General features: G+C 42.5%; 1 protein-coding gene across 1 annotated transcript; it reads right to left on the reverse strand.

The window, feature by feature from the left end:
* Positions 1-2,434: 2,434 nt before the first annotated feature.
* Positions 2,435-27,802, reverse strand: LOC110500002 (synaptotagmin-10-like). Its single transcript, XM_021577102.2, has 7 exons — positions 27,534-27,802; positions 25,347-25,752; positions 17,408-17,969; positions 8,365-8,485; positions 4,777-4,948; positions 3,561-3,690; positions 2,435-2,714 (listed from the first exon to the last, which is right to left on the reverse strand). Exons 1-7 carry the CDS (start codon positions 27,733-27,735, stop codon positions 2,643-2,645), a joined length of 1,665 nt encoding a protein of 554 aa, XP_021432777.1. The 5' UTR covers positions 27,736-27,802; the 3' UTR covers positions 2,435-2,642.
* Between the last annotated feature and the right edge of the window lie 44,287 nt (positions 27,803-72,089).

Genomic DNA, 72,089 nt, shown 5'->3' on the forward strand with positions numbered 1-72,089 from the left:
GATTGGAGATTCACCTAGCCCTTTGAGTTGATAGGTTATCTGTGTTCCCTATGGCTACGCCCAGGGCACATCTGATTGGCTTGTCTACTGTATGTCTATGTTGACATGTGGTCTTAGAACCAAGCCTAGCCCTTTAGTATCACCTCATCCCAAATGGAAATGGCAACTCACTAAATAACTGAGCGGAGCAGAATGCCTTGGGCAAATGTATCAACCAGAAAGTGTTGAAGTATGTTACAAAGTTTAGTTCAACGTTTAGTTCTCTTAATGCCCACTGGTAGTACTGTGGTAATAACTTGCTGTTCAGCAAGCAAATACAATGCTATTGGAATGAGAGGAGGATGACATCTCCATTTTGCAAAGCTATTATCTGATAAGATGCCTTTCGGACCCAAGTGCCTCTCACAATGTACAATGGAAATAAAACTCTTGAGGCAAAATATTTTTTTTCCACAGCTCTATACTGAATAGCTTGCACAGGACAGGAAACAGAATTTTGATAATTCAAACTATTTACTCTGAGTACCACCATTGGCTGATTAATGCCACGGTAAGAACCGAGATTAATTTTCCACTCCAGTCAAGCAATATAATACTGTAAATGGTATGTGATAAAGGTTACTGAAGCAATGAAAGAAATTAGATAATTCATCATGGATAACACTACTCAAGACACAAACTTTGGAAATATGTAAATTCACATTTAAATGTAAAATGTCGTGATCCCACGAATAAGGCATTCTCATGTGTGGTCCATAACTGCATTTCAAAATCAGGCCATATTGTTGAATGTTTTTAAAGGCCCAATGCAGTCATTTTATATCAATATCAAATCATTTCTGGTTAACAAATAAGTACCTGACTGTAATAGATTTCCAGTAAAATGGATAAAAATGACTTTTTAGCTAAATACTATTTCTGAAGCAATAGTTTTGCGAGTTCTCTCTAGGAGTGGTCTGAGTGGGAAGGGGGAAACTGAAAACTAGCTGTTATGGGTAGAGAGGTTTGGAACTCTCTTTGTTATTGATTCTATTAATCAAATGTATTAATGGTTATTTATGTATGTAGTTCTGTCCTTGAGCTGTTCTTGCCTAATGATGTTCTGTATTATGTCATTCTGTATTATGTTTCATGTTTTGTGTGGACCCCAGGAAGAGTAGATGCTGCTTTTGCAACAGCTAATGGGGATCCGAATAAAATACCACATTTATTGTATTTTCAACCAGCTACTCTTGGGAAATTTGTTCATACTTTTACAGTGTTCGTTTCATCAGCTGTTGTACAATGATACAAAACACAGGAAAAATCTAATTTTGACTGCACTGGACCTTTACCTGAAAAGTAGGATAACCCTTCCTGCAAGACATAATTACATTGCCAATGTTGTTTGTGTCACAACTCTGTAATGTAGAGTCCTGACTGATGATGATTAATGCAATAGACCTATACGATTAAACACAACCTACACTACCTTTCAAAAGTTTGGGGTCACTAAGAAATGTCCTTGTTTTTGAAAGAATTTTTTAAAAAAATTGTCCATTAAAATGACATAAAATTGATCAGAAATACAATGTAGACATTGTTCATGTTGTAAATGACTATTGTAGCTGGAAACGGCAGATTTTTTTTGCAATTATGTTAGCACAGCTGAAAACGGTGTGCTGATTAAAGAAGAAATAAAACTGGCCATCTTTAGACTAGTTGAGTATCTGGAGCATCAGCATTTGTGGGTTCGATTACAGGCTCAGAAACAAATAACTTTGTTCTGAAACTCGCCAGTCTATTCTTGTTCTGAGAAATGAAGGCTGTTCCATGCGAGAAATTCAAGATCTAGTACAACGCTGTGTACTACTCCCTTCACAGAACTGCGCAAACTGGCTCTAACCAGAATAGAAAGGAGTGGGAGGACCCGGTGCACAACTGAGCAAGAGGACAAGTACATTGGAGTGTCTAGTTTGAGAAACAGACTCCTCACAAGTCCTCAACTGGCAGCTTCATTAAATAGTACCCGCAAAACACCAGTCTCAACGTCAACAGTGAAGAGGTGACTCTGGAATGCTGACCTCCTAGACAGAGTTGCTAATAAAAAGCCATATCTCAGACTGGCCAATAAAAATAACACATTAAGATGGGCAAAAGGACACAGACACTGGACAGAGGAACTCTGCCTAGAAGGCCAGCATCCCGGAGTCACCTCTTCACTGTTGATGTTGAGACTGGTGTTTTGCAGGCACTATTTAATGAAGCCTTTTTAAAATGATAAACTTGGATTAGCTAACACAATGTGCAATTGTAACACAGGAGTTGTGGTTGCTGATAATGGGCCTCTGTACGCCTATGTAGATCTTCCATTACAAATCAGCCGTTTCCAGCTACAAAAGGCATTTACAACATTAACAATGTCTACACTGTATTTCTGATCAATATGATGTTATTTTAATGGACAAAAAATGTGCTTTTCTTTAAAAACAAGGACATTTCTAAGTGACCCCAAACTTGAATGGTAGTGTATAATGCTGTCATCTGGATGAGTCGGACATTGGCACTGGACATTTCTGTATTTAAGTGATAGATTTGTGGTTACTACAGCTGTACACATCTACTTAATCTGCTATCAGATCATATGGTTCTATTCACATTTCCTATGGAGTTTGTGGAGGTTTGGGGGAAGGACAGGACCCCTGGCTCTCAAAGCTTGTCGCTCTTCCTGGCCACTGTGGACAAAACAGACAATTAGCAAGGGTTAGTTCAACAAGAGTTGGCTAGGTCTCCAAGGATGCTATTGGTGGGTTTTAATATCCATTTTCTAAAGTACCTGGATTGAAGAAAGCATTAACAATAGATTTTTATCCTACAGGTATTTTAGATTTAGAGGAACGCCATGTTATAGGTTCGAGTATTCCTCCAATTCTTGTTTCTTTGTTCAAGCTAAATAGAATGACAAGGCTCTTGAATGCACAACCCCAAGGTGAAGTCTTTCCCCTACGCAACCGATGGGTCTAAATTCAACTACTCGTCTGTCAATAAGGATTTCTCCAGAAAATAAAGATTGGAATGATTCATGCATTTTTCAAGGATATCGTCTTGTGTTCATAGACTGTTTATAGATTGTGCTATTAAAACCTCCATTCTTTACTACTCCTGAAGAGCAAGGAAAAGGGATGGCCCACCACTATAATATGTGGTCCCCAGTTATGGGAACACAACGTAAATAATTAAGCTAGTGCCCCCATCTAACGTCCTGGGTGGATATCAAGGCACCAACTCTCCAATTACTCTAAATGCTTTAGTTCAAACTAGCCCTTAAGTTTCTAGAATCAAATTGGTATTTGTTCTAGTACAGACAACATCCTTGCATCTTTGTCATGCTGCACTATTACATCTCTGTTGAAATTGACAGGGTTATTTCCACAAGCTCTATGATTGGCTGCAAAACCTCTGGCTTTATCTGCTCTCTCAGAAAACCAGAGTGATGCAGCGAAGCATTGTGGGAGCTCCGGAAAGTCCTGCAATTGACTTGCACCTCTTACTTTGAAGGAAAAAAACGAACAGTCCTCTACCTCTCCCAGGGCATGCCAGTGCGTAATGGGCTTGCGTGGGTAGGCCAGCATCTCGTTCCAGTGGTACCTCCCCAGGCCCTCAGCATCTGGCCCCGTCCGACACACACCTATCACCTCGTTGTGGCCCACCCTGTGGACATTACACACACACACACACACAATATCTTGAGTGCACAAAAAATATATGACGCCTAAAAGCTGAGTGCTAGTTTGAAATAATTCTAAACCTAGGTTTGGTAATTACAGTGAATTATGTGGCTCCTGAGCATTCTGGTAAGTGGTCATGATTATATTGTCTAGCGACGCTTGCAGGATTTGAGTGAAAAGTTCTGTTGATGAAGTTCAAGTTCAACTCAAAGTTAGAACCTTACTCATTCCTCCTTTGATGCAAATGTTTTAAAAAATGCTCTTGTTTGTTGACTATACACACTGAGTATACCAAACATTAAGAAACCCTACATATTGAGTCGCAACCCCCCTCGTTTGCACTCAGAACAGCCTCAATTCGTCAGGGCATGGACTCGACAAGGTGTCAAAAGCGTTCCACAGGCATGCTGGCCCATGTTCACTTCAATGTTTCTCACAGTTGTATCAAGTTGGCTGGATGTCCTTTGGGTGGTGGACAATTTTTGATACACACAGGAAACTGTTGAGTGTGACAAACCCAGCAGCATTGCAGTTCTTAACACAAACCGGTGCGCCTGGCACCTACTACCATACCCTGTTCAAATGCACTTAAATATTTTGTCTTGCCCATTCAGCCTCTGAATGGCACACATACACAATCCATGTCTCAATTGTCTCAACACCCACAATTCAACACATGTGGTGGTCATAATGCTTGTACAGTACACACGTACACTGAGTATATAAAACATTAACACCACCTGGTCTTTCCATCACATAGACTGATCAGGTGAATCCAGGTGAAATATATGATATCTTATTGATGTCACTTGTTAAATCCACTTCAATCAGTGTAGATGAAGGGGAGGAGACATGTTAAAGAAGGATGTCTACACTGATTGAAGTGGATTTAACAAGTGACATCAATAAGGGATCATAGCTTTCACCTGGATTCACCTGATCAGTCTATGTGATGGAAAGACCAGGTGGTGTTAATGTTTTATATACTCAGTGTACGTGTGTACTGTACAAGCATTATGACCACCACATGTGTTGAATTGTGGGTGTTGCGTTGTATGGTTTCACTCACCGGTCATAGTCCATCACCATGATGGACAGGCTGACCTGTTCCACGTTCTCTGGGGGGATGTCAAAGATGATGGCCTCGTTGTACACAGGGTTCAGTGTGCTTTTCTTGGTGGTAGTTTTCCGCTTCTTCAGCCTCCGTCCGTCACAGAGCAGGGAAACCTTTACATAGGGATCTGTGTGCCACAAATAGCATCTCCATGAAGTCAGTCGTGTAAATTGCAGGTAATGGCAACCAGTGGGGTGTATTCATGGTTGCCAAGGGAAGCCAGGCTTCCCCAAATATTTGACCAATAAATTATATATATATATATATATATATATATATTGTAACGACCATGGGTTTGTAAGCACGGAAATCGACCCTGCCGTACGAGCATGCTTTTGCGGCACAGTCGATAGCGCGCCGGACCTCGGGCTAGGAGGTCGAGGGTTCGAGACCTGCTCCCTGCCTGTTTCATTACAATATATATATACACTGCTCCAAAAAATAAAGGGAACACTAAAATAACACATCCTAGATCTGAATGAATGAAATATTCTTATTAAATACTTTTTTCTTTACATAGTTGAATGTGCTGACAACAAAATCACACAAAAATTATCACTGGAAATCAAATTTATCAACCCATGGAGGTCTGGATTTGGAGTCACACAAAATTAAAGTGGAAAACCACACTACAGGCTGATCCAACTTTGATATAATGTCCTTAAAACAAGTCAAAATGAGGCTCAGTAGTGTGTGTGGCCTCCACGTGCCTGTATGACCTCCCTACAACGCCTGGGCATGCTCCTGATGAGGTGGCGGATGGTCTCCTGAGGGATCTCCTCTCAGACCTGGACTAAAGCATTCGCCAACTCCTGGACAGTCTGTGGTGCAACGTGGCGTTGGTGGATGGAGCGAGACATGATGTCCCAGATGTGCTCAATTGGATTCAGGTCTGGGGAACGGGCGGGCCAGTCCATAGCATCAATGCCTTCCTCTTGCAGGAACTGCTGACACACTCCAGCCACATGAGGTCTAGCATTGTCTTGCATTAGGAGGAACCCAGGGCCAACCGTCTGAGGATCTCATCTCGGTACCTAATGGCAGTCAGGCTACCTCTGGCGAGCACATGGAGGGCTGTGCGGCCCCCCAAAGAAATGCCACCCCACACCATGACTGACCCACCGCCAAACCGGTCATGCTGGAGGATGTTGCAGGCAGCAGAACGTTCTCCACGGCGTCTCCAGACTCTGTCACGTCTGTCACATGTGCTCAGTGTGAACCTGCTTTCATCTGTGAAGAGCACAGGGCGCCAGTGGCGAATTTGCCAATCTTGGTGTTCTCTGGCAAATGCCAAACGTCCTGCACGGTGTTGGGCTGTAAGCACAACCCCCACCTGTGGACGTCAGGCCCTCATACCACCCTCATGGAGTCTGTTTCTGACCATTTGAGCAGACACATGCACATTTGTGGCCTGCTGGAGGTCATTTTGCGGGGCTCTGGCAGTGCTCCTCCTGCTCCTCCTTGCACAAAGGCGGAGGTAGCAGTCCTGCTGCTGGGTTGTTGCCCTCCTACGGCCTCCTCCACGTCTCCTGATGTACTGGCCTGTCTCCTGGTAGCACCTCCATGCTCTGGACACTACGCTGACAGACACAGCAAACCTTATTGCCACAGCTCGCATTGATGTGCCATCCTGGATGAGCTGCACTACCTGAGCCACTTGTGTGGGTTGTAGACTCCGTCTCATGCTACCACTCGAGTGAAAGCACTGCCAGCATTCAAAAGTGACCAAAACATCAGCCAGGAAGCATAGGAACTGAGAAGTGGTCTGTGGTCACCACCTGCAGAACCACTCCTTTATTGGGGGTGTCTTGCTAATTGCCTATAATTTCCACCTGTTGTCTATTCCATTTGCACAACAGCATGTGAAATGTATTGTCAATCAGTGTTGCTTCCTAAGTAGACAGTTTGATTTCACAGAAGTGTGATAGACTTGGAGTTACATTGTGTTGTTTAAGTGTTCCCTTTATTTTTTTGAGCAGTGTATATATATTTTTTCTTCTTCCGTCTCTCTCTCTCTCTGTGTTTTCATATTTTTCTGTCAATTCGCAAGTGGCTGAATCTCACTGGAGAAATCATCCGAGATAGGAAAACAGCACCTCTCTGGACTCAGTTTGTGTAGCCCATGTTTCTGATGCTGTCTGGACAGGGAAACAGCATCCATCTGTCTCAGTATGTGTAGCCCATGTTTCTGATGCTGTCTGGACAGGAAAACAGCACCTCTCTGTCTCAGTATGTGTAGCCCATGTTTCTGATGCTGTCTGGACCAAAAGACTATAACATATTGGGGAGATGGGGATTTGGACTCTGTACAGGCCACTGATTATGAAGGCGATTTTGATCTAACTATAAATGAGTATGTTGTGCCACTAACCTGATACTATTGAAGTTCAATATGTAGCCTAGTAGGCTCCGGTTAACTAGCTAGCTAACTTAGCTGGTTCATTGCTGCCAATGCTAGGAAGTTAGGCTAGCAATCATTTTAGCTAGGTAGCCTATGACAACCAAAATTAAAAGTATACTTTATGACAGATCCATAGACCATTTTGCCAACATGAAAGAGAGGAGGATGGCATTGAAGTTAGGGTTACATATTTTCGCTGTATTTTTCAAATGTTCCATCTTGAGAATAAATGTTCCATCCTTCGGGGGTAAATCTCGGTAACTGGGTTCCTGCCAATCAAACCTAATTGGCGTTCAACTAGTCTACAAGTAGGGTGAGTCAAAATGTTTTGTTTAACTTGCGCGCACATGCACGTACAGACACACAGACAGAAATACATACCATGGACTGTCACATGATATTTAGAAACATTGATTGGACTAAATTGTTTTTGGTTTCTTTAAGTTTGTTTTCAGTATATTAAACTAAGCATATATAGCCTTGTTGATTGGATGATGTTTACATGTTTCAGTTGAAATGGTAACTCCGTTGTTCTAAATCAGTAGTTGTTTCTTAACTGTCGAAAACATTAAATTGCCTGATCATGCTGTAGGTGATAACTGTTTGTTACATGCAATATTTGCTTTGTGGACTTCACCGGACAGATGTTGCTCTCCGGTTTTATGATGACACTAACATATGTGTAGTTAAATGTTTTCCGCCACTGTGTGACTGTTGTCACGGCCTTCTTGAATATCATGGTGGCGCATGAATGAATGGGTTATAGAGAAAACAATGCAATTATCACAACAGGTTGTAATATGGCTTTTTTTTACTGCCTTGGCTTGCTCAGCGATTTTATCCATGCACAGCTACTGATGGCAACATTCAATTCTTGAGTTTGGCTAAATTCAGTGTTCTTTTTTTGACAAGGTATCTTCTATTACAATTTCACCACAAACAATGACAACACATGAAAGAAGTATCTCCCTGCCTACTCTTATCTAAGGCACAGCATGTTGCCTCACGCAACTATGCCTTCTGATTCGCTGCTTGCTCCTTTAGAGCTTTACAGTCGTCCCTCATTGTTATTCAGAGAACCATCGTGTTTTAAAGCCCAGCCTAAATGGCTGCGAGTTTTGTATTGTTGTTGTGGTTGTTACCTGAGGAGCCAGTGATGTCCATGGCTTTGAGGTTCCGGCACTTGATGACGGTCAGGGTCATCCGACCTGCTGTGGGCAGGTAGCATAGAGAGTACATGATCTCCCCCAGATCCACACTCTCCTGGAGAAAGACAAGGGGAACACTGCATCAAGGAAAGGGCACTGTTGCTGTAGAATAACTCTTTTAGGAAAGCAATTAGCCCAAATTGCTTTAGACAAAGTATGAACACCCAGAGGTGTCCTCAACTGAGAGAGAACATATAGATTTTCTTACAATGGGTAATTCATCACGAAACTAGAACAATTCTAATTTGTAAGCATTACCAGCAGAGTGAATGCGTATTCAAAATGGTCGCCCTTGGCTAGTGATTTTGCAGGATGTACAAAAATATGAGTAAAATGAGGACTGTGATTGGTCCCATTCTATGTTTTAAAGCGCTACCACTTCTAAATATTCTACTGTGCTAATTTTAATTTGGGAGCACCAGTGCGCCTAGAAAAAAATCTGCCAGATAATAATTGTTGTAATGATTAGGCTTCGTTGTTCCACTGTTTCCGAGTGCCCTAGATATTTGTGACCGTGTTCGTTGAACCATTACTACAGTGAAAACAGTTTGTCTAGCCCAAACCATTCAAATGTTTTGACGCATATTACCGGCGCTACATTCAATGATCTGGCATGTGTCGGCAACACCTGAGCACATGAAAGGGCCCCATGTTGTGGGCCATTCTTAAACTACTCACGGGCTGTAAACACTTGCTCAGTCATGTTACCTCATTAGCTAGCTAGCTAACAACCTGATACAAATGTCAAATATGTCAACAATTCTTCCTTCAAAGGACCAATTCTATGGATTACATTTAGTGAAAATCCCCAAAGTAATGGTATTTTTTGGTTCTCGTGTCGTGAGGAATCAACCTTACAGTGAAATGCTTACTTACAGGCTCTAACCAATGGTGCGAAAAAAAAGTTGTGTGTGTAGTTAAGTAAAGAAATAACAGTAAAAAGACATTTGAAAAAAGAGTAGCAAGGCTACATATAGACATCTGTTAGTCAGGCTTATTGAGGTAGTATGTACATGTAGGAATCGTTAAAGTGACTATGCATATATGATGAACAGAGAGTAGCAGAAGTGTAAAAAGAGGGGTTGGCGGGTGGTTAGCCAATGTGCAGGAGGACTGGTTGGTCGGGCCAATTTAGGTAGTATGTACATGAATGTAAAGTTAAAGTGACTATGCATATAAGATAAACAGAGAGTAGCAGCAGCGTAAAAGAGGCATTGGTGGGGGGCACACAATGCAAATAGTGCGGGTAACCATTTGGTTACCTGTTCAGGAGTCTTATGGCTTGGAGGTAAAAACTGTTGAGAATCCTTTTTGTCCTAGACTTGGCATTCCGGTACCGCTTGCCATGCAGTAGCAGAGAGAGCAGTCTGTGGCTGGGTCCTTGACAATTTTTAGGGCCTTCCTCTGACACCGCCTGGTGTAGAGGTCCTGGATGGTAAGCAGCTTTGCCCCAGTGATGTACTGGGCCGGACGCACTACCCTCTGAAGTGCCTTGCATTCGGAGGCAGAGCAATTGCCGTACCAGGCAGTGATGCAACCGGTCAGGATGCTCTCGATGTTGCAGCTGTAGAACCTTTTGAGGATCTCAGGACCCATGCCAAATCTTTTTAGTTTCCTGAGGGGGAATAGGCTTTGTCGTGCCCTCTTCACAACTGTCTTGGTGTGTTTGGACCAATCTAGTTTGTTGTTGATGTGGACACCAAGGAATTTGAAGCTCTCAACCTGCTCCACTACAGCCCCTTCGATGAGAATGGGGACGTGCTCAGTGCTCCTTTTCCTGTAGTCCACAATCATCTCCTTAGTCTTGGTTACGTTGAGGGATAGGTTGTTATTCTGGCACCACCCGGCCAGGTCTCTGACCTCCTCCCTATAGGCTGTCTCGTCGTTGTCGGTGATCAGGCCTACCACTGTTGTGTCGTCAGCAAACTTAATGATGGTGTTGGAGTCGTGCCTGGCCATGCAGTCGTGTGTGAACAGGGAGTACAGGAGGGGACTGAGCACGCACCCATGGGGAGCTCCAGTGTTGAAGATCAGCGTGGCAGATGTGTTGCTACCTACCCTCACCGCCTGGGGGCAGCCTGTCAGGAAGTCCAGGATCCAGTTGCAGAAGGAGGTGTTTAGTCCCAGGTTCCTTAGCTTGGTGATGAGCTTTGAGTGTACTATGGTGTTGAACGCTGAGCTGTAGTCAATGAACAGCATTCTCACATAGTTGTTCATTTTGTCCAGGTGGGAAAGGACAGTGTGGAGTGCAATAGAGATTGCATCATCTGTGGATCTGTTTGGGCGGATTGCAAATTGGAGTGGGTCTAGGGTTTCTGGGATAATGGTGATGATGTGAGCCATTACCAGCCTTTCAAAGCACTTCATGGCTATGAACTTGAGTGCTACAGGTCTGTAGTCATTTAGGCAGGTTGCCTTTGTGTTCCTGGGCACAGGGACTATGGTAGTCTGCTTGAAGCATGTTGGTATTACAGACTCAATCAGGGACATGTTGCCAGTTGGTCAGCACATGCCCGGAGCACACGTCCTGGTAATCCGTCTGGCCCCGCAGCCTTGTGTATGTTGACCTGTTTAAAGGTCTTACTCACGTCGGCTACGGAGAGCATGATCACACAGTCGTCTGGACTGTGTGATCATAGTTTAAAGTGCTACATGTATTACACAAAGATGGCAAGATGCAGTAGATGATAGAGTACAGTATATACAGTGGGGCAAAAAAGTATTTAGTCAGCCACTAATTGTGCAAGTTCTCCCACTTAAAAAGATGAGAGGGGCCTGTAATTTTCATCATAGGTACACTTCAACTATGACAGACAAAATGAGAAAAAAAGAAAATCACATTGTAGGATTTTTAATGAATTTATTTGCAAATTATGGTGGAAAATAAGTATTTGGTCAATAACAAAAGTTTATCTCAATACTTTGTTATATACCCTTTGTTGGCAATGACAGAGGTCAAACGTTTTCTGTAAGTCTTCACAAGGTTTTCACACACTGTTGCTGGTATTTTGGCCCATTCCTCCATGCAGACCTCCTCTAGAGCAGTGATGTTTTGGGGCTGTTCTTGGGCAACACGGACTTTCAACTCCCTCCAAAGATTTTCTATGGGGTTGAGATCTGGAGACTGGCTAGGCCACTCCAGGACCTTGAAATGCTTCTTACGAAGCCACTCCTTTGTTGCCCGGGCAGTGTGTTTGGGATCATTGTCATGCTGAAAGACCCAGCCATGTTTCATCTTCAATGCCCTTGCTGATGGAAGGAGGTTTTAACTCAAAATCTCACGATACATGGCCCCATTCATTATTTTCTTTACACAGATCAGTCGTCCTGGTCCCTTTGCAGAAAAACAGCCCCAAAGCACGATGTTTCCACCCCCATGCTTCACAGTAGGTATGGTGTTCTTTGGATGCAACTCAGCATTCTTGTCAGACGGGCCTGGACATGTACTGGCTTAAGCAGGGGGACACGTCTGGCACTGCAGGATTTGAGTCCCTGGCGGCGTAGTGTGTTACTGATGGTAGGCTTTGTTACTTTGGTCCCAGCTCTCTACAGGTCATTCACTAGGTCCCCCCGTGTGGTTCACCACAGGGTGAGATCTTGCGTGGAACCCCAGATCGAGGGAGATTATCAGTGGTCTTGTATGTCTTCCATTTCCTAATAATTGCTCCCACAGTTGATTTCTTCAAACCAAGCTGCTTACCTATTGCAGATTCAGTCTTCCCAGCCTGGTGCAGGTCTACAATTTTGTTTCTGGTGTCCTTTGACAGCTCTTTGGTCTTGGCCATAGTGGAGTTTGGAGTGTGACTGTTTGAGGTTGTGGACAGGTGTCTTTTATACTGATAACAAGTTCAAACAGGTGCCATTAATACAGGTAACGAGTGGAGGACAGAGGAGCCTCTTAAAGAAGTTACAGGTCTGTGAGAGCCAGAAATCTTGCTTGTTTGTAGGTGACCAAACACTTATTTTCCACCATCATTTGCAAATAAATTCATAAAAAATCCTACAATGTGATTTTCTGGATTTTTTTTCTAATTTTGTCTGTCATAGTTGAAGTGTACCTATGATGAAAATTACAGGCCTCTCTCATCTTTTTAAGTGGGAGAACTTGCACAATTGGTGTCTGACTAAATACTTTTTTGCCCCACTGTACATATGAGATGAGTAATGTAGGGTATGTAAACATTATATTAAGTGGCATTGTTTAAAGTGGCAAGTGATAGATTTTTTACATCAATTTCCATTATTAAAGTGAGCTGGAGTTGAGTCAGTATGTTGGCAGCAGCCACTCAATGTTAGTGGTGGCTGTTTAACAGTCTGATGGCCTTGAGATAGAAGCTGTTTTTCAGTCTCTATGACCCTGCTTTAATGCACAGTGAACAGGCAGTGGCTCGGGTGGTTGTTGTCCTTGATGATCTTTATGGCCTTCCTGTGACATCGGGTGGTGTAGGCGACCTGGAGGGCAGGTAGTTTGCCCCCGGTGATGCGTTGTGCAGACCTCACTACCCTCTGGAGAGCCTTACGGTTGTGGGCGGAGCAGTTGCAGTACCAGGCGGTGATACAGCCTGACAGGATGCTCTCGATTGTGCATCTGTAAAAGTTTGGGTGCTTTTGGTGACAAGCCGATTTTCTTCAGCCTCCTGAGGTTGAAGAGGCGCTGCTGCGCCTTCTTCACAACGCTGTCTGCGTGGGTGGACCAATTCAGTTTGTCCGTGATGTGTACGCCGAGGAACTTAACTTACTACCCTCTCCACTACTGTCCCGTTGATGTGGATAGGGGGCTGCTCCCTCTGCTGTTTCCTGAAGTCCATGATCATCTCCTTTGTTTTGTTGACGTTGAGTGTGAGGTTATTTTCCTGACACCACACTCCGAGGGCCCTCACCTCCTCCCTGTAGGCCGCCTTGTCGTTGTAGGTAATCAAGCCTACCACTGGAGTGTCGTCCGCAAACTTGATGATTGAGTTGGAGGCGTGCATGGTCACGCAGTCGTGGGTGAACAGGGAGTACAGGAAAGGGCTCAGAACGCACCCTTGTGGGGCCCCAGTGTTGAGGATCAGCGGGGTGGAGATATTGTTACCTACCCTCACCACCTGGGCGCGGCCCGTCAGGAAGTCCAGTACCCAGTTGCACAGGGCGGGGTCGAGACCCTGGGTCTCGAGCTTGATGACGAGTTTGGAGGGTACTATGGTGTTAAATGCTGAGCTGTAGTCGATGAACAGCATTCTCACATAGGTATTCCTCTTGTCCAGATGGGTTAGGGCAGTGTGCAGTGTGGTTGCGATTGCGTCGTCTGTGGACCTATTGAGGCAGTAAGCAAATTAGAGTGGGTCTAGGGTGTCAGGTAGGGTGGAGGTGATATGGTTGACTAGTCTCTCAAAGCACTTCATGATGACGGAAGTGGTAGTCATTTAGCTCAGTTACCTTAGCTTTCTTGGGAACAGGAACAATGGTGGCCCTCTTGAAGCATGTGGGAACAGCAGACTGGGATAAGGATTGATTGAATATGTCCGTAAACACACCAGCCAGCTGGTCTGCGCATGCTCTGAGGACGCGGCTGGGGATGCCATCTGGGCCGGCAGCCTTGCGAGGGTTAACACGTTTAAATGTTTTACTCACGTCGGCTGCAGTGAAGGAGAGTCCGCAGGTTTTGGTAGCGGGCCGTGTCAGTGGCACTGTATTGTCCTCAAAGCGAGCAAATAAATGATTTAGTCTGTCTGGGAGCAAGACATCCTGGTCTGCGACGGGGCTGGTTTTCTCTTTGTAATCCGTGATTGACTGTAGACCCTGCCACATACCTCGTGTCTGAGCCGTTGAATTGAAACTCTACTTTGTTTCTATACTGACGCTTAGGTTGTTTGATTGCCTTGCGGAGGGAATAACTACACTGTTTTTATTCGGTCATGTTTCCGGTCACCTTGCCCAGGTTAAAGCAGTGGTTCGCACTTTCAGTTTCCCGCGAATGCTGCCATCAATCCACGGTTTCTCGTTTGGGAATGTTTTAATAGTTGCTGTGGGTACGACATCGTCTAGTTTGTTGTCCAATGATTGCACGTTGGCGAGTAATATTGACGGTAACGGCAGCTTTCCTAGTTGCCTTCTGCGGGTCCGGACGAGGCATCCACCTCAATACAATGTGTTTATGGATCAGTTTAGACTGGAGCACTACTGTAGTCTGAGCAAAGAGCCTCAGATGGTCTGACTTGAAAGAGAAGAACATTACTTGATGTACTGACGTGGTGTGCTTGTACTGATACCAAATCGGAGTCAATAAAAAGTCCCCTAAGGTGGCACTCCAGAGATAAGATTTGATTGGCCAACCAGTGAACACAGGAGGACTGACTGGGAGGCATCTCACTAGTGCACAGATGTGTGTTTGCATACACTCTTACAAAAAAGGGTTCCAAAAGGGTTCTTTGGCTGTCCCCATAGGACAACCCTTATTGGTTCCTGGTTGAACCCTATTTGGTTCTAGGTAAAACTATTTTGGGTTCCATGTAAAACTCTCCGGGAAAAGGGTTCTACATATAACCCAGTAGGGTTTGACCTGGAACAAAAAGGGTTCTATCTGGTACCAAAAAAGGTTCTTCAAAGGGTTTATCCTATGGGGACAGCCAAATAACTGTTTTAGGTTCTAGATAGAAAAAAAGGTGCTAAAACTGTAGTTAGTGCTAAGACTGCAGAATGTCACCATATAAAAATACACTTAGAATAAGGGTGGCATAAGAGTTGCTCTCCATGGACAGAATCCTTACTTGAGATATGTTTGCGCAAAGTCTTCCATTGTCATCAATGTATTGACATGCAGGAGTTTCACAATAACAATGGAATATGTGAAACAGAGGATGTCTTCCCAGTCCTAGAAGCTCTCACATACAGGCAATAGGACTTCCCAAAACCCAGCTCCTCTGGCCATTCAGCAGATGTTCTGCACATCATAACAGAGCGTCAATAACCCCCCAGCCCTCCATCCATTGTGAGTTCCAAAGCACCACCCCCACCCACCCACCTAACCATTGTGGGGTCCAACTGCCTTTGTGTCCCCTACTGTCAATCTCAGCATGGACACCCACACAAACAGCTGTAAGGCGGGAAAAACTCAACGTCTCATCAAACCGTGACCCTCATAGGCAGGTCACAGGTTGTTTTAGGCATTGACACCCCTCTCATTTCCCCTGCCATGTTTCTACCCATGCTATTGACACAAAAGGTCACATGCATAAAAATACATCAATCTAGCCCAGGGAAATGAGGTTCTGAAATACAATACATACTAATCTTCAGCTGAATGTAATGTCATTTGTTGTGGCAAATTACTTTCTTGCAATTTTGCTTCCACATTAAATTGAAAATTGCTTGAAGTGTAAATACAGAGGGCTTTTCGAATTAGGCTAACCTCTGAATTTCTTGTGTTTTTTTCTGTTCATATGTAGTTGCATACTTATTTTTTTGAGAATTCAAGGAAGGAGGCAACACAAAGTACACAGTACGTTGGTACACCAGAGCACATGATAGAGGTCTGTAACATCAGGAAAACAAGTTACTCAAGAATAATCAGTTCGTTGTTTTTCAGACAGTGATGAGTAAAGTCACCGTGAATGATCATCGCCGAAATATATTTCATAAAGGAAGACACTTTTAAAAGGACTCTCATTAATCTAAATTAAAAAAGGTGGAATGAAACACTGTCAAAATAAAATGTATGGCAATTCCCCTCTGGACAGCAATTCAGGCAATTTAATTGCCTAGAGACAGTATCAACAAAATCAATGCAGGAAGGTGAGAGACAATTATCCCAAGATGGACATAAATAACAACCGAATACCAGACAAAAGATATGTCTAACAATCAACAACAATGTTGGGAGACAAAATAGATCCTTGAATATTTTACAATAATTGCTTAATTTGTCTTCTATCCTGCCGGCAATCTTAAAAGAAGTCTCACATTATATTCAATAGCCGAGTTCAATTGTAGCTCTCATGTTCAACACTATCAACAACAGTCAAAGTAGCAGTGAACTTGATGATGTCTGTATGGATGCTCAAGCTTTTGAACGTGTAATTTCCTCACAGCACACAGTAAACATTATGTTACACAAACACTATAAACTTCCTGGAGACAAACTACACGTTGAAGAAAAACACCATGACTGTTGACATGGGCTAACTGCATTAATGCCCAGCCTGTCCCCCTCCAATGGTTAAGAACCCAGTCTTTAAACCCACCTAAACCTGCCTTTCAAGTTGATCCACTCTTGTTCTGTTTTCCACAGTACACCGTTCAGAGATCAACTGATTAATTAACCATGAATCCATCTCCAGGACCATCAGACACAATAAATACCACCCAAACAATAACATTCAGAAACAGAAGCTGTTGAGTAAACAAACTGTGATAACGCTACCGAGGAGTAAGAAGTGTGTGGGCTCAGATAAAACTGCACTATCATACCCAAGTATGTCAGTGAATTGATAAAGGTGAGGAACAAAGGGGAATTGTGCCCATGGCTATATTTAGGTCTACAGTGTGTACTTCAGTTTTCGGAGGTGTTGTGTGGGTGCTTGGATTCTAAATTCACTGCTCCTGGCAATGGGGTTATACAACACATTCAACTTACCAGTCATGTAATACAGTGCGGATGATTCCAGGACTTAAAACCTCATCCAATCAAATCATTCACAGAGACTTGAAAATGGAGAGATCATTGTCAAGTGTTTCCCTAAATAAGTCAGACCATGTGCAGTGCACGACCCCATCAGAAATTATGCAAATGTTAACTATGGCAGACTGACCACAGCTCCACCCTGAAATCTACTCCACCATCATTGAGTCATTTTTGAGTCATTTAGCGGGTGCTTTTATCTAGAGCGACTAACAGTTACGACTTACAGTTCCGATCACTGATCCAAAGATCTCCACACATACTGATATCCTCCATGTACTACACCTATCTCAACTAGCTGAGGCCCAGCCCACTCACCGTGGTTGCAGCGTGAATGTCCTTCCACACCACTGCCTCCCTCGAGAGGTCGGAGAGCTCGAAGAGGTTGTCCACCACCACCTCGCCGATCATGTCGTGGCTGGTGAAGCGGTCAAAGTCGTAGACACTGAAGTGCAGTTTGCGGTTGCACAGCTGATCGTACTCCACGGGGAAGCAGAAGGCCTCGTCGAACGTGGGGTTGAGCGTCTTGCGGTGGACACGCGTCTGGAACTTCTTCTGTCTCTCTGGCAGCAGGTAGATCTTGACGTAAGGGTCGGAGGTGCCAGTGAAGTCCTTGGCCGGCAGTTCCAGGGCTTTGAGGATCGTGACCACCAGCGCCTGTTCCTCGTAGTCGTAGAGCAGGGAGAAGCTCAGCTTACCGCACGTCTCCACCGGCTCCTGGGTCCCGTCCTCGGAGTCCACAGACTTCTGCTTGTAGAGCTCGGGCTTGATGCGGCCGATGCTTACGGTGGACGACTGGCGGATGGGGATCGTGTCCATGCTGAAGTCCACACTCGTCACGTTCATCTGGCGAGGCAGATGGCGGCGGAATGAATTGTGCCTGTTGAAAAAGGACATCAGTCATCTATGGTTCCTGGTACCTTTCAATCGGCAGGTTTCCATTGACCCAGGGTTATTAGACAAAAGCAATGTTGCAACAAAAACAACAACATTGAGACGTGTAATGGAAACAACAGCTATGGAAATGTACTAAAGATCGGCAACATTTTTATCTGTTTGACAGGGTGGATTTTTCTTAACTTTATTGCGACAAATGATAATGGCAACTGTGTTCTTTGAATAAATGAAGGTATGTGCGGCACGTGATGTCATCACAGAACTTTAAAACTCCACTCCACATTTCATTGTAAATGCATACTGCTGGCGAAATATACCTTCATATATTCAAATGTTTCTTTGCAAGGACAAGGATTGTTCTGACTTTCAAGAATTCCTGAATTCCTGCCTTGTTTTTCTGGTTGGCTGGATGGAAGTATCACCATCCAATTATCTACATGAGCGCAAATTTCACCATGGCATGGACTTTGGCGATACATTGGCAAATGAGAATACGGCAAATATTAGTAATGTCTTGCATTCTATTCATGCTTGCTTTTGCGGGCTACCTGAGACATGAAACAGATAGGGGGGGGGGCAGATGTCATTAAGTCCAGCACAAAACATTTCAATGGAAACGCACCGTAGCAGGCAATTGTCTCCTCTATTTTCTATGCAAACTTTCTAAATGTAGACCAAAAAAATCTAAGGAAACAGTTAAAGGAAACACAGCTAGTGATTCAGGAGAGAGAAGTTATTACATCTTACTCTTATTGAAATGTTGGAAACCAACAGCATCCATAAGACAACAGATGCATGGTTGTGTGCGGCTGCAATTATTTTTTCATGTTGATGATACTAGTTTACTATTCTTCAGAAGTGTTTTTACAATTCCTTGTTTCTTCTTGTAGTTCTAGCATTACTGTTGATAGGAAAATGTTTGTTGTACATTTTTTTCAAATACTTTAACGTTGTTAAGCTATTCTCTCAGCATTAACGAGAAAGATGTTACCGGCTTTGGGTTTAAAGTGATGGGAGTTACTTTATGATTGAACTCTTACGGAGCTGCGTGACTGAGTGAGTTTTTCACAGGACTTCTTTTGGAAAATAACATTACCTGAGATACCTTGAGCCCAGGTCCATCTACTGATAATGACTTACATACTTTTGAGCAAACCACTGCTCTGTACTTCTCTTGGTTGTCACCTAGCAACTGATAACCCCCCCCCCCCCCCCCTACTGACGCCAATAAGAAGATCACATTAATCCGCCACGGTTAGTATTGGTACAAATTATACAAATCTGGGAAACACAACACATATGGGATATGAAAAAAACATCACGTTATATTCAAACCTCATATGAAGACGTGCTTGCATGTTCTAACACATTTTCTGGGACATAATAAGACACAATGTTCTTTGTGAAGTATACTTTGGGAGTCCTATTATTTCAGACAAGGGACATCAATTTACAACCTCCCATGATTCCTACAGCATTCAGTGAACGGCATCCAAGAGGATGAATAGTATACACTGGAAGAGTTGATAATGGAGGAGGCTGGCGGATTTCATCCACATTTGCCCACATATTCCTCCCTGTTGTGTCAGCCCTGACCCAGAATCAGTTTTTGCAGGCCTGCCATCCCAACTCCAGTAAAGACATTCTCTCTTTCTCTACCTCTCCCTACATACGCTTCTTCTCCAGAGCCACATTCATTATTTTCTTCCATAAGATAACCAATTTTATATCCTCCACTTTCTCAATCTTACAGGATCAGGGATGGGCTCTCAGTCTCAATACTCACATTGAGCCTGTGTGGCTCAGTTGGTAGAGCATGGTGCTTGCAATGACAGGGTTGTGGGTTTGATTCCCAGGGGGGACTAGTATGAGGAAAAAGTACAAGAATGTATCCATTCACTACTTTAAGTTGCTCTGGATAAGACAGTTAAGAACACATTCTTATTTACAATGAAGGCCTACCCCAGCCAAACCCTAACCCGGACAACGCCCTATAGGACTCCCAATCATGGCCAGTTGTGATACAGCCTGGAATCGAACCAGGGTCTGTAGTGACGCCTCTAGTGCTGAGATAGAGTGCCTGAGACCGCTGCACCACTCGGGAGCCCCCCAAAATATGGTACTTCTCGCATGTCTCAGAGATCTCTGTTTCCGCCCGTAAAAAAGGAACCAATGAAAATGTAAAAATCTTCATCTCTAGGGAAGAATGTTGTACAGTAATACAACAGCATGACAAATCTCTAATCTCATACCACCTGGCGCTGTGCATGGACATAACATATGATGATGTGATGTACTGATATATACTGTTCTGTAGCATTTCATCAGAGATGATTGGTGGAGGTATGTCTGAAAATCACAATTAGAGTAGACTAGTACATTCTGTACAAGACTCTCTCTCTCTGACTTTGCCCTTGCCTTTGTTTAGAGTGTGTCTGCACAATGCATGAGCAGTGAATACTGATGTAGCTGTTGGAGAGGATCGATGTTAACAGAATGTATCTGTTGCTCTTCTCCATGGTAATCACCCGCTCTGCAAGTCACATGGTTGCAAATCCTCATAGTTTTGCCCTGAAGGCCAGAGTGACACCAAGCGTCTCCTCCCACCTCGTCTCGCATGAATACGTTATCCACGTCTCCTAAAATGGATGCTTCATGCAGTGTATCATCATCTAATTATTCCTAATTACTTGGGTGTACTATAGATGCAGTCCTTACTTGTGTTGTGATTATGATGATTTGTATTGAAAATGTGTGCTTCAGATTCAGCCGAACTGATACATGTATATTTAGATATTCGTAGCCCTTTCCTGCAGTCAAATGACCTAGTGGCCTCATGGGTGGAATGTTATTACTATTTTTCATAATTTCATAATTAATAAACATTATTAAAAAAACTGCTGAAAATCTGGTGTTTCTATGTCAAACAGTTTTGTTATATTTCAGTCTTCAACAATGTGTATATATTAAGTGTAATATTAGGATGCAAACTCCAAATTGTATACATTTCAACTCTATATCTGACATGGTACAGTTGTCTTTTTCTAAGCCTATAACCATGTGTGTGAGGTGTACACTTTTGTTTCAAAGTAGATTTGTATAAGACTACCAAAAAACACTGTGTCCCCGATTTAGCCCACTGCAGTAAAATGTTTAAGTGTCTTACTCAGAGCACTGGGAAACATACTTTCAAGAGATATAAACAGTAACATGATGATAGACCTGCCATCAACTCTACTGATCATACTTTTCAATCATATACAGTGCCTTGCAAAAGTATTCATCCCCCTTGGCGTTTTTCCTATTTTGTTGCATTACAACCTGTAATTTAAGTCGATTTTTATTTGCATTTCATGTAATGGACATACACAAAATAGTACACATTTTTTAAGTGAAATAAAAAAATTACTTGTTTCAAAAAATTATAAAAAACTGAAAAGTGGTGTGTGCATATATATTCACCCCCTTTGCTATGAAGCCCCAAAATAAGATCTGGTGCAACCAATTACCTTCAGAAGTCACATAATTAGTTAAATAAAGTCCACCTGTGTGCAATCTGTCACATGATCTGTCACATGACCTCTATATATACACCTGTTCTGAAAGGCCCCAGAATCTGCAACACCACTGGAAAGAATATGGCACTACAACAAACCTGCCAAGAGAGTGCCACCCAGCAAAACTCACGGACCAAGCAAGGAGGGCATTAATCAGAGAGGCAACAAAGAGACCAAAGATAACCCTGAAGGAGCTGCAAAGCACCACAGCGGAGATTGGAGTATCTGTCCAAAGGACCACTTTAAGCCGTACACTCGACAAAGCTGGGCTTTATGGAAGAGTGGCCAGAAAAAAGCCATTGCTTAAAAAAAAAATAAGCAAACACGTTTGGTATTCGCCTAAAGGCATGTGGGAGGCTCCCCAAACATATAGAAGGAACACTGGTCAGATGAGAATAAAATGTAGCTTTTTGGCCATCAAGGAAATTGCTATGTCTGGCACAAACCCAACACCTATCATCACCGTGAGAACACCATCCCCACAGTAAAGCATGGTGGTGGCAGCATCATGCTGTGGGGATGTTTTTCATCAGCAAGGACTGGGAAACTGGTCAGAATTGAAGGAATGATGGATGGCGCTAAATACAGGGAAATTCTTGAGGGAAACCTGTTTCAGTCTTCCAGAGATTTGAGACTGGGATGGCGGTTCACCTTCCAGCAGGACAATGGCCCTAAGCATACTGCTAAAGCAACACTCGAGTGGTTTAAGGGGAAACATTTAAATGTATTGGAATGGCCTAGCCAAAGCCCTGACCTGAATCCAATCGAGAATCTGTTGTACAGCAATCTTTAAGTCATACAACAGTGGAACTCATCCATCTTGAAGGAGCAGTTTTGCCTTGAAAAATGGGCAAAAAATCCAAGTGGCTAGATGTGCCAAGCTTACAGAGACATACCTCAAGAGACTTGCAGCTGTAATTTCTGCAAAAGGTGGCTCTACAAAGTATTGACTTTGGGGGGGTGAATAGTTATGCACGCTCAAGTTCAGTTTTTTTGTGTTATTTCTTGTTTGCTTCACAATAAAAAAATATGTTGCATCTTCAAAGTGGTAGGCATGCTGTGTACATCAAATGATTCCATTTCCCCCAAAAATACATTTTAATTCCAGGTTGTAAGGCAACAAAATGGGAAAAATGCCAATGGGGGTGAATACTTTCGCATGGCACTGTACAACAAGTCCTCCCCTTCTTTGAATCTTTCCTTATGTTATTTTTTTCCCCCTAGATGAAAAGCTTGCAAAAACATCTGAGGGAGATTCAATCCTAAAAGTGATGAGACACTACAGTGGGGCAAAAAAGTATTTTGTCAGCCACCAATTGTGCATGTTCTCCCACTTAAAAAGATGAGAGAGGCCTGTAATTTTCATCATAGGTACACTTCAACTATGACAGACAAAATGAGAAAAAAAATCTAGAAAATCACATTGTAGGATTTTTAATGAATTTATTTGCAAATTATGGTGGAAAATAAGTATTTGGTCACCTACAAACAAGCAAGATTTCTGGCTCTCACAGACCGACCTGTAACTTATTCTTTAAGAGGCTCCTCTGTCCTCCACTCGTTACCTGTATTAATGGCACCTGTTTGAACTTGTTATCAGTATAAAAGACACCTGTCCACAACCTCAAACAGTCACACTCCAAACTCCACTATGGCCAAGACCAAAGAGCTGTCAAAGGACACCAGAAACAAAATTGTAGACCTGCACCAGGCTGGGAAGACTGAATCTGCAATAGGTAAGCAGCTTGGTTTGAAGAAATCATCTGTGGGAGCAATTATTAGGAAATGGAAGACATACAAGACCACTGATAATCTCCCTCGATCTGGGGTTCCACGCAAGATCTCACCCCGTGGGGTCAAAATAATCACAAGAACGGTGAGCAAAAATCCCAGAACCACACGGGGGGACCTAGTGAATGACCCGCAGAGAGCTGGAACCAAAGTAACAAAGCCTACCATCAGTAACACACTACGCCGCCAGGGACTCAAATCCTGCAGTGCCAGACGTGTCCATTCCCGTCTGAAGTTTGCTAGAAAGAAATGGGTTGATCCAGAAGAAGATTGGGAGAATGTCATATGGTCAGATGAAACCAAAATATACGTTTTTGGTAAAAACTCAACTCGTTGTGTTTGGAGGACAAAGAATGCTGAGTTGCAACCAAAGAACACCATACCTACTGTGAAGCATGGGGGTGGAAACATCATGCTTTGTGGCTGTTTTTCTGCAAAGGGACCAGGACGACTGATCCGTGTAAAGGAAAGAATGAATGGGGCCATGTATCGTAAGAATTTGAGTGAAAACCTTCCATCAGCAAGGGCATTGAAGATGAAACGTGGCTGGGTCTTTCAGCATGACAATGATCCCAAACACACCGCCCGGGCAACGAAGGAGTGGCTTCGTAACAAGCATTTCAAGGTCCTGGAGTGGCCTAGCCAGTCTCCAGATCTCAACCCCATAGAAAATCTTTGGAGGGAGTTGAAAGTCCGTGTTGCTCAGCAACAGCCCCAAAACATCACTGCTCTAGAGGAGATCTGCATGGAGGAATGGGCCAAAATACCAGCAACAGTGTGTGAAAACCTTGTGAAGACTTACAGAAAACGTTTGACCTCTGTCATTGCCAACAAAGGGTATATAACAAAGTATTGAGATAAACTTTTGTTATTGACCAAATACTTATTTTCCACCATCATTTGCAAATAAATTCATAAAAAATCCTACAATGTGATTTTCTGGATTTTTTTCCCTCATTTTGTCTGTCATAGTTGAAGTGTACCTATGATGAAAATTACAGGCCTCTCTCATCTTTTTAAGTGGGAGAACTTGCACAATTGGTGGCTGACTAAATACTTTTTTGCCCCACTGTATTTAATTAGCTCTGTCTGCCCCCTTCGTCAGTGTGTATTTCATGAAAAGTGCCAGGCTCGATAAATTGCATCAACGTTCCTAATGACAAACTAAAGCAAGTGTCAATAATGGCTTCCTGCAGGAGATGGAGTGCAGCTGCTCAGTTAGTCTCAGTAGGACGAGTGCCTCGCAGCACGTCAGTTCTCAACCTGTGGCGGCGCTAATTACAGACGCGCTCGTTTAAACACAGTCCCCGAAAACAAAGAGACGAGGAGCTGATTGTTTCATTACCGGGGTCGCTTACCGCTGTTGCCATGGCAACGTGACTCACGCCCGCCCAACACAAGACGTGGCCTGGGGGTGATTACAGGGTTTTTGTGTGTGTGAGGAGCAAGGGGGCGTGCTGTCGCCCCGTTGATGAGCACCATGGGAGAACTGGACGCTGCTGAGCGTCCAGTTCGCACGTGTTGTGCCATTTTAAGGTAATTCGTCACAAATTCTCCTGAACTGTCTTGACATTTGTCATGGATATACTTGATGTTTACAGATCAAGTGTCATCATTTGCCACTTTATGCCACCTGTCACTTGCTTGAAAGCATCATGTACATAACCTTCACTCACAGGAGGTTGGTGGCACCTTAATTGGGGAGGACGGGTTTGTGGTAATGGCTGGAGCGGGATAAGTGGAATGGTATCAAATATATCAAACAAATGGTTTCCATGTGTTTGATGCCATTACATTTGCTCAGTTCCAGCCATTATTATGAGCCGTCCTCCCCTGAGCAGCCTCCACTGCCTTCACTATAGGTGTGCACAGCTCTGTGCATGCATATGACACAACATAACACAGAAATCCTTGGACCCAGTGCAACCAAAAATGTACACCAACAGAATGTTAAGACCTAGAGACAGGAAAGTGACAGGGACCCTACTCTGGGAGAAGTCCAATAATGTTACCTGGAGGACGAGGTGGGGTCGGTGGTCTGCCTCTGAATCTTGGCCTGCTGGCCCAGCCTCTCCCTGAGAGCCGTCTGCACCTCAGCAGGGATGTCTGGGGATGTCTGGCTGATCTTCATGGCCGCCTCTAGCAGCTTCACAGAGCTGCAACGCCCGTTCACCTTGACCACTGGCACAGGCTTCTTCTCCTCCTCCATTGGTGCCACCTTGTGGAGGGGTGTGACGGGCAGGGGGGCTGGCAGAGGGGCCTCAGGGAGCCCGACACGGGGGCCATTGTCAACGTGGGACGAGAGGGCCTTGCTCCTCCAGATGGGCCAGCACAGCTTCCAAAAGACAAAGAGAGAGACTACCAACAGGGCGAGTCCACAGAAACCCACGACAACAGCAAGGAGACTGATAGAGATGTCTACGAGCGACCACAGAGATCAACAGTGACAGAGGGAGAGAGAGAGGACGGGCAAGCGATGGACGGAGCGTGACAGACAAACATGGAAGAGAAAAAAGAGAAGAGAGAAAGCAAGCTGTAAAAGAGGAGGCTGCAAATGCCCTCGTTTGGTAAAGATCAGAGGAAGTTAGAAAGTCATACAGCGTCATTGCAAGACATTCACATGGACAGGAAAGACAAATAGCTCTTCATGGCCATATTTGATCAAGTTGACAAATCAACTTTCAGAAACCACAATCCCTTCTTCTGCAACTATATATAATGGTTCAAGGCTTTATGCACAAACCAAGATTTACCACAGGCTGTTACAAAATGCATTATGCATTCCATTGTGTGCATGTTACACACTTGTATGGTTTCTTATAAATAAAGTTGGACAGTATACGCCTGTGTGTGGATTGCAATGTGCAGGAGATATGTCCTTTCTCACTGATAGCACTGCATGATGTCATGTCCTTTGCTGTGTTCTGTCTCCGTGTTATTCCCTCTCCTGTTGCTCATTCACTCTCACAAGGACACTGATGCTTTGTGGCGCACCATCTCAAAGCCAAAGCCTACATGAAAACAAGAATCCAGATCTATAGGCAATAATCAGTCCCACTTTATATGAAGTGGCACTAAAACCATGCATTTCTTTTTCAGGCTAATAACTTTAACAGGCATGCTAGACTGCTGAGATGTACAGTTCATTTGAATTGGTTTGCAAATGTAAGTGTAGTTATGGAAATGACACAAGCTCTGTAGGCCTAGGCAGTTATCACTTCAAGTACTATAATACATTGTGTAACTGTGTTGTAATTATCACGGATTTAACTCCATTTAGTTCAGAAGAGCAACAATCTACTGCAATAAATGCAATCTAGCTGATTGATTGATTGACTGACTGACCAATTGAATTTCCATCTGTTAGGCTTTTACTCAAAATCAGAGACATTATTGCATCAGAAACAACACTGCTACCTCACATCAACCCAGAGGGAATAATGACATGTTACGATATAGCTTATTATTTATGGTAAACTCTACAAAAAAACATATGTCGAATTTAGAACTGTTTCAACATCTTATCCAAGCCTTACCATAAAATTAAAAGGCTACAACATAACTTTCGCCAAATCAGTGAGAGAGACATTATCAAGCAAACAAATGGGTTTATTTGACAGAAGGGGATCTATGTTTAGAACACGAACTGGTAGCCAACAGTATGACTAATTTCAGACATGCCGGTCAGTTGGCGCATGGTGGAGTGAATGAAGGCAAGATCACTGAGAACACATCTCCTCTTTCAACAAGCTATCAGTCAGTCACACACAATCAGACTATCACACCATCAGATTGCACACGCCAGAACCAAGCAAAATGACATGGGAAAACGAGCATACACTGATGCTGCAACAGGTGCAGTCTTTTCCCTTTGCAGACACAGATGTTTCACCTGTTGAGCGTAGCTCAAAGCGACATGAGGACACAGCACAACCTCTCCATGATTATTTAACATTTTAAACATGTTTTCCCATGTCCTATACTTAGTCGCGCATTTTATATGATTATATTGCAGCGCTTCAAGGGGAAAGTTGAGTAGGCTGAAGTTGAACTTAACACGCATTTTACTGTTCAACTCATCATTCTCACACTACCTTGGGCACCTGGTTGACGCCAGAGAAACCAAACCATGACACAATAGAAGGATGCAAGCTTTAAGGAGAGGGATAGGAAGAAAACGTTGCTTTTGACCTATTTACCTGCGCTCCCTTTACCTTGTATGTTGCTCTCCAAGGGAAATATAGCCGAGCATTTCTCCCCATCTACATGCCCCGCTAGACAGAGCTCCGTGACGATCTGAAGGGCCCTTTGGCACAAGCTGAAGTTGTCCTCCGTTCGGACACTCATGTCTCTTCTGTTAAGCCATTGCACGCTGGAGGAGCCGGGAGGGCGGTGATTCATTTGGCCACCTTGCGCGCCGCTGAGTGCAGCCTCTTCGCGCCAAAGATCAGAGCGCACGAGGCGTCCACATCCATATCCACTGCGCAATGCCGGGACTGATTTACAGCGCGCTTCTTGTGTTTGAACAAAAGATTCTTCAGCACTTAGCGTCCACCAGCCACTGTCCAATAGGAATGAAGCACCGGTTAAGCAAGACCCTAGTGTTGGAATTACACGCTATTGCGCTGACAAATAGCCTTTTGACATCATTAAATTTGGACTAATACCAGTGAAGCTTGACATTACTTCTGTGAATGCCCACAATTTCAAGCAGAAGCCTGAGTAGTCTTCCAAATATTATTCCGGTGCCTAAAGTTTACTATAATGACATCTACAAATACTATTTTAATTAACCTTGGTTGAATAACAAAGATTAGGTTCCTCAACCTACATTATACTAGTCTTTTTTTGAAAGGACAAATATTCCTTTCAGAAACACATAGTCATGTTAATATCAACCTAATAGCAGAATCTTAATTAGCCAACTGAATTACCAAAAGAGCCCACAGATATTGAAAGGGCAAAGTAAGAACAGTATCAACAAAATAGTCACAGGGGACAACAGCTTGAAATCGAATATTACAGTACCAGTACAATTCAACATTTTAAATATGTGAATTACATATGCAACAACGCAATCAGTTTCACAGCCACAGAGCCATGAAAAGGTCGTTTTTTTCATGAATATTAATATATTTTGGGAACATGCATGGGGCAGTTTTCACTTATTAATGAATTTATGCAATTGCTAAAGTAGGATCCTTTGCCAAGAATCTATAATGCAACACAATGACAGCTCATGACCAGGAGGAGGTAAGGTGCCACTCAGGCAACGGCAGAGGCAGACAGTCTCCTAGACAACAGGACATTAATAACGAGCAGCTTCCTTGGGAAAAATTAACTTCCCCTATCAGTGTTTGCTGAAACTGTTGAGAGCGATGGTGCATGGGCAGAACTGGCCCCCACATTGTTCATTCATCTCTCTCTCTCTCTCTCTCTCTCTCTCTCTCTCTCTCTCTCTCTCGCTCTCTCTCTCTCTCTCTCTCTCTCTCTCTCTCTCTCTCGCTCTCTCTCTCTCAAACACACACACACACACACACACACACACACCGTCTCTTGCAGTCTTGGTAGGCAAAGTGGCAAATATTTAAATATGGGTGATAAGGCAACTGTCAGGGACTAAGGGCTTGAATACTAATAGTGTAATCTAATATATTTTTATGGCAGTCACAGGGTACCACTCTGACAGATTTCCACTGGAACATTCTCTGAACATGTCCTTGACTGTGCCCAAAGGGTTGTGTAAGGACAACACTGACTTCTATTTGTGAGGCTATTTTGTCTGTCTCTATCTTATGTCTTTTTCTGTATGGTCTGTCCCACTGATATCTGCATTCATCACAACATCCACTGTAGCCATATTCTACAGTCACATTTACATTCTACAGGCATACTCTAACAACTTGTCAAGTAGTCTAGGTGAATGGAATAAGGCGGAGTCAGGCGCAGGACACAAGTATGAGTAAAGCCACGATATTTACTAAAATTCAACAATAATCCAACAAGGATAAACATGAACAATCCAGATCACGTATACGGAACAACTTGACAAAAACAATCACGCACAAAACAACAGGGGAAACCAGAGGGTTAAATAAGGAACGCTGATTATCGAATGAAAACCAGGTGAGTATAATGAAGACAAAACAAAACGAAAATGAAACATGGATCGGCGGTGACGTCGACGGCCGAACGCCGCCCGAACAAGGAGAGGGACCAACTTCGGCGGAAGTCGTGACACAACTATATTCTTTAAAGACGTCCTCTAGTGATTTTCCAACTATTACTGTTGAAAAGTTTTATCCCAAGTATAAATACAGTAAAGTACCACACTAAAGGGTACAAAATAAATATTTTTCAGGTAAATTTTTCAGGTTTTTTAGACACCTGCAAACTTCAAGGAGGCGGGCAGGGCATTCAAGGATCTGGTCTGATGGGAATCCATGATGTCATCAGCCCTCCCCCTTGATTGAGTAAATATACTTTTGTTAAGTAAACCAGGTGTTAAATGAGGTGAAGAGGAGACTGGAGTACCACTTTAAAATAGTTTATATTTTGATGGTGTCACGACTTCTGCCGAAGTGGGCTCCTCTCCTTGTTCGGGCGGCGTTCTGCGGTCAACGTCACTGGCTTTCTAGCCATCGCCGCACCATTTTTCATGTATCCATTTGTTTTGTCTTGTTCCCTGTAAACCTGGGTTTCATTCCCCAATCAATCTACATGTATTTACTCCTCTGTTCCCCATCATGTCTTTGTGTAAGATTGTTTGTGTTACGTGTGTATTGTTGACGCGCCAGACTGGCTTGTTTTTTCCGTGTTATTTTTCACGAAGATGTTTATTGTTAAACATAATTCTTGTGACTGTTTTGCACGTTTTGCACTTTTGCCTAAATAAAGTGTGCGCCTGTTCACAAATCTCTGCTCTCCTGCACCTGACATCGCTACCAGTACGCACACATCTGACAGATGGTGAAGACATTGAGCAATGAGATTTCAACCTTTATTCACCCACTCAAAAAGACAGGCAACACTTATTTTTTTACATTTTGGTACTTCAGAGTTTGAAAACTATACTTGACCAGTAAATCAACTACATTTAGATATTGGAGCAGCGTTGAGAATGATCTGACTTGACCTAAACACTGATTTTGACCCAATAACTAATCTATGAAGTGTGTCAATAAGCTGTTTAGAAGCAGTTGCCATTTTGGGATGTAGGGTTCTTTACATTAAATAAGGATAAGAGCCTGAGCTAAGAATAGGAAAACAAACAGTATCAACTAGGAACTTTCTGATTTTGCACACTCTTGAAAAGCACCCTGATGTGTATAAAACAATTCTACTCATGGTGCAAAATGTATCTTCTAGATTTAGGGTATATATTACTGTAGGGTATAGTCATTCTGTGTAACACAGTTAGAGCTGTAGCTTTGAACAGCATTCTGTAAACCTTTGTCCTTGTAAAAACAAATGCAAAAAAAGAGAGTCAAGAATGGTTGAAATGAAAAAGGATTGCACCACAAAATAGATGTAAAAGCCTTTTTTTTTTTTTTGAGGGACAAAAAAAATCTATTTCTGGAACAGGCTTCTGGAAACCAAAATGTGATATACAATAAATCAACCAAATGTACTGTCAGAACAGGCATTGATGCTTTAGCTTCTTAAGAACTCTCATTGGCCCACTCAATGGCCCCCTTGCGGTCAGGTGCATATTTCAGGCAGGTTGACATCGTCTGTAATATATCTGCCTTTGTCACCTTTGACTCGCCAAGACATACCTGCTGTAAAGGGGAAGACAAATATTAGCTCGACAAGGTATTCACATGTCATGTAAAAGGCCATGATTTGTACTCCACTGTACCTTTAATGACACTGCAAATGTTGGAGTCCTCAAAGGCCCTCTTCCATTTGTTACCTTTCATAGTCATCGTTGACATGAGGCCATTTTTCAGGTTTCTGTATAGAACACAAGGCCATTTGTCAGGGTTCTGTATAGAACACAAGGCCATTTGTCAGGGTTCTGTATAGAACACAAGGCCATTTGTCAGGGTTCTGTATAGAACACAAGGCCGTTTGTCAGAGTTCTATATGGAACACAAAATATGTACTTTACATACGTACACACCACTACTTATTTTAAAAGTGAAACACATATGGTAATAGTTTACCAATGCATTGCTCTCTTCACCACGTCTGGGATGTCTTTACCCTCCAGCTTTGAGATCTAAGATATTTGACATTTTACAAAAGGACACTAATGTACTAAACATGGATAGGATTTTTCCATCCAGTACTACATGACAATATGTCATTCAACTCATGCCAATTAAATATTTAATTTCTCACCATGCATTTTTGAAAGTCATTTTCCATTAGCTGCTCTTCCATCTTTAGTAAATCTTTCTCTGTCTCGTTCAGGTTCAAGTTGAATTTCTCAACCAGACTTGGGCGACTGTCCTTTAAAAAGGTCACAGATCACACAAAGGAGATGTAGGACTCTTTTTTTGAAATTCCGAAACAAAGTAGCCTAATTTCAATGTCATAAAACAATTGCTTCAAAATAATTAATCGTACTTGCGTCCAGGATAGGAAAAGGGTCTGAGCCTTTGCAGTGCTTTGGTGAGGGGGATCTCTCATCTGAAGAGGCAGGAGACCTATGTCTCCCACATTACCTATCCCTGGAGCATGAAGGCTCAAGATTCACTGAAGTAAAATATTGGACAATATGGCAATTCTTGGTACAATTAGAATACATTTCCCAAATACATCAATCAAGAATGAGAATAAGGGGTTGACTTACGTTGTGAAGGGTCCTCACTATAATCGCTTGGTGGCTTGTGTTTTAGTTTGCCATTTCCCCATCCCCACACTTGGTGGCTTGTGTTTTAGTTTGCCATTTCCCCATCCCCACACTTGGTGGCTTGTGTTTTAGTTTGCCATTTCCCCATCCCCACACTTGGTGGCTTGTGTTTTAGTTTGCCATTTCCCCATCCCCACACTTGGTGGCTTGTGTTTTAGTTTGCCATTTCCCCATCCCCACACTTGGTGGCTTGTGTTTTAGTTTGCCATTTCCCCATCCCCACACTTGGTGGCTTGTGTTTTAGTTTGCCATTTCCCCATCCCCACACTTGGTGGCTTGTGTTTTAGTTTGCCATTTCCCCATCCCCACACTTGGTGGCTTGTGTTTTAGTTTGCCATTTCCCCATCCCCACACTTGGTGGCTTGTGTTTTAGTTTGCCATTTCCCCATTCCCACACTTGGTGGCTTGTGTTTTAGTTTGCCATTTCCCCATTCCCACACTTGGTGGCTTGTGTTTTAGTTTGCCATTTCCCCATCCCCACACTTGGTGGCTTGTGTTTTAGTTTGCCATTTCCCCATCCCCACACTTGGTGGCTTGTGTTTTAGTTTGCCATTTCCCCATCCCCACACTTGGTGGCTTGTGTTTTAGTTTGCCATTTCCCCATCCCCACACTTGGTGGCTTGTGTTTTAGTTTGCCATTTCCCCATCCCCACACTTGGTGGCTTGTGTTTTAGTTTGCCATTTCCCCATCCCCACACTTGGTGGCTTGTGTTTTAGTTTGCCATTTCCCTATCCCAACACTTGGTGGCTTGCAGGGCGTTGTAGCCTTTTGCTTCTTAAGTCTTGTTCACATTGGCAGTTTGAAGTGACTTTTTCCTGCAGTCTGGACAGCCAAAAAGCACATGGAATTGGCTATTTCAAGCCACATTTCAAGCCACCTTCATATATTGTTGCTTGCTAGTTAGTCTAGTCTGTTGACAGTTTGACAAGCACATGTCACATCTTATCCTTTGAGGCTTTAAAAGTCTTCTGACAGTATGAAAACGTCAATGGAAAGCATTTTTGTCACCTTAGCTTGCTACATTCTGTAACTTCTAAGTGATTGGTGGTACTCCTGCATCCTATCAGCCTACACCACTGTGCACACACCCATCGTTACTATGACAACTAGCTTAGGCATGTCAGCAAATGACTGCTGTCTGAACACACAAATCCTATGTGGTCACTTGTAACTTACAGTTTGGACAGTCAGTATTCCAGAACGGATTTGAAAAACAAACCTGATTTGAGCATTCACGCCTACAGTGTGAACAAGGCTTTAATGGCACTGGTTTTCTGGCGCTTCAGAACAGATTTTAGTGGGGACTTGGGTAGGCCCAAAACATGTACACACATTTGTAAGGCAATGTAAAAGGCAACCTAAACACAATCTAATTTCAACCAAACTTTAAACCAAAATGATAAATGGAGAGATTCATACTTGCGACTGTCACTAGGAAAAGGTCTGATCCTTTACAGCGATTTGGTGAGGAGATCCCTCAATTAAGAAGGCGCAAGCCCTCATTCTCCAGGATTAATCCATGTGAGAGAACAAGATGATTCTCTGCAATAAAAGATTGGAAAACATGATGCCAATTGTTTATACGATTAGAATACCTTTCTCAAATACCCATGATCAAGAACAAGGAGTTGCTTATGTTGTGAAGGGTCGTCCTCACCGTCATTACTTGGTTGCTTATGCTGCGTTTTAGCCTTTTGTTTCTTGGCAGCAGTGGCAGAGTTTTTCTGGTGCGTTGGGACATATTTTTGTGGGGGCTTGGGTAAACCTTTGCCTGAAAATAAACATGCAGGTGTAAAATAACATCCAGCCTTTTTCTGTGTCATGTCTTTACGTTTTATTGAAGTGAAAAAAAGTCAACCTAAACATATTACCAAACTTTAAACCAAGATTTTACAACATGCCAAAGTTAACATACCAAGCTCCTACCCCCGAGCCTGGAAATCCAGACGTGAACAACTTTTTTTTGTACTTTTTACTTATTGCATTTTCAAGTATAATGTATCTGCTATTTATCTAATGTCAGTTTTATCCTCAGAAGTATGAAATTACTTCCATTTCAGAGAGGGTGTGGACCAATCCTTTATTGCTTTGTCCTATTGATTTGGGGGCCAGCACATAGTTTGGTCTTTGATCCAGTGCTCTGGAATTACACCTTTCTTCTCATTTTCCATCCACTCTGCTCTGGCCCACATCCTCTGAGATGACAACCTGGGGAAATAGACAGTCAATATAATATAAGGCCTAATTGCAAACCCAACTATTCCAATAGATGTGATCTTCCTTGGCAAAACTGTGCAACAGAGAGATCACTGTGTATTGCCTATGATAGGGCAGACACTGCCTTGTTGTGATAAGGCTCTGGGGATAAATAATTGATCTTGCATTTGCAGATATTTGAGATACTTGCAATGTTGTCTTTGGAGTCTTTGGAGGCACATGGAAGTAGTTGTCAGTTTGAGTATGGTCAATGACATCACAGACAAGGTTTCCATCGTCTCTTATTTCTTTGACAAATGCATATTGGTGCTGGAGGAGGAAGCAACCATCTCATATGTTTTTCTTGATGCAAGGTTGATGTTCTTGGCAGAATGTTTCACTTTGCTTGATTCAGACAGTCACTTCTACCAATGGATTATGCCAGTGACCGAGGTTGTCGGGCAAATTGTTTTTGGTTTTCGGAGATGGAGACAGTCTGTATGTTCTAGGGCCTCGTTCAAGGAAAATCAATATCCTCCTCACGACACCCAAGCACACCATATGCATAGAATCTAATGGAAACCCTGAAATACAAGAAACTTCAGCATCTATCAATGGAGATGTAGATCTCTCCACAGTCCCCAGGTCCAGAACAGAGGCTGAGAAATGCACAGTATTTAATAGAGCCACAACTAAATGGAACTCTGCCACCTCCGGTAACTCAAGCTAGCAATTAAACCAGATAAGAAAAACTATGAAAGGACACTTTACGGCACGACAGGGACTGTGAAGAGACACACAGACATTTTTATGCATGTTGTGTTGTATTCTGCATTGCATTATTATCAAGGCAAAAGGCGAGACCCAGATGCAGACACAGGAGGCAGATGGTTGGAGTCTTACAATGTTTATTAATCCAAAGGGGTAGGCAAGAGACAAAACCAGTCCAACAGGTACCGAAGGTCAGGCAGATTCAAGGTCAGGGCAGGCAGGATGATCAGGCAGGATGATCAGGCAGGCGGGAAAGTTGTCCAGAGTCAGGCAGGGGTCAAAACCGGGAAGACAATCAATAGAGAATAAAAAGGGAGTACGGGGAAAACACGCTGATTGACTTGACTAAACATACAAGACGAACTGGCACAGAGAGACAGGAAACACAGGGATAAGTACACTGGGGAAAACAAGAGACACCTGGACGGGGTGGTGACAATCATAGGGACAGGTGAAACAGATCAGGGCGTGACTATTATGTATTGTATTATGCATGTGATACGTGGTTGGGATATGGCTGTGATATGTGGTTGTCTCGCCTGGCTATCTTAAGATAAATGCACTAGCTGTGGGCCATTCTGGATGGGAGAGGCTGCTGAATGGCTAAATTGTAATGTAAGTGTAGTGCTATGTTCACTGAGTATACCAAACATTAGGAATACCCTAATATTGAGTTGCACCCCACCCTTTTGCAATCAGAACAGCCTTAATTTCTTGGGGCATGGACTCTACAAGGTGTCGAAAGCATTCCACAGGGATGATGGCCCATGTTGACTCCAATGCTTCCCACCGTTGTGTCGAATTGGCTGGATGTCCTTTGGGTGGTGGGCCTTTCTTGATGAACATAGTAAAATGTTGAGCGTGAAAAACCCAGCAGCGTTGCAGTTCTTGACACAAACCGGTGCGCCTGGTACCTACTACCATACCCAGTTCAAAGTCACTTAAATCTTTTGTCTTGCCCATTCTCCCTCTGAATGGTACAGATACACAATCCATATCTCAGGTTAAAGCCTTGAGACAATTGTCTCAATTGCCATGTACTCTTATAATCTCCACCCGGCACAGCCAGAAGAGGACTGGCCACCCCTCAGAGCCTGGTTCCTCTCTAGGTTTCTACCTAGGTTTCTGCCTTTCTAGGGAGTTTTTCCTAGCCACCGTGCTTCTACATCTGCATTGCTTGCTGTTTGGGGTTTTAGGCTGGGTTTGTGTATAGCACTTTGTATCATCTGCGGATGTAAAAATGGCTTTATAAAGACATATGATTGATTTGAAGTGGATTAAACAAGTGACATAAATAAGGGATCATAGCTTTCACCTGGATTCACGTGGTCAGTCTGTCATGGAAATATGTTTTGTATACTCAGTGTATATTGAATATAGGATGAAAATCTGACAATGATTAAACAGTGAGAATATGCAGAAATTTCTCAAATATGGTGAAAATGTGATGTCGATCTGATGTTGCATGTTTATTGCATTTACAACACCACATAACATGAATTGTGTTGTAATTTCCACATAGATTCTACATGACATTTTCAACCATTCTAAGTGGAATTTTCAATGCAGTTTCAACATATACATCGTTTTTATGATTATGTTGAAATTAGATTGATGTAACAAGCTGTTAGTCATTGTTTTAAAGTTGAAGTTTTAGCATAAATCCAATGTTTGCAACGCTGGTTGAAATGGTATGAAAACTACTGGTTGATTACTTTTTTGAAAAGCTAAATGTGTTTCAAACATAGATTCATCGTCACAGTATGTTGAAAAATTACATTGAAACAAAGTTGCTTCAACCAGTTTGTCCCCAGTGGGTACTGAGGTTGTTGATGAAAAAACCCAAGAGTTTTGCATTAAAATATGTCTATTTTGGGGCAGAGCCAGCTAGACCAACAGAGATTGAAAAAGGCTGAAATTGCTACTTAGAATGAGGCAGGACAACAGCCCTTAGAGTCATAAATCAATCATCCGAGATTTTATGGCGGCTGCGAGTTGAGAAGATCCCTGTTAAAAGCCATTGTTTGTAAGGCGGAGAGAGACCTGTGATGACTATTAAATGACGGAGGCTGGCTTTTGACACAGCCCAGCTCACGGCCATTGAAGGAGGATGGAGGAAAACACTGTATTCTCAGGTCTGTTAGCTTGGAGGACTAAAGGGTTATGTGAATGTCAAGTGTCAAGTGAAATATCAATGGATTTGTCAGTGAACTAACAAGAGTTAGAGAGGTGTTCCGGTTCCTAGATGTATTCAAGGACATGCTCAATGACATTTACTTGTTTCTCCATGAGCCGAAAAAATGCTTTAGCAAAGGAGTGGTGTGTCATTTCTGTATAAACCAACAGTAATTGTCATGAGAAAGAGTAACTTTTTAAACACTGAACCATAGTAGTGAAAGCCAGCCTCCCTCTGGGTCTTGAATTGATGCTGTGGAATTGCATCCGTTGACATTAACTGAGGCTGAGGAATGATTTAATCATTATCATTCATGACCAGAAACAGAGGCCTCCATCTCTCTGTGTTGAACACTGAAACAGAATCACAGCCCGTGTGTGCCAGTCAAATTACAGCTGTAATTGATTATTTGGGAGATGATGACAAAATCAGAAATCTGGTGCAAAACACATTTCGGGAAGGCTTGCTTATGCAAGAACGAATAGGCATGAATACCAAATAGACTTCACTTCCCTTTTAGAAATGGTTGTATAGAGACAATCCAGAACATGGTGATCTCCATCTTCCTGGGAGGCGTGAGGAGTTTTAGGCACAGCCCCTTAATGACTATAGAAAGAAGTTGTGCCGGACTGCCACTGGCGGAGTATAATGAATGTTCTCGTTTTCAGCCGTTTTCAATTTGTGTCGTTATGGCCCCCGGCCGCTGCCACGTCGCCACAATGTTAAGTTCAGCAGTGAGGTTAGATCAATTTGTTTGCTAAACAGTATAATTGTGCTTTAGCTCCATTGGCAGCACACGCTTAAAAGGGCCAATTTGAGGAACATGGAGAGAGTCTCGCACAGAGAAGCCAAAATTGCTCTCTTCTGAAATTGCACAGCAAAACTATTCATTTGGAGAGAGAATTTATATATTTTCTCTAAACACTAAAAGCCATTAAATCTGTGATTTGTTGACATTTCAGTGAGGGCCTTTTTGCATATTTAAAATCCTGAACAATGTGCTGAGGATTATTTCTCAATATTTGCTCACCGGAGAGAATTAACCTGCTGTATTAAAATAATTTTTAGAAGTAAACACTTCTGGACTCCAGCTTCTGTTTCAGTGAACTGCTGTGTTTGCTGGCGTAGGGCACTGTTATTGTGAGACAAACATGTTGAAGTAGTTGATTTGGAGCGTATTATACACCTTCTACCCAAATATTGGCTACAGCTGAAGTATGAAATCGACAGGATAGGCTAGGCATAGAGGTATGTGTCAACAAGCTACAATCGATGTGATTAGAGCTCTATAAAACTCTAATTCCCTTTGGTAAGGGACTATTTTTTTTTAACAAAACATTGACGTCTTCTGACATTTAGCTGGACAAATGAGTTTTCTCCAGCACGCCTGTGTTACTGAGATATGAGGGGATGCCGAGTCACAAACCTATTGCTTCTGCCATCAGAGTCCCAGCAGACTTCCGAAGACCAATAACACTGTTCTGTTGTTGAAAGGCAATGATCCTAATAGACTATGTCCTCGGTCATTATTTAATGTCAAGCCTTACTGTACTTCAAAGGTTCCCTGTGTTCCTTGTCATGTCAATCAACCTCAGTTTTTTTCCGTGTCTATTTCTGTCTTATTCGTGTTCTTTGTTATTCACTCTTTATTGAAGTCACTGCCTTCCCTGATGAAGATGGTAGAATTTTTAGAGATTTGGTGACATACTAGGTGACAGATGACACAACAGAGCCATCGCTCCTAGCATTGGTTGTTAATCAACGGCTGTGTTAATGACTCATATAGATTCATTTTAAATCCTCTCCACCTCATGATTCAAGTACAAACACACACATGTGCACTAACATCAAATCAAATCAAATTGTATTACTCACATGTGCAGGTGACTAATACGCATTGCTACAGATGTGAGTGCTACGGGTCTGTAGTAATTTAGTCAGGTTACCTTAGTTTTCTTTGGCACCGGGGCTATGGTGGTCTGCTTAAAACATGTTGGTATTACAGACTCGGACAGGGAGAGGTTGAAAATGTCAGTGAAGACAGCTGGTTGGTCAGCGCATGCTCGCAGTACCCATCCTGGTAATCCATCTGGCCCTGCAGCCTTGTGAATGTTAACCTGTTTAAAGGTCTTACCCGCATCGGCTGCGGAGAGCGTGATCACACAGTCTTCCGGAATAGCTGGTGCTCTCATGCATGTTTCAGTGTTATTTGCCTCGAAGTGAGCATAGAAGTAGTTTAGCTCGTCTGGTAGGCTCGTGCCACGCTCACGCACGTGCGCATACACACACCCTTGCATACCCCCACACACCCTAAACTCACTACTGTATAAAAGCAAGTCTTCATACTTTGCCTGCTGTGACACATCTCATTATAAGAAAAGAATACTTGCACCCCAGGTAACACAGCCTTCCCAATGTTCCTTCTCATCTCAGCAACAGTCCTAATTAATATAGGGTTATGTAATGGCCTTGGCAGTGATTTACAGTTATTAGGCCACTGAAAGGTTAATTGCCAGGTCTGCTCCCACGTCCACTGCAGTCAGACAACTCACTGAACTGGCCCATTGCCTTTAATACTGATACTTACCACTGAAGCAGACCTTCTCGGTCATGGCAAAGAGAACATGGTTCTGACCGAAAAGGTTCTTTGTTCATGTGAAAAAGTAGACATGTAATATTGTACACTTACAGCATTGCAATGCAATGTAAGTAAGATTCTTCAGGTGTTGCAGAAGTGAAATCTTGCTAATCTGGTATTCATCAGAACAAATTAGATCAAAACACAGTCCTATCTGGTTGTGCATTGCCAATGGATGTTGCTTTGACTGAAACGTCTGTTCACATTGTCAATGAAACTTAATCAACTAGTTGAGGCCTCCTTCACTGGCAAGTCTCACCCGTCATTTCAACTTGAGTGACCAGTCTGCCTGAAGATTTTGTATTTATTTTTTAATCGCTTTGGTAATTTGTATATAATTGCAACAGGTGTAATGTCTGTAATCTAATGTAAGAAAATCAAACAAATGAAATGAATGAAAATAAACAAGGTTTGGCATTACAGTTATCGCTTTGGTACTATTTTCACAAGTATGTGGTACATTTTCACAACACTTAGTACAGAACTGGTCACAGAGCCAGTCTTTCATTCAGAACCTGTCATTGTGCATTCATTTTGATTGTAAATATATCACCACACAACCATTGATTTGAAATGTAATGAGAACATTAGTTTAAACGCCAAAAGACAACATAATGATAGCTTTTCAATGTAGTCTTTTTAACTACCAGTTAATCCAATAGAAAACATATGCGTTTCAAGTCACCCTTAGAAGTGCTTAAACTAATATGCTACAATACTGTAAATTACAACGTTTTTACGTTGGGTAATGTAAGTGTATTGCCTAACAAAATTGACAGAAAGTATAAGGGCACAAGGCGAGACCCAGATGCAGACACGGGAGGCAGATGGTTTGACTCTTTGGTATTTATTAAACAATCCAAAAGGGTAGGCAAGAGAATGGTCATGGACAGGCAAAATGTAAAAACAAGTTCAGAGTCCAGGAGGTACAGAGTGGCAGGCAGGCTCGAGGTCCAGGCAGGCAGAATGGTCAGGCAGGCAGGTACGGAGTCCAGAAAACAGGCAAAGGTCAAAACCGGGAGGACTAGCAAAAAGAGAATAGAAGCAGGAGTACGGAAAAACACTCTGGTTGACTTGAAAAACAGACAAGACGAACTGGCACAGAGCGACAGGAAACATAGGGATGTATACACCAGGGAAAATAAGCGACACCTGGAGGGGGTGGAGACAATCACAAGGACAGGTTAAACAGATCAGGGTGTGACAGAAAATCTATAATTTCCATCATATCTATGCAATGTGTAATCAAAGGTGTGATCAATGAAGACATCCTCTACAATTAATCATGCAGAAGAACGTTACAATCAGATATGATGGCAACATGGTTGTACCGTCTGTAATCAAATGTTAGAAATTAAATGAAACAAATGAAATGAGTAAAAATCAAACAAGTTTAGCACTAATTAATTTTCATCAAGCCCATCTTGAGCATTTGGGTATAAATTCTCATCCACATCTCAGTATATTTACTCATTGTGAATGTACAGTGGGGAAAACCTTTTGGCAAGGCAATTCCAAGCTTGACATTGGTCTGCATTGATCTCGTCTCATGCCTCATCCATGGCCAGAAGGAGGGTGGCACACTCATGGGGACGATCGATCGTACACCTTCCACCTCCATGCTGAAAATAATTCCTCAGTAGGGTTGAGGAAAGGAGAGTATGGGGGCAGGTATAGGGTCACCAAACGGGGATGGGCCCGAAGCCATGCCTGAACCACCTCTGCATCGTTGAGCCTGACACTGTCCCAAACATTGAAATGGGTAACCCCTTCCCCTTAACAGGCCTGCTCAATTTAATTGAGAAACAATGCGGTGTGCAACGTTATAGGATCCAAGTAATGGCCTACATCCTACCACACCATCTTCCGTGACAGTAATGGCCTACGTCCTACCACACCATCTTCCGTGACAGCTGCAACGTGTTGTCCAGGCACTTGGACGGTCGCCAGTTGGCCGATGAGGTTCTGCCCATGGCACTGAGTTTTGGCCAGGTTGAAGCCCACTTCATCAACAAAGAAACTGTGTACTTGGGATGGTTCAATCAAGCACCATTACCCTGTAAAAATATATTTGGGTTAGTTATTTTTTACACTATAGTTACAATATGATATTGTGAAGTAGCATGTGCATCAAATAGTAACAGTAATACAGTATATAGTGCTGTACATGAACATACTCTTCCCCCAGTTTTTTCACCCGATTTCTCTCAAAAGGCACAAGGTAAATGTGTTGTATAGATACAGTGCCTTGCAAAAGTATTCGGCCCCCTTGAACTTTGCGACTTTTTGCCACATTTCAGGCTTCAAACAAAGATATAAAACTGTATTTTTTTGTGAAGAATCAACAACAAGTGGGACACAATCATGAAGTGGAACGACATTTATTGGATATTTCAAACTTTTTTAACAAATCAAAAACTGAAAAATTGGGCGTGCAAAATTATTCAGCCCCTTTACTTTCAGTGCAGCAAACTCTCTCCAGAAGTTCAGTGAGGATCTCTGAATGATCCAATGTTGACCTAAATGACTAATGATGATAAATACAATCCACCTGTGTGTAATCAAGTCTCCGTATAAATGCACCTGCACTGTGATAGTCTCAGAGGTCCGTTAAAAGCGCATAGAGCATCATGAAGAACAAGGAACACACCAGGCAGGTCCGAGATACTGTTGTGAAGAAGTTTAAAGCTGGATTTGGATACAAAAATATTTCCCAAGCTTTAAACATCCCAAGGAGCACTGTGCAAGCGATAATATTGAAATGGAAGGAGTATCAGACCATTGCAAATCTACCAAGACCTGGCCGTCCCTCTAAACTTTCAGCTCATACAAGGAGAAGACTGATCAGAGATGCAGCCAAGAGGCCCATGATCACTCTGGATGAACTGCAGAGATCTACAGCTGAGGTGGGAGACTCTGCCCATAGGACAACAATCAGTCGTATATTGCACAAATCTGGCCTTTATGGAAGAGTGGCAAGAAGAAAGCCATTTCTTAAAGATATCCATAAAAAGTGTTGTTTAAAGTTTGCCACAAGCCACCTGGGAGACACACCAAACATGTGGAAGATGGTGCTCTGGTCAGATGAAACCAAAATTGAACGTTTTGGCAACAATGCAAAACGTTATGTTTGGCGTAAAAGCAACACAGCTGAACACACCATCCCCACTGTCAAACATGGTGGTGGCAGCATCATGGTTTGGGCCTGCTTTTCTTCAGCAGGGACAGGGAAGATGGTTAAAATTGATGGGAAGATGGATGGAGCCAAATACAGGACCATTCTGGAAGAAAACCTGATGGAGTCTGCAAAAGACCTGAGACTGGGACAGAGATTTGTCTTCCAACAAGACAATGATCCAAAACATAAAGCAAAATCTACAATGGAATGGTTCAAAAATAAACATATCCAGGTGTTAAAATGGCCAAGTCAAAGTCCAGACCTGAATCCAATCGAGAATCTGTGGAAAGAACTGAAAACTGCTGTTCACAAATGCTCTCCATCCAACCTCACTGAGCTCGAGCTGTTTTGCAAGGAGGAATGGGAAAAAATGTCAGCCTCTCGATGTGCAAAACTGATAGAGACATACCCCAAGCGACTTACAGCTGTAATCGCAGCAAAAGGTGGCGCTACAAAGTATTAACTAAAGGGGGCTGAATAATTTTGCACGCCCAATTTTTCAGTTTTTGATTTGTTAAAAAAGTTTGAAATATCCAATAAATGTCGTTCCACTTCATGATTGTGTCCCACTTGTTGTTGATTCTTCACAAAAAAATACAGTTTTATATCTTTATGTTTGAAGCCTGAAATGTGGCAAAAGGTCGCAAAGTTCAAGGGGGCCGAATACTTTCGCATGGCACTGTACCTGGTGGCTCTTCAAAAGGCGGACGATGTTTGGTAGGCGGATGGCTGCCACATTGGCAAAGTTCATAGTTCTCCTCAATGGGAGAACAGCTGGACAGCTGTTTATCATTCCTGGTCCTCACCATTTCCACCACTGCCAAATCCTGTTGGTTGGTCAGCACACGGCCACCACCATGGGGTCTTCTGTCGATTCTGAAGGTAGAACAGAGTATACTGTCAATTGATCATACTGTAAGAATACTGTAACATGTTTTGTGAATTTACACGCATTTATAATATGCACACTATCGGTCAAAAGTTTTAGAACATCTCCTTATTCCATGGTTTTTATTTATTTATACTATTTCTATATTGTAGACATCAAGACTATGAACTAACACACATGGAATCATGTAGTAACCAAAAAAGTGTTCACCAGGCTCCCCTGCCTCAGCCGGCTCATCGGACTTTCATGCCTCAGCCGGATCACCAGGCTCCCCTGCCTCAACCGATCTGTCAGGTTCCCACGCCACAGCTGACTCGACAGGTTCCCGTACCTCAGCTGAAGTGACAGGTTCTTGCGCATCAGCAGGGGTGACAGGTCTGCTCCTGACCCCAGATTCGTCCCCTTTGACAGCGTCCTGCGGCTGGAGCCGTGTGTCGGGGAGGGGGCACTGTCACATATACTCCCTCTCCGGCCTCTAGGTCATCAGGCTGCTGATTATCCCACACACCTGTCACCATCGTCTCACGCACCTGCGCTATATGACACTCACCTGGACTCCATCACCTCCATGATTATCTTCCCTATATCGGTCACTCCCCTTGTTTTGTTCCCCCTCAGGTGTTATTGACTCTGTTTAATGTCGGTGCGTTGTTTGTTTTGTGTTCATTGTTTCTTTTATTTATTAAAACTCACTCCCTGAACTTGCTTCCCGACTCTCAGCCCACTCGTTACAAGTAGTCACCTGGAATGCATTTCAATTAACAGGTGTGCCTTCTTAAAAGTTCATTTGTGGAATTTCATGCATTTTACCCAATCAGTTGTGCTATGACAAGGAAGGGGGGGTATACAGAAGACAGCCCTATTTGGTAAAAGATCAAGTTCATATTATTTCAAGAACAGCTCAAACAAGCAGAGACTTTAAGACATGAAGGTCAGTCAATACAGAAAATTTCAAGAACTTCAATTGCAGTCACAAAAACCATCAAGCGCTATGATGAAACTGGCTATCATGAGGACCGCCACAGGAAAGGAAGACCCAGAGTTACCTCTGCTGCAGAGGATAAGTTCATTAGAGTTACCAGCCTCAGAAATTGTAGCCCAAATAAATACTTCAGAGTTCAGGAACGGACACATCTCAACATCAACTGTTCAGAGGAGATTGTGTGAATCAGGCCTTCATGGTTGAATTGCTGCAAAGAAACTACTACTAAAGGACACCAATGAGAAGAAGAGACTTGCTTAGGCCAAGACATAAGAGCAATGGACATTAGACCGGTGGAAATCTGTCCTTTGGTCTGGAGTTCAAATTTTAGATTTTTTGGTTCCAACTGCCATGTCTTTGTGAGACGTGGTGTGCGTGAATGGATGATCTCCATATGTGTTTTCCCCACCATGAAGCATGGAGGAGGAGGTGTTATGGTGTGGGGGTGCTTTGATGGTGACACTGTCAGTGATTTATTTAGAATTCAAGGCCACTTAACCAGCATGGCTACCGCAGCGATACACCATCCCATCTGGTTTGGGCTTAGTGGGACTATCATTTGTTTTTCAACAGGACAATGACTCAACACACCTCCAGGCTGTGTCAGGGTTATCTGACCAAAAAGGAGAGTGATGCATCAGATGACCAGTCCTCCACAATCCCTCGACCTCAACCAAATTGAGATGGTTTGGGATGAGTCGGACCGCAGAGTGAAGGAAAAATAGCCAACAAGTACTGAGCATATGTGGGAACTCCTTCAAGATAGTTGGAAAAGCATTCCAAGTGAAACTGGTTGAGAGAATGCCAAGAGTGTGCAAAGCCGTCATCAAGGTGATCTCAAATATAAAATATATTTTGATTTGCTTAACACTTTTTTTTATTTACTACATGTGTTATTTCATAGTTTGTCTTCACTATTATTCTAAATTGTAGAAAATAGTAAAAATAAAGAAACCCTTGAGTAGGTGTTTTAAAACTGTAAATAGTGCATATCATGCAGACTTACTGGTTTTCTTGGCGAAATATTCATGATCTGATTGACAGTTGATCTTTTCAGATTGGGGTGAACTAATCTGGCAGCCTCTGCCAGAGGCCTCCGTTTACCATATGGTCAACAACAATGGCCCGGACTTCATTAGGCACAACCGTTCCCTGCCGTCTGCCTCCCTCTCTCTGATGTCCACCTGTCTGACGAGGCCCATGCCTTTTTTTTATTTTATTTTATCCCCTTTTCTCCCCAATTTCGTGGTAAACAATTGTTAGTAGTTACTATCTTGTCTCATCACTACAACTCCCGTACGGGCTCGGGAGAGACAAAGGTCGAAAGCCATGCGTCCTCTGAAACACAACCCAACCAAGCCGCACTGTTTCTTAACACAGCGCGCATCCAACCCGGAAGCTAGCCGGAGGAGACACCGTGCACCTGGCGACCTGGTCAGCGTGCACTGTGCCCGGCCCACCACAGGAGTCACTAGTACGAAGAACACTTAAACAAAAAAACAACAAAACGAATAAGACGACCGTGACCGCTATATAAACAATGTGCAAAATAACATAGACAATAACCCACGAAATACCCAAAGAAGATGGCTGCCTAAATATGGTTCCCAATCAGAGACAACGATAAACACCTGCCTCTAATTGAGAACCAATCTAGGCAACAATAGACCAACATAAACACCTAGATGAAAACAACCCCACAAATCTACAAAACCCCCTAGACAGTACAAACACCCTAGAATAAGACAAAAACACACATATCACCCATGTCACACCCTGACCTAACCAAAATAATAAAGAAAACAAAGAATACTAAGGTCAGGGCGTGACAAGATGTTTACACTGTACAAACACATTTTTATTTCTGTAGTTCTCAAAATCCATATATAGTAGGCAATCCAGTTTACCAAACGGTTAAATTATTAACCATTAAGCACAGTTGAATTAAGTGATGGTCAAATGTATTTAAGCAAATGAGAAGAGAATCATATGAAAAGCATTTCTTTATGAAAGGCAATTACTTTATATGAAAGGTATTTCACGATGAAACACTGATTAGGTTTGGTGGGAAGATCACGGTGTGATTTTATGTATTGAACTCAGTCAATTGAAGATGTGCTTAAAGTTTTTGGATTTTCTGTTTTGAGTTATGTACTAGGAGTTGTGGAATTTAACCACATACTTGTGAAAGCAATAAAAAAAAACGAATATAGAAACTTAATTAATATAACACTATTGTATGTATCTCTATGGATACAGCACTTCAAAGCTATGTTCTCAACAAGTTACATTTTCATACTCCAAGCCCACAAGTCATTTAGAGCAAATAATGACCTCAAACTGTTACAGCTTTACAGATATAATGACTTGGTATAATAATGTATAACAAAGTAGTTGACTGTCCAGGGATGCTATTGAAGAATATAGTGTGTCTACAGCAAATGCATATTGACTTTAGGTTGATATCACACTATCTCTGTACATACTGCATATTAACTTTAGGTTGGTATCACACTATCTCTGTACATACTGTATATTCACTTTAGGTTGATATCACACCATCTCTGTACATACTGTATATTCACTTTAGGTTGATATCACACCATCTCTGTACATACTGTATATTCACTTTAGGTTGATATCACACTATCTCTGTACATACTGTATATTAACTTTAGGTTGATATCACACTATCTCTGTACATACTGTATATTCACTTTAGGTTGATATCACACTATCTCTGTACATACTGTATATTCACTTTAGGTTGATATCACACTATCTCTGTACATACTGTATATTGACTTTAGGTTGATATCACACTATCTCTGTACATACTGTATATTGACTTTAGGTTGATATCACACCATCTCTGTACATACTGCATATTCACTTTAGGTTGATATCACACTATCTCTGTACATACTGTATATTGACTTTAGGTTGATATCACACCATCTCTGTACATACTGCATATTCACTTTAGGTTGATATCACACCATCTCTGTATATAATGCATATTCACTTTAGCCTCTTAAAGATCGGACCCTTTTTTTTTTCAATTTTCACCTATGAGTGCCTTTACTTCTCAGCATCTGGCAGGAGGAGACGGACACACACTCAGAAATGGACACACGTGGGAGCATACACACACTCTCTCTCAGAGATGGACACACTCAGAGATGGACACACACTCTCTCTCAGAGATGGACACGCACACGCACTCTTTCTCAGAGATGGACACACACACACACACTCTCTCTCTTTCAGAGATGGACTCTCTCTCTCGCTTTCTCTCTCTCTCTCTCTCTCTCTCTCTCTCTCTCTCTCTCTCTCTCTCTCTCTCTCTCAGAGATGGACACACACTTACTCTCTGTCTGGATGAGCTGATCAGAACTGAGAGTGCCACACTGGGCTGTTCATAACAATTATGTCCACCCGGCTGCCATGCACAACCCCACAGGTGAAGTCATAATGGAGACCTGAGGCCGTTCTTTGCAGTCACAGCTATTTAGATTAATATTGGAACCTGAGTAGTCAGGAGCATCTGCATGGAGGCCAGGCTAAATACCCATTCCACTGGTTAGAATTGGATACAGAATGCCAATGTATGTGAGGCTATAATTATATCACTGGTCACACTGTTGTGTTTATCTTGTCATCTATCAAGCAAGAGTGAAGTATGTATTCAATCTTTTGTTTACATCTTCATTAGTCGTCCTTTCAAATCTGAAATGCACGCGTGAGAAGAATTATCCCACATGCCTTTATCCTAGCCTTAGTGGACAGCCTCAGCTGGTTCAGTCTTTTATATCTAGTTTTTACACAAGTTTCAAATTGAGTTTATTCTGGAGAGGACAGTTCAGACAGATGAGATATATTGTTTCAAAACTGGCTAAGAATAGAAAGTAAGTACCCGCGTTTACAAGACAGAGCTGATCTTACTCCCAGGAAAGGCCTGCTCGCTCCAAAGACCTCTCCATCACGGTTGACAACTCCTTGGTGTCCCCTCCCAGAGGTCAAAGAACCTTGGCGTGACCCTGAACAACACACTGTCATTTTCTGCAAACATCAAAGCAGTGACTCGCTGTTGAAGGTTCATGCTCTACAACATCCGTAGAGTATGACCTTTCCTCACACCGGAAGCGGCGCAGGTACTAATCCAGGCACTTGTCATGTTCTGTCTAGACTACTGCTACTCTCTGTTGGCTGGGCACCCATCAAACCCCTGTAATGTATCTAGAATGCTGCAGCAAGCCTGGTGTTCAACCTTACCAAGTTATCCCCTCCTCCGCACACTCCACTGGCTTCCAGTTGAGGCTCGCATCATCTTCAAGACCCGAACCTTACAAAGAAGCAAGGGGAAATGCCCCTCACTGCCTTCAGGCTGTGGTTAAACCCAACATCCCAACCCGGGCAATCCGTTCTGCCACCTCTGCTCTCTTGGCCCTCCCACCTCTACGAGAGGGCAGCTCCAGCTCAGCTCAGCTCAGCTCAGCCCAGCCCTGCCAAAGCTCCTCTCTCTCCAATGGCACCCCAATGGTGGAACAAGCTTCCCACGTAATGTCAGGACAGCTAAGAGTACCTGCCCAGCTTCTGAACATCTGAAAAGCGAATTATTAAAATGGTATCTTAAATAAATCTCACAGAAATTACTTGAGAAACATATTTTTTGTGTCTGACTACAGAATAACATTTCTGAATCACTAAAAATATGCACTTGTGCTAAGTCTGCAGTCTGCCTGCTATTTTCAGAAGGGGATAAGTGGCCAGAACAACAAAGCTTAGCGTAAACAACTAAACTGTCTTTATTTATATTTAAATAAAATCCAATTTTATTGGTCACGTACACATATTTAGCAGATGTTATTGCAGGTGTAATGAAATGCTTGTGTTCCTAGCTCCAACAGTGCAGTAGTATCTAACAGTGCAGTAGTATCTAACAGTGCAGTAGTATCTAAAAACGATTCACAACAATACACACAAATCTAAAAGTAAAATAATGGAATGAAGAATAACACAAACATTTCGGGGGTAATAATAACACACAAAAAAACAAAATACTGCAAAGTTGCTTCGGAGCTACAACCAGAGCTGCCATATCTGTCGACGTCATCGCCATAGAACAATTGTAAATAGTTATAGTTGAAAAAGTTTAGATAAATGGAAAGATTGATTGATTGATTGCTTGATAGGATAGGATAGGATAGGATAGGATAGCTTGAACAGTTCAAGAGTTACTATTACTGTTGGTGGATCATTTTATGCTAATTTAAATTGTTATAATTTATAAGGATACATTAAAAAAAAAGTTGTTTTAATGTCTGTAACTAAAGAGTTGTAGCATTTAACATTTCTACCACGATGTTGTTATAGTTGGTGTAAAGTTAAGAACGTACCGTAAGCTCACTCCACATCTAGCTTGAAATGACGCAGATGGAGCAATCAAATGAAATCTTTTTCCATAGATCAACGGTTGGTATATTGTCAAGGAGGGAAGCAATGTGTGTTTGCGAGCAGATTTGGAGCACTGGTTTGAGCCCAGCATGAGGACAGGGACAGTGTGTGAAGCTATACTGTTAGCTGCACACAGACATACAGTTGAAGTCGGAAGTTTACATACACCTTAGCCAAATACATTTAAACTCAGTTTTTCACAATTTCCGACATTTAATTTGAATAGAAATTCCCTGTCTTAGGTCAGTTAGGATCACCACTTTATTTTAAGAATGTGAAATGTCAGAATAATAATAGAGAGAGTAATTTATTTCAGATATTATTTTTTTCATCACATTCCCCGTGTGTCAGAAGTTTACATACACTCAATTATTATTTGGTAGCATTGCCTTTAAATGGTTGAACTTGGGTCAAATGTTTCGGGTAGCCTTCCACAAGCACCCAATAAGTTGGGTGAATTTTGGGCCATTCCTCCTGACAGAGCTGGTGTAACTGAGTCAGGTTTGTAGGCCTCCTTGTTCGCACACGCTTTTTCAGTTCTGCCCACACATTTTCTATAGGATTGAGGTCAGGGCTTTGTTATGGCCACTCCAATACCTTGACTTTGTTGTCCTTCAGCCATTTTGCCACAACTTTGGAAGTATGCTTGGGGTCATTGTCCATTTGGAAGACCCATTTGCGACCAAGTTTTAACTTCCTGACTGATGTCTTGAGATGTTTCTTCAATATATCTACATAATTTTCCTTCCTCATGTTGCCATCTATTTTGTCAAGTGAACCAGTCCCTCCTGCAGCAAAACACCCCCATAACATGATGCTGCCACCCCATGATTCACGGTTAGGATGGTGTTCTTTGGCTTGCAAGCCTCCCCCTTTTTCCTCCAAACACAACGATGGTCATTATGGCCAAACAGTTCTATTTTGTTTCATCAGACCAGAGTACCACTTTTGTACCGGTTTCACCAGCATCTTCACAAGGTCCTTTGCTGTTGTTCTGGGATTGATTTGCACTTTTCGCACCAAAGTATGTTCATCTCTAGGAGACAGAACGCGTTTCCTTCATGAGCGGTATGACGGCTGTGTGGTCCCATGGTGTTTATACTTGCGTACTATTGTTTGTACAGATGAAAGTGGTACCTTCAGGTGTTTGGAAATTGCTCCCAAGGATGAACCAGACTGGAAGTCTTGGCTGATTTCTTTTGATTTTTCCATGATGTCAAGCAAAGATGCACTGAGTTTGAAAGTAGGCCTTGAAATACATCCAGAGGTACACCTCCAATTGACTCAAATGATGTCAATTAGCCTATCAGAAGCTTCTGAAGCCATGACATCATTTTCTGGATTTTTTTTAACGAGTTTTAATGACTCCAACCTAAGTGTATGTAAACTTCCGACTTCAACTGTATTTTTCACTGGTGCCATGACCCGGATTGGCAGTTGGGCTCAGCTCACTGTCACTCACTGTGTAGCGAGTTTAGAAGGGGTGAGTATAACGGAGTTAAGAATATACCGTAAGCTCCCTCCACAGCTAAGTTGAAAGGTTGCGGGTGGAGCTATCACATTAGATCATTTTCGATAGCTCAAGAGGTTGTTTACATTTTCAAGGAGAGCGGTCACATGTGTTTGCTAGCAGAGGAAGCTATACTGTTAGAAGCACACTGATGTCTGTTTTATTTGCATTGAATCTGTTACGTTTTATAAATGTATGCAAATTGAAATGGTTTATAGTTTATAAAGGTGCTAGAGAATGAATTTGAAGTTAGAATAGCTTGACCATTTTAAAGTTGGTCTTGTAGCTTAATTGGCCAAGGAGTAGGACCATTTTGAATAGCTATCACTGTATTCCAAGTGTTCTCATTCAAACCCATGACAATTTATACAAATTTAAAATGGTTATAGTTCAAAAAGTATAAATAGTATAAAAATCTGAATATCAATCATTGTTGATAGCTCAAACGTTTCAAGAGGAGTAGTGTCTAGAATTGGTAAAAACAACTACAACAAAAAAACATTCACGTTTATGGCCATTGAAATGTATTGGAGTTCATGTTAATGTTGTTGTAGTTCAAAAAGTATGAATAACTTAAAGCAGGGGTGTCCTCTATTCATCGCTTTTGGAATTTTCGATGCTCCCTGTCACATGGAATGACCCTGGAGAGACGAAGCAGGTACGGGGAGTCAATATTTAAGGAGGAACGAGACAGGAACAGCGTCAGCATACAGGAAAACAAAGACGAAAAACAATTAATGCAGAAGTGGGGAACAGAGCTGGTGAACTGACAAATATAGGGGAGGTAATAACAGGTGTTGAGTGAGTCCAGGTGAGTCCAATATTGCTGATGCGCGTGATGAGGGAAGGCAGGTGTGTGTAATGGATGGTAGGAGTGCGTGATGCAGGGCAACCTGGCGCCCTCAAGCGCCGGGGCGGGGAAGAGCGGGAGCAGACGTGACACTCCCTGAATGTGTAGCTTTCGTTTTGATCACTGTTAGCAAGCTGGACAGAGTGAAAAGAGTATAAATGCAGGTCCATTATCATTTCTATGGCCCTGTGGGTAGGTAAAGCAAGAGATGATAGGTGATACAGTACGTACTGTATGAGAGCCTTTGCTGTCAGTCATCCAATGATTGATTTAGTCTCATGGCACCTTTTTGATATGAAGAGCGAGGGTCATGAGTTCATGTGAGACAATTTTGTCTACTATGTGGTTTATTGGGCTTTGATTATCCCACCTTACATTTTTAAGCTGCAGGCCCAGACCCAAATTTAGAGATATGCATGTATAATTATACTGTATATAGCTATATGCAGGCCTAGCTGTTTGTTAGGGCTCTTTATGGGAGCTGTTCATGTGAACACCTCCACTGTGGCAATAACGTCAGGTTACAAGGCCTTCAAGGTTGAAGTCTGAATTGGCCTATTACAGCACACACTGCTCTGAAGCAGACTACCTTCCCTTCCCCTAGCCAGTGCACAGCCAGACAAAAAAGGTTTCTGCTGCAGTAATGTATTCTGCTTGAAGCCTTCCAATCAATAGTTGTGTCCTGGCTGCTCATCCGATCACACCCATAGTGACCGGGCCAGACAACTGAGAAAGCTCTTACTGTAATTTATGTCATTTGGTTACCGCTTTATAGAATGGATGCTGTAATATATGGTGTGTTCTAACAATGCTGTTATCCAGCTATTTCAGCCTTGGGTGTTGTAATACTACAGATGTAGGATTTTAATTTGATCACTACACCGCAGGAAATGCAGATGAGCGTTGTGATATACATAAATTCACTTAAAACTCACAGTTATTAACATCAGTGCACTTTTCACATAGTCTACTTTTGTCCAGCTAATAGCGTAACTACCTATCAAGCAACATTATGAACTAAATGTTCAAATCCTGTTGCAGTAGGATTATTTTTGCTCTGACAACACTGGTCAAATTAAGAACCCAAATATGTATCACTGCTGGTGTTTAAACAAAAATTATGCTCAAACATAAAATTACTGCATTTCTGACAATGGATGGATAAGGATAGTCTGTCAACTTTAATTGAAATAGTCAGTTTATTTGCTTATAATCAATGAGGACTTCTGCTGTCTATATCAGTGTGTGCATCTTGTTCTGTGTGTGCAGGCATGCATGTGGGCTCATGCGTTTGTGTCTGTCCATGTGCGTGTGTATGTCCACCCCCCGCCCAGTGTGACTCTAGTGCAGACACTCACAATTTATTGAGCTGTCGCCATGGTTACCCCAGTGGTCAATATCAGGTTTGACTGATGGAACTCCTTCCAGGTGCTCCAGGATTATAATTAAAAATTATAAACTGGGGTGGTTGGTTTTAGCCCTAAATGCTGATCGCCTGAAAGCTGTGATATATCAGACCGTATACCACGGGTATGACAAAACATGTATTTATTGCATTGGTAACCAGTTTATAATATCAATAAGGCACCTTGTGGTTTGTGGTATTGTGGCCAACATACCACAAACCCCCTCATGCCTTATTGCTTAATTAGAGCGTGCCATGGCGTTAATCTCCTTCCGCCATTTTGTGAGCAGATGCAGGTAGGCTAGTACCTGTTATATTCCCAAGGAGAAAGAGCATGTCTCGCAGAGCATTTTCCAACCCAACCGCCGGTTCTGAGATCAAGAATGTGGATGCTGTGGTAATGGTGTGTCATGCAAGAGAGGATTTTGCCTGACGGGCCCTCTAAATAAAGCCTGGAACGAACAACCACACTTTCATTTATTCCATCTGGGCTCGCTTTGTCGAAGACATTGAGCGGAAGTAATAAGATGTTTTCGTTGAGAAGAACAAGACGTAATGGCAACTGGATTTGTGTTGTGTTTGTGCATGTGTGTAGGCGTGTGCGTGTGTGTACACTGTGTACACAGTATGTCTGTGCTCTGCCAGTGCCACCATGTGTGATTCCAGTTCGCTGAGTTCAATTCCTCCACTGTCCTTCATGTTTAATGTCAGGGAGCGCCTCGAGGAATGGAATTGTGGTTTTGATATGCGAAACCTCATGCAGGAGGGTGATTCTCATGAAACTGGCACTTGGAAATAAAAACCTTTGACAAAAAATAAATACATCATAAAAATGACTAAGATTAGGAGCTGTATTTATCTATTTCACAATTATTGTTATGTTTATTGATCAGATGTTACCACAATTTCCACAACAACCAAGTAAAAAAAACAACAGTTTTCAATGTCCAAAAAAGTTATAAACAAACATTGCTCCCCTACTGAAAAGGCCCGAGTTAAACATAACACTGAAAACAAATATATTTCAAATCAAATTATTAATTATTTGTCTATACATGTCATTTTTATGTACACATATTTGCATAAAGAACAAAAGGCCTCAGATTAAGCCATAATTGCTAAAGAATACGTTTATTTTTTTCCTAATATTTCCTAAATATTGGTGCATTACTTTAATGATAAGCAGCTTCTGGAGATAACAATGAATATTTCGGTAATGAGTGTTGCAGTTTGCCATTACATTGAGAAACAGTACTGAGCTCTGTTAGAGATTCATCATCAAATTATGTAATTTGGGATCGTATTGGCAAATGGTAGAACATGATATGCCTATAAAGTATCTAAATATGTGGGCTATGGACCAAAAACTGGCTTGGGATATCAAGCAAATGTATAGGTAAGTGCTAAAACAGGTACGCATTTTAAAAGTTTTACGGTAATGAGAAACAAGTCCACAGACACTGTGATTTTAGGTAATAAATATTACAGTTGAATGTAAACTTCAACTAGTATTTATGGAAAAACTACAGCAATATATTTGGAGTTTTATTCAAATAAGTTTGGTTTTTCTAAAGTAAAATTGTATAAAATGACCAGAGAATTTTTAATCCGGATGCGTTATGATAATGAGAATTTGGGGTGAACATGTTAGAATTCAGGCGAAAATATAAAATGTATTTAAAATAAGACATCATAAACTGAGCACCTTAGTCTTCAGAATGATACACTATATATACAAAAGTATGTGGATACCCCTTCAAATTAGTGGATTTGGCTATTTCAGCCAAACCATTTGCTGACAGGTGTATAAAATCGAGCACACAGCCATGCAATCTCCATAGACAAACATTGACAGTAGAATGGCCTCAACGAAGAGCTCAGTGACTTTCAATGTGGCACTGTCATAGGAGGCCACCTTTACAACAAGTCAGTTCGTAACACTACTGCCCTGTTAGTGCTTCCCTGGTCAACTGTAAGTGTTGATATTGTGAAGTGGAAACATTTAGGAGCAACAACAGCTCAGCCACGAAGTGGTAGGCCACACAAGCTCACAGAACGGAACCGCTGAGTGCTGTGTCCTCAGTTGCAAATCTCAATACCGAGTTCCAAACTGCCTCTGGAAGCAACGTCAGCACAAGAACTGTTCGTCGGGAGCTTCATTAAATGCGTTTCCATGGCCGACCAGTGGCACACAAGCCTAAGATCACCATGCGCAATGCCAAGCGACGGCTGGAGTGGTGTACAGCTCGCCACCATTGGACTCTGGAGCAGTGGAAAGATGTATTCTGGAGTGATGATTCACCCTTCACCATCTGGCAGATGAATCTGGGTTCAGCGGATGCTAGGAGAATGCTATTTGCCCAAATGCATAGTGCCAACTGTAAAATTTGATGGAGGAGGAATAATGGTCTGGAAATATATTTCATGGTTCAGGCCTCTTAGTTCCAGTGAAAGGAAATCACACTACAGCATACAATGACATTCTAGATGATTCTGTGCTTCCAACTTTGTGAAAACAGTTTGGGGAAGGCCCTTTCCTATTTCAGCATGACCCCATGCACAAAGTGAGGTCCATAAAGAAATGGTTTTTCGAGATCGTTGTGAAAGAACTTGACTGGCCTGCACAGAGCCCTGACCTCAACCCCATCGAACGATGAATTGGAACACAGACTGCAAGCCAGGCCTAATTGCCCAACATCAGTGCCCAACCTCACTAATGCTCTTGTACCTGAATGGAAGCAAGTACCAGCAGCATTGTTTCAACATCTAGTGGAAAACCTTTCCAGAAGAGTGGAGGCTGTTATAGCAGCAAAAGTGGACAAACTCCATATTAATGCCCATGATTTTGGAATGAGATGTTTGACGAGCATGTGTCCACATACTTTTGGTCATGTGGTGTAGTTCATTGTTGCAGAGGCATCATAGTTTTGCACCACAATTTGCTGCTAACATGGTTAAACTGGTTTTATGAGAATCACCCAGCAACTGCTGCAGACAGTACCCACAGGGCACAGGCGTCAATTCAACGTCTATTCCATGTTGGTTCAACGCAATTTAATTGAAATGACGTGGAAACAATATTGATTCAACCAGCAATTCATTTGTCAGCCTTCGGAGTGGCTACATCCCTTTAGACAGGTTTTCTGAGACTATGACAAGAAAAGTTGTACAAAGCATCATATCAGATCTGAAATAAAGTTTATTCAAGGTGTGGGTGTCTTTGTGAATGAAGCTGAATGTTTTTCTATTGAAATATCACAGCTACACAACGTTGCACATCATCCTCAAGATGATTTGTTTTCTACATTTGGAATAGCAGTATTAGGAATGGAGGAAAGGGCACAAAACAAACTGAGTAGGAGCAAAGCCCTTAAGAATGAGGCATCACTATTTAAAGCTCTTTCATATATTCAACCTTTCGTTGCGCATTCTTTCCCTCTGCAGACCATCACTGAGCTCCCATCAGACGAGAGACAATGAGAACAAATGTACAGCCTGGAACATATAATCTCTTCTTGTTCCCTGGCTTTATGTTCCTTAAAAAAAGACAGGGGGTCTATTTGACATGTGCACAAGTGCAAGGAACTGGCTTACCAAAGACTGGCTAACTTACCAAGACAAATGATTCTTGAAACCATATCGACTGATATTTGTATTCACACTCAGCCCCCACGTATCTCCCCTCCCCCGCACCTTCACCAACAACCACCAAGAGAGAGAAAGCCTATTCATATATCCTGGCTCAGATGTCTGTGTGAAGGGAGAAGCCGCACGCTGAATCTCCCCTTCAAAGGACACTTCTGAGGTGGTTGTCCGCTTTGGTGGCCTGGAGGTTATTTCTGGAGAAATAGAGGTGAAAGCTGTGGAGGCTAAGAGGGTAGTGTCTAACCGATCCTCAGTGTTTGTTATGTAAGGATGTATAAAGTGTTGAGACTGAAGTTATGTAAGATACACGTCACCTGCTCTGTCGGACACAAGGACCCATGGAACACCACTTCTCTCTGTGAAGTTGTTTAAACTTCAAAACTCAAAGACTGAGGAATCTATCTACTCTATGTGGGGCGGCAGGTAGCTTAGTGGTTAGAGTGTTGGACTAGTAGCCGGAAGGTTGTAAGATCGAATCCCCGAGCAGACAAGGTACAAATCTGTCCTTCTGCCCCTGAACAGGCAGTTAACCCACTGTTCCAAGGCCGTCATTGAAAATAAGAATTTGTTCTTAACTGACTTAAGTAAAGGTAAAACAAGTTGAGTAGGAATGGATGAGCATATTGTGCTGTCAATGGTTGACCATTGATGGTAGTCAGTCAACTGCTCAGTCATATGCCTAGAGAGATCAGTGGAACAGACCCAGCTCACGAGGTGGCAGTTTAGACCCTTCTCATTGTTCTAGAATTGCCTTTCCTTGCCTGTCTCCTTTCTCCCCTGTCTACAGAGATAAGCTGGCAGAGGTAGCCCAAAGATAATGACATTTACTCCCATCTGTTGATTCCCTGATGCTCCCTGATTTCTGGAGGTTCTGAGAAACACCACCCTGTCCTGACAGAGAGATGGACGAGGGGCGCATCTCAGCCAGGTCCTCTGGCCTGCCGTCTGGTCAGATAGGGTCATGATGCTATCGCCTCTCCCACCCTTGTGAAGCATGCCACAACATCCGGGACAATAAGCTACAGTGAGGGGATGGGCGGATAGCAGCGCCTCGTAATTCAGGCTGTTTCTATCTTCTTTTTCTTCGATCGCCTCATCAGGAAGAAATGGGGAATGAATAGAGTAGCAGACAGTTTCTCGGGCAAAGACCAGAGATCTGTCTTGTGTTTCTGGAGTGTTTTCTCCATTTGTGTTTGATGTTTTTATACGTCTAAAGTCTCTAATAAAGTGTTTAAAGGAAACAAAATGGGCTAAATGTGCTGCGAGTAAAAGATTGTCCAGCTTTTTGTTCTGTGTTTTGTCCTCTGAAAGCAAAAATACTTCATCCTTTCTACTCCTTTAGAAATCGTACTAGAATTTACAACACTTCCAACTATTTCGATAGATTACATTATTTTACTGGGTGAAAGGCTGAAATACTCATGTCATCACCATGGAAATCATTTTTGTATCATTTGCTGTTTATGACTACATTATTTTCCACTGTACAATCAGGGTATGGCATGATGGACAGTACTTGTACTGTTCACCCTGGATAAGAACCGTGCTGGTTTCTTTAATAACACATCTATAGAGAACCACTTTCTATGGAAACTCTTTCTATTAGCCGTAAACACTCCAGATCTTTATCTGACTAGCAGGACTTGGAGAGTGAAGAATGCTACACGCTTTTATGGAAACTCTTTCTATTAGCCGTAAACACTCCAGATCTTTATCTGACTAGCAGGACTTGGAGAGTGAAGAATGCTACACGCTTTTGGCACTTCACAGGCAGAAGACAGACTACACTACGATTCATGAATAAGCCATCACAAACTGATGCCATAACGCAGATATGGAAATCCATACATGTAATTGAAAATCGACGTTTACTTACAGATATTACAGCGCATGTACACGAGGAAAGACATTGGCATAAAGGGTGATAGCTAATCTAAGCTAATATTTTACAAAGTGTACTGGTAATCACAGAAGTGATAGGCCAAACTGGTAATGAGGTGAGTAATAATGTAAGTAATTGTCGGACATGAGTCAAAAAAGGAATGAATAAAAGAACATGACCAAGATACTTAGCTGTACTTAAAGTTCAAAAGACGTTGTGTACAGACTGAAATGGCAAGCCCTATGAGTCACCCTGTGATAAGAGCAGCAGTGTGCTGAGATAATGTATTTAATAATACCTCATCTCATGATAACTAAACTAGCCTTATTTGTATGTATTATATGCATGATGACTCGTCTTTGTTATTCATTACTAAGGTAAAATGGAGGCTCTGGTGTTTTTTCTTTAAAGAATTCCAGGGCCTTTCAGAGGAGGAGCTGATCTGTGTCCTCTCCTTCTCTCATTTTCCAGGACAATCCAATCTCTCCTTCTTTCTTTCTTTCTTTCTTTCTTTCTTTCTTTCTTTCTTTCTTTCTTTCTTTCTTTCTTTCTTTATTTTCCCTCTCTGTCTCTGTGTCCTCTCCTTCTCTCATTTTCCAGGACAATCCAATCTCTCCTTCTTTCTTTCTTTCTTTCTTTCTTTCTTTCTTTCTTTCTTTCTTTCTTTCTTTCTTTCTTTCTTTCTTTCTTTCTTTCTTTCTTTATTTTCCCTCTCAGTCTCTCTTCTCTTTTAAATGGAAACTTTAGGATTTTGGCAATGAGGCCCTTTATCTACTTCCCCAGAGTCAGAACTTGTGGATATCATTTGTGTGTCTCTGTGTCCAGTATGAAGGACGTTAGTGGTTGTTTTGCGAGCCAATGCTAACTCATTTCCAAAATCCTGAAGTATCCCTTTAAGGATGTCTAAGGAATATTGACTGTCTACTTATGACTGAGATCAGTATATTGACACCCTCAGTGGTTGTCATTGTTCAGTGCTGGAGACCTGACATTCAGGGACAGGAGATTGGATCAGCAAAAACTTCTGCAGACAGTGGTAGATCTGCAGTTGCTCACTGTTAGTTGAGTAATGTGCCTCAATCATGATGAGCTCGCCATGTGTGGTACATTGCTCTCCTAATAATGAGCTGGTGTAGCATTTGTACATGATGTGTAGCATTATAGCACCAACGGGAGGAAATTAACCATATTGCATACCCCCCACACCCCCCATACCCCCCACACCCCCCACACCCTCCATCTCTTTGACTTAACTTGTCCGCACCATCATAAGCATGCACAGGAATGTAATGATATCTCTGGTGAACATGGGCCCAGTTGGAGTGCCATTGAAAGCCCAGCCATTTTCTCCCGTCATTAGACCAGTAAATCAAGTTCAGAATTAACCTCACAGGGAATTCCATGGCAAGGAACCACACTTTCCTGCTGTACCTCGCTGAGTCCATTGTCAATTAGCTATATAGAAATGGCAAACAATAATGGGACCGTTGTTAAGTCTGTCTAGTGTTGGTGGTTTTCCAACACGGTGGTGTAATTTATTGTTCTGCAATGTAGCAGATGTTGACTGCAGAATGCACAGTGTGATTTCTTGAGCTTCAGTTGACTATTGCCACAGTGTATGAATGCTTCAGGGAAATTGTGAAAGGTTGATATGAGGAAAGATCCACTAACCCAAGAAGGATACAATTATACACAGCACACTAATCAGTGTGGGACACAAGGCACATTATATATATGCTCATTCATTGCACAATTGATGAAAACAATCATTGCTCAAGTCTAATGCAGTTTTTTCCATATGGTAATTACTTGCTGACATACTTCTGTACATATAGTGTATGTGGACACCTCTTCAAATTAGTGGATTCGGCTATTGCAGCCACACCCGTTGCTGACAGGTGTATAAAATCAACTACACAGCCATGCAATCTCCATAGACAAACATTGGCAGAAGAATGGACTTACTGAAGAGCTCAGTTACTTTTCAACGTGGCACTGTTATAAGATGCCACCTTTACAACAAGTAAGTTGGTCAAATTTCTGCCCTGTTAGAGCTGCTCCGGGTAACTGTAAGTGCTGTCATTGTGAATAGGAGCAACAATGACTCAGCCGCGAAGTGGTAGACCACACAAGCTCACAGAACGGGACCATTTGGAACTCACTATTGTGTTCTAACCTGCCTCTGGAAGCAACATCGGCACAAAAAACTGTTCATTGGGAGCTTCATGAAATGGACTTTCATGACCGAGCAGACACACACAAGCTTAAAATCACCATGCGCAGTGCAGTGCCAAGCGTTGGCTGAAGTGGTGTAAAGCTCGCCGCCATTGGGCTCCGGAGCAGTGGAAACGTGTTCTCTGGAGTGATGAATCATAATCCACCATCTGGCAGTCCGATGGAGGAATCTGGCCAGGAGAACGCTACCTGCCCCAATGCATAGTGCCAACTGTAAAGTTTAGTGCAAGAGGAATATTGGTCTGTGCCTGTTTTTCATGGTTTGTGCTTGGCCCCTTAGTTCCAGTGAAGGAAAACCTTAACGCTACAGCATAAAATTACATTCCAGACGATACTTTGCTTCCAATTTTGTGGCAACAGTTTGGGGAAGGCCCTTTCCTGTTTCAACATGACAATGCCCCCATGCACAAAGTGAGGTCCATATAGAAATGGTTTGTCGAGATCTGTGTGGAAGAACTTGACTGGCCTGCACAGAGCCCTGATCTCAACCCCATCGAACACCTTTGGGAAGAATTGGAACGCTGACTGCGAGCCAAGCCTAATCACCCAACATCAGTGCCCGACCTCACTAATGCTCTTGTGGCTGAATGGAAGCAAGAAAGCCAGAAGAGTGGAGGCTGTTATGGCAGCAAAGGGGGGACCAACTCCATATTAATGCCCATGATTTTGGAACGAGATGAGCTCCACATACTTTTGGTCATGTAGTGTACTTGAAATTAAAAACGAACTTTGAAATTAAATCACCTCTTTGTTTTCCTTGTAATACGATTTCAGAGAGTTTTCGATTAAATAAGTGAATTTCTTGAACCTGAGTAAATATGATTTAATCACCAAATCCCTGTTAATTCCATTTATTCTGGCAGTTATTAAGAAAGCAGCAGTATGCATGTGGCTGGCTGAGGCTCCATGTTTATCCACCTGGCTGGGTTTGGCTGTCCTGCACCTCACCTGGCTACTGGTCTTCCTCTCACGCCAGATGTGGACTTAGTCACGGCCACGGAGAATAGCCCCCGCTGAAGGTGAACCTGGCTGCAATCAGGTAGGTTGTTGGTGTTTTTGAGGTTAGAAGAGTTGCAGTACTCTGTCCCGTTGAAGTTTTACCAGTGTGTGGACTGTAAATAAATAAAACGAAGAGGTGATTTAATTTCAATGTTTATTTTTAATTCACGTAGAGTTTGTCTTCTTGCTTGGATGAAGCTCAGGTTTTGTATTATGTCTCGTTCCACACTTCCACAATCGACACACACATTGCATGAGGACTGTTCCTTAAACGTGCACATGATTATGTGTCAATTAGCGTGGATGTGTTTAACTATACTATAGACTATAAGTCACCACAAGAATAGTATTCTTTTTTTGGGGGGGACCAACTGCGGACATGTTGTTAGTCCCCACATGGTCAAATGCTATTTCTAGTGGTTTTAGGATTACGGTAGAATTAGTTTTAGGGTTAGGTTTAAGGTTAGGAGATAGAGTTAGATTTAGGGTTAAGGTTAGGTTTTAAGGTTAGGGTTAAGGTTAGGCCCTAACCTTAGGGTAAGGGTTGGGTTTAGGAAAATATAATTTTCAATGGTTATAAATTGTGTGCCCCCACAAGGTTAGTTAAACAAGAGTGTGTGTATCTGTGACAGTGTATGTGTGTGTGTATTTGCTTTGCATGCCAGCAAGTGTGTATTTGTGTATATCCAGTAACAAATCACTTATGCCCCTGTGTGTATTTCTCCTCCGTCAGTACCCATCCCCTAACCTTTAAATCCAGATGCATTTCCTCCCCTTTCCTGGCTGGTTGGAAGGTGCTCACGCTGCCCTAAAGGTTAATTGATTTTCCTTCCCCTTGTGCAGCCTGCTCAAATCACACCAGGACAGGAGACTGAGTAATGGGGAAATATGCATAGCATGCTATACCGATTCTAACAGTTTGTCGAGCATATGCCTTATCCAGTGTTCAATCTAATCTGGACAGCACTGAACTACCATACACATTTTTGGAAGGACTGCACCCATTGTTTGGGAATCGATTCAGATTCAGGCACAAATTCAGAGAGTTGTCTTTGATATTTCATTCTTCGACTGGATAAACCCAAACACCCATCCACACAAACACTCTCTCGCAGCCTCTTCGTTAACCAAAGCCTGCTTGGAGATGTATGGCAGCAGATGTCCAAGGGTTTGGTCCGATCAATCCCCAGTGTGTTTGTACCCGAGCCCCCGGCTCTCATTCTGAATGATCGTTAGACGACACCAACAAGGAGGACAGGAGAAGGACCACAACAATGCAAGTCACTGTACAGTACACAAACAACCTCCATAAGGTAGATGTGACTGAATCACACTCCCACTACCTACTGCACTTACAAGGTTCCAACACTGAGCCTCAAATGGATGGAGAAAGAGATTGAGCTATTGACAGAGTGAAGATGATCATTCTTATTTATGTAACATTTATTTAACTAGTCAAGTCTGTTAAGAACAAATTCTTATTTACAATGACGGCCTACCCCGGCCAAACCCTAACCCGGACAACGCTGGGCCAATTGTGCGTCGCCCTATGGGACTCCCAATCATGGCCGGTTGTGATACAGCCTGGAATCAAACCAGGGTCTGTAGTGATGCCTCTAGCACTGAGATGCAACACCTTAGACCACTGCGCCACTCGGGAGCCCCAGGGTTGATTGATTTCTCTCGGGGGAAACAGCGGCGGTGATCATGCGTTGTACATGACATGAATGTTATTTAACGGGCTGCCATGGCAATGGATGAATGAGGGTGTGTCAAGAGTAAATATGGAATCTTTACAGAGACAATAATGCGTCAGTAGAAAATTCCCCAGCACACGAGGAGATATAGATGCATCAAGGCTTAAACAAGAGCCCCTATAATATTTCCACACTATATTGACATTGTTATCATCACATCAAACCGATTCCTCCTGTTACAATTAGTTTTTTGTTGTTGTGCACAGGTGCTATTGTGCATATTGTGCAAAATGTATTTGTCATGGTATTATCCCAGACTCCGATGTTCCATACAGTAGGATCAGTGAGAGAAAGCCAGAGATAGAAAGAGAGAGTGCCAACCGTCTCAGACACACACAGGTGTCTCTGCTAACATGAAGCCTCTCTTTCTCTCTCAGCTACAGCAGCTTTTGTTTGTCTGACTTGGCACCCTCTCTGTGACAGCCGCTGTTCGAGAACTATGTCCCAATAAGTAGCAACTGTCTTATTTGTGAGAACAGCATCAAACCTCTATGCACTCACACTAGCACACACACACACACACACACACACACACACACACACACACACACACACACACACACACACACACACACACACACACACACACACACACACACACACACACACACACACACACACACACACACACACACACACACACACACACACACACACACCTGCTACTTGAGAAAGCATTGAAGGATGAAAGCAGAAAAGCACTGTATCTACCTCATGTCCAGGAGCTATTGAAACAGAAATCTGTTGATTTAATTTACTGCAGTGGGCTAAATCAGGGTCACGCAGAGTGTTTCTTGGCAGTCTTAAACAAATCCACTTTGAAACAAAAGTATACACCTCACACAGATGGTTATGGGCTTAAATAGAAGGCACCTTGTCAGATATAGAGTTGAAATGCATTCAATTTTGAGTTTTCATCCCAATATTACATTTTATATACCCCATAGAAGAATGAAGTATAACAAAACTGTTTGACATAGACAAACCGGATAAAAAATAACAAAAAAGTTTTATTAATGATGAAATAATGAAAAATATGAATAACATTCCACTCATGAGGCCACTAGAGGGCAATTTGGTCATTTGACTGCAGGAACTACGGCAGTCAAGGCAGTAGGCATGCAGTCCCCCTGCTGCCTACTGAGCTGACAGGTAATAAGTGTTTGAATGCGTTTGTGTCCAGGAACGGAGGGCCTGAGGGTATCGCAGTCCATACCTAGAGGAACTGCGTTCAGATGTCGGCGTTCGGCATGACTGAGTCCTCCAGGGGTGAATGACAGCTCCTCTCTATTTTCAATGTCCATCCATCTCCTCTAATCCTGAGTGGCACGATGCAGAGACCTGTTTAGGCCCTCATGGATTGTGTCTACAACAGGGGGATAACAAAGCCCTCCTTTGTCAGCTGTTGTCTTGCAGCTAGGCTGGATCAATTGTTTCAGGGAAGTCAATCAACTAGTCAATTAGTCCACCCACACAGATTAATTCACACTCCCTGAAGCATGGAAGAGACGTTCAGCAGCTTATAACTAAATGTTTCAGTATATCTGAGTCGACACATTCATCCAACTGACCATAAAACAGAGGGACAATGAAATATATCATCCCTTAGAACAAAAAAGACAAAAAGCAGGGAGAGAGACCAAAAAGCCTATTTCTTATATTGGCAGAGTCGTAATACTACCTGAGTGGCAGCATAAAAGCAATAAATAACATGTAAAAAAAAAGATCCCCTTTAATTGATAACCAGTAAGTACTTACTCGTCCGAGTAAATAATGTTCCAGCAAAGTAAATTGCTAAAGTTCACATCTGCTTACATAATTCCAGTGTTTAAAACAATTATACAGTACTCCCCATTAACATTTAGCATTTCTATTAAACATTTTCACCTCTCAAGTTACTGTAGTTCTGTATATCTCAATTATCTCTTACCAAAGCAAGTGAAGTGAAATGCAATGGACGATGGGTAATAATTTGTTCTGACATCTCTAGAAATAGAATTAGAACACATACGTATTTCTCTGTGCCTTTATCTCTTCCAGGGAAATTGTTAAAGCTCTTGATTGACGTCGGACACAACAAAGCTCTCGATCGTGTCTAAAGGAAAGGTGTTCAAGGTTAGACAATTTAGTTACTGAGGACGGTGGTTCTGTCCTTCCCCCTATGCCTTCCAAGTATTCTCTGTGCATTGTTTTATAAAGGGCAGACTCTTTGGCAAATTCGTTTTAGACCCCCTGCCAGCCTCTTTCTTGGCCAATCGCCATTTATATTACTGCCAACAGGTCCAAGGAAAGTGCCAGTGTAATTACTGTGTGTACTTAGGGCTGTGATGTGGGTGCTCCTCACGAACACAAACAACATACAGATCTGCTATCTTAATTTGACTTGTGAATTAGTTTGTGGATTATAATTAATGGTCTTTTTTACAGGGGTTGATACATTTTTCATTAGGGAAAATTAAGTCAGAAATTTTAGAGTGGAAATTAGAAGCCTTTTGAATCCTCGAACAAACAACAAGTTTGTATTTCTCTGCGACAACAGAGTGATCAAATTAAGATAGCACACCTGTACATGTACATGCACAGATTAATGCACATTTTCACACACACACACACACGGTTGAATTCCCATTTGCGCTCACAAACACGCACACAATCACACACACCCGAACTCCTCTTCTCTATTTTAATTAACCTTCTGTCCCACTCGAATTCATTCACACATCAATGGAGGGGGTGTGAAATCACCTTCAGAACCCTAAAGCTGCCCAACTATTGGCTGCTCCTCCATTGCCTCACCCTTCCTGATTGTCTCTCCCCTCCTCCCGACGGTTTGACGGACACATGTCCAAATGTCAGGTTAATAAACACGCATGGATAATAATGGCGCCGGAACGGGATGGCTAGTGTTTTACAGGCTCATAACCAATTGTGCTATTTTTTTTTTGCATTGTTTGTAACTCATTTTGTACATAATGTTGCAGCTACCATCTTTTATGACCAAAAAAGAGCTTCTGGACATCAGAACAGCGATTACTCACCTCGAACTTGACAAAAAATATATTTAATGAGGCCGACGCAAAGGATATACTGCTTTGTCAGGACAAGGCCCAAATCCAGTCATCTGCGTGTTGAAAAAGAGGGAGGAGGGCAGTGTACCTTGTAAGAATTTGCCGACGAGTAGGTAAACCACCACTACCCTCCGTATTATTGGCCAACGTGCAATCATTGGAAAATAAACTGGACTATCTACGATTAAAACTATCCTACCAACGGGACATTAAAACGGTAATATCTTAAGAGACGACTCGGATATCTCCCATATCTCCCTCACTAACTTTAAGCCGCAGCTGTCAGAGCAGCTCACAGATCACTGCACATGTACATAGCCCATCTGTTAATAGCCTATCCAACTACCTGTTATTACTGTTATTTACTGTTATTTATTTTTTTGCTCCTTTGTACCCCAGTATCTCTACTTACACTTTCATCTTCTGCACATCTATCACTCCAGTGTTTAATTGCTAAATTGTAATTATTTCGCCACTATGGCCTATTTATTGTCTTACCTCCCTTATCTTACCTCACTTGCACACACTGTATGTAAAGGTATAAAGGTACCTTTTCTCTATTGTGTTATTGACTGTTTGCTTGTTTTTTTCCATGTGTAACTCTGTGTTGTTTGTGTCGCACTGCTTTGCTGTATCCTGGCCAGGTCGCAGTTGTAAATGAGAATTAGTTCTCAACTAGCCTACCTGGTAAAAAAAAGGGGAAATAATAAATAAAATAAAATAGAGCTGGCTGGCTTCTCCGTGCATCGGCAGGACAGAGCAACTAAGTATGGTAAGACGATGGGCGGGGGTGTGTGTCTATTTCTTAATAACGGCTGGTGGGCGATGTATAATATTAAAAAAGTCTCGAGAAATTGCTCACCTGAAGTAGAATACCTCATGATAAGCTGTAGACCACACTATCTACCAAGAGAGTTCTCATCTATATTATTCGTAGCCGTCTATTTATTACCACAACCCGATGCTGGCACTAAGACCACTCTCAATGAGCTGTATAAGGCCATAAGGCCATAAGCAAACAAAAAAAATGCTCATCCAGAAGTGGCGCTCCTAGTGGCCAGGGACTTTAATTTAAATCCATTTTACCTCATTTCTACCAGCATGTCACATGTGCAACCAGAGGGGGAAAAAACTCTAGACCACACACAAAGAATCATACAATGCTCTCCCTCGCTCTCAATTTAGCAAATCTGACCATAATTCGATCCTCCTGATTCCTCCTTACAAGAAAAAACTTAAGCAGAAAGTACCATTGACTCTCTCAATATGGAAGTGGTCAGATGATGCGGATTCTACGGTACAGGACTGTTTTACTAGCACAGACTGGAATATGTTCTGGGATTCTGGGATTCTGGGATTCTGGAATATGTTCTGGGATTCCTCCAATGACAGAGTATACCACCTCAGTCACCGACTTCATCAATAAAGCTGGACACTAATCCAGACGCTTATAAGAAATCCCGCTATATCCCCAGACGAACTATCATATAGGCAAAGAGTCAATACAGGACCTTGATTGAATCCTACTACACCGGCTCTGGAGCTCGTCGGATGAGGCAGGGCTTGACAACTATTACGGACTAGAAAGGGAAACCCAACCGCGAGCTGCCCAGTGACGCAAGCCTACCAGAGGACCTAAATGCCTTTTATGCTCGATTCAAGGCAAGCAACACTGAAGCATGCATGAGAGCACCAGCTGTTCCGGGACGACTGCGTGATAACACTCTCTGTAGCCAATGTGAGCAAGACCTTTAAACAGGTTAACATTCACAAAGTTGCGGGCCAGACGGATTATCAGGACGTGTACTCAAAGCATGCGCGGACTAACTGGCAAGGGTCTTTACTGACATTTTCAATCTCCGCCTGACCGAGTTTATAATACCCACATGTTTCAAACAGACCACCATAGTCCCTGTGCCCAAGAAAGCGAAGGTAACCTGCCTAAATTATTACTGCCCCATAGCACTCATGTCGGTAGCCATGAAGTGCTTTGAAAGGCTGGTCATGGCTCACACCAATACCGTCATGCCGGAACCCTAGACCCACTCCAATTTGCATACTGCCCCAACAGATCCACAGATGATGCAATCTCAATCGCACTCCACACTACCCTTTCCCACCTGAACAAAAAGAACACCTATGAGAGAACGCTGTTAATTGATTACAGCTCAGCGTTCAACACCATAGTGCCCACAAAGCTCATCACTAAGCTAAGAACGCTAGGACTAAACACCTCCTTCTGCAACTGGATCCTGTACTTCCTGACGGGCCACCTCCAAGTGGTAAGGGTAGGTAACAACACATCTACCACACTAATCCTCAACACTGGGGCCCCTCAGGGGTGCGTGCTTAGCACCCTCCTGTACTCCCTGTTCACCCACGACTGTGTGGCCATGCACGACTCTAACACCATCATTAAGTTTGCTGACAACACAACAGTGGTAGGCCTGAACACCAACAATGATGAGACAGCCTATAGGGAGGAGGACATAGACCTGGCAGTGTGATGCCAAGACAACAACCTCTCCCTCAATGTGAGCAAGACAAAGGAGCTGATCGTGGACTACAGGAAAAGGAGGGCTGAACAGGTCCCCATTAAAATTGACAGGGCTGAAGTGGAGCGGGTCGAGAGCTTCAAGTTCCTTGGTGTCCACATCACCAAACAAACTATCATGGTCAAAACATACCAAGATAGTTGTGAAGAGGGCATGAAAACACCTTTCCCCTCCCCTCAGGAGAGGGAAAAGATTTGGCATGGGTCCCCAGCTTCTCAAAACTTTTTGAGTTCTACAGCTGCACCATCGAGAGCATCCTGACCGGTTGCATCACCGCCTGGTATGGCAACTGCTCGGCATATGACCGTAGATCGCTACAGACGGTAGTGCGTATGGTCCAGTGTATCACTGGGGCCAAGCTTCCTGACATACAGGACCTATATACAAGGCAATGTCAGAGGAAGGCCCTAAAAATTGTCAAGACTCCAGTCACCCAAGTCATAGACTGTACTCTCTGCTACAGCACGGCAAGCGGTACCGGAGTGCCAAGTCTAGAACCAAAAGGCTCTTTAAAAGCTTCTACCCCCAAGCCATAAGACTGCTGAACAATTAATCAAATGGCCACCCAGACTATTTACATTGACACCCTATGTTTTTACATTGCTGCTACTCGCTGTTTATTATCTATGCATAGTCACTTCACAAATTACCTTGACTAACCTTTACCCCCGCACAATCACTCGATACCGGTAGCCCATGTTGCAGCCTCATTATTGTTATGTCAATTTATTGTATTACTTTTTGATTTGATTTGGTTTGTTTACTTTAGTTTATTTAGCAAATATTTTGTTAACTCTATTTCTTGAACTGCATTGTTGGTTAAGTGCATGTAAGTAAGCATTTCACTGTAAGGTCTACCTACACCTGCTGTATTTGGAGCATATGCCAAATAAAATTGGATTTGATTTGTATGTGAGGGGCGGACGCTGCCTGTTCCAAACACAGCTCTGAAACAGGATAATGAGCTGTATCCTGCCAGTGACCCCTAGCTAAATGCTGCCTGCACTCCTCCATCTCTCTCCCTCTCTCTCTCTCCCTTCTCCTCTGCCCTAACCATGGAGCGAGCAATGATGTCTTTTAGACTGTCCCTAGACATACAGACAGCGGATGTCTGCCTCCCCACTTCAATGACAGTAAACATGACATTTTCTTTCCCATAACCGCTCGGCTGATGCCATTTCATTTTATGTCTAATTGTTGATTTAGCCGCTTTGAAGATTGCCAGTTGACCACATCCGCCCGCTGACTGATTACATTATTGGGGTTAAGGGCTAATTGCTTGGTAGCTAGCTTTATGTGTGTATGGCTGCTGGAGAATCCTGGGATACTCACCTCTAGGTCAAGTCCAAGTCCAGGTTACAGAACACAAAATTAGTTTTGGAAAAACACAGGCATGGTTAATAATGCTTGAATGGGTTCCGTTCCCATTTACATTACATTTTAGCAGGTGTTCTTATCCAGATCGACTTACATCCATCTTAAGATAGCTAGGTGAGACAACCACATATCACAGTCATTGTAAGTACATTTTTCTTCAATAAAGTAGCTATCAACAAAGCCAGTGCCAGTGAGAAAAGACAAGCGCTAGTTTAATTGCAAACAAGACAAGGGTGGTTTTTTTTGTGTATATTTTTTATATATATATATCCAAAAACGTTTGAAAGCCCACCTCTTTCAAACGTTTTTGGAGGATGGGCAGGG

Source organism: Oncorhynchus mykiss, chromosome 21, assembly GCF_013265735.2.
Source record: "Oncorhynchus mykiss isolate Arlee chromosome 21, USDA_OmykA_1.1, whole genome shotgun sequence".
NCBI lineage: Eukaryota > Metazoa > Chordata > Actinopteri > Salmoniformes > Salmonidae > Oncorhynchus > Oncorhynchus mykiss.

Bases quoted from the DNA above. Each gene is read 5' to 3' on its own strand.
- LOC110500002 (XM_021577102.2), bottom strand. From the start codon at position 27,735: ATGAATCACCGCCCTCCCGGCTCCTCCAGCGTGCAATGGCTTAACAGA. The intron at 8,486-17,407 runs GTGAGTGGGCTG...GTCTTTCTCCAG, and splicing joins ACATTCACGCTGCAACCACG to GAGAGTGTGGATCTGGGGGA. The intron at 3,691-4,776 runs GTGAGTGAAACC...TAATGTCCACAG, and splicing joins ATGGTGATGGACTATGACCG to GGTGGGCCACAACGAGGTGA.